Consider the following 72,089-nt stretch of genomic DNA (forward strand, 5'->3'; position numbering starts at 1 on the left):
CCCCATTTTTGGAGCATTTAAATATAATTAGAATTAGAAATGACATATCTTCAATACCTTTTGTTCATCCCCACAATCTCCTTGCCAAGCGATCCTTAGGAACCTAACATCACTCACTCTATATAGACTACTCACCATTCCTCAACCTGTAAGACCACCATTTTTGTTCAATGAAGAATTAACTGTCAGCAAGCATGCTAGAAACGAGAAACGAAAAGCACAGAACACACCCAATTCGAAGAGTGAAATCTCTACTCTTCACACAGAAATGTCACCTTTACAACCAAAACCACTTACAACAACTCAACATTTATGTAGCTTCTTCAAAGCCCTCACAGCCATTATCAGTGCTATAAAGCACTCCCTCTGGCTCAAGATGCTCCTGATACTACACTAAATTGAAAATAGTAATCTTTTTTAAATATGGGTCAACCATGGCCTATTGATAGTATTAATGTCAACATTTTGAGAAAAACATATTGCATGTAATGGAGTTATGGGCTCCCAGAGAACATTTTGTGAAAACATTGGATCAACATATGAGGCCCGTCAGGTTTCATTGGCTCGGCACAACATGAAAGGACTTGTATACTCAATGATAGCCCTCTAGAGAACGTGGTTTTAACCACCTTTATGTGAAAATTGTGTTCTAAACCTATTTTATGACCCTATTTTTTAAATATTCCTGGGGGAAAACCCATTGAGCCCTTCTAAAAGATGCCTCGCTTCTCAAATAGGCATTTGTGTTGTGTTATTATATTAATCATGCAGTTAATATGGAACTTCAGCAGTGCCAATTACCGTTTTTTGTAATCAGGGTCAATGTAATGTGATATCACACTCAGGGAAGAGGTGGGGTCATAGTTCGGCACCCTTGCTGTAGTCCTATGTTTATTTATGAGTCACCTTAGATACCACTGACCATCAATATCAGATAAATATCGTTTTATAACCATGAACCTGAACTGAAAAAAGTGGATACTGCACTGTTTCTCCTGCAAACACCACAATCAACAATAGTTCATTAGGATAGCCACCTCTATATTCCTTCGTCCACCGGTATCTTAATCCAAATAGGCCTAGCAGTGCTAGTTTCAATTAGTCACAGAAGAGGCATGGCAGAGGGCCAAGGGCATCATGAAGCTTCCAGTCCTCAAACACAATGGCGTAACCACTAGTTCTGCTGGCAGTGGCGTAATAATAGCCCACACAGCCCCCGTGGTGTGGAGGGGCCCCTGAGCTCCAGGGAGCCCCAGGCACCGTGCATGGGCCCCTGGCCTGAGAGCTCCTGGCAGGGCTCGAGCGCGGGTGCAGGGCCGGCTTTAGGACAGTGAGACCGGTGCACTGACTTTGCTGTGGGTCTGGGTTTAAAAATAACTTCTGGGTTTAGAAGCACTGAACTTGCATGTGCTTCAGCAGTTTTCAGGCAGCAAAAAAAATGTCAAGATAAGTCTGGTGATTAATGTTACTGATGGTGATCCAAATGTTTCCAAGCTGCAGATTTTATTCACCATTAATTAACAAAGAGGGATAATGTGCCTGTTGTAAGGAATCTGTACCATGCAGATCACAAAACTGTGAGTAATCTATGAGTAGCACTTCAAAAAAAGAAAAATAATTATATGTCAGATAAGGGCACTGGAGAGGTGAGGGGCACTGTTGGAGAGTGGTAGTGAGGGAATTCGTGGTGAAGGAGTTCATAGGGGTGGCAAAAAAGACTGTCACACCAGGCGTCCCTAGTGATAAATCTGGCCCTGCATGGAGGGCCCCCTTCATGTATTTAGCAGGATCGCCTCTTAAGTTCTGTGTCACTTTATACCTTTCATTAGAGAAGCAGTTTTTAAGTAACTCTGCAACAGAAAAGAACTAAGCAGTTTACTGTTAGTCAAAGGAGACCAAAGGTGCCAAATGAAACAACTGAGAGAGAAAAATGTGATACAAATGAGAAAGAAAAGGAATGAAAGCGACCAACTGAGTGAGTGTGAGACAAAGAAATGATATAGAATGAAAGAAAGAATAAGTGAAACAATGAATTAAAGAATGGAATAAAGGATAAAAGACAGAAATAAAAGAAAGTTGTTGAAAGAAAGCGTAAAAAATGAAGAAAAACATATAGAATTTGCTAAGAGTAAAGAAGAAAAAGATGCAATTGGAAGTGAAGATGAAAAGACGTACAAATTAAAAAAAGAAAATGAAGAGCTAAAGAAGGAAGTGATAAACAAAAAGAAGGATGAAATGGTGAATGAAAGGAACAAAGGAGTGACGATGAGGTAAAAGCCTGGTAAGAATGAGGACGGTCTGAAACAAAGCAGGAAAACAGGGCTGGAGGAAACCACAGATTTTTTGTTTCTGTGAAATGTAGGGAAAAATCCAGTGATATTTTGTGCAATTACAGCTTTGTAGTGAAATGCTGGTATCTGATGTCACTTTTTTCCTCCCGAGTACATACCTTGTGTAAAAAATATGAAAGTGTACAAATTCAAGTATAAAATATTGATCAATAATATTTCTTCTGAGTAAATCAGTTTCCTGCTGGTACCTCATAAGACATTTTAATGCAAGATGCACTTTCAGGTAAAAAAAAAAAAAAAAAAAAATCATGTAATCTGTAGTTTGGTCAATTTTATGAATTTCGTATAATTCAAAATTAGGACATTTCATGAATTCCACAAGTGTAATTAAAATTTCACCCAGACATTGGGCAAATGGTGAGAGGTAATAAGGTCTAAGGGATCCCTCTACGCCAGGGTCCCCAAAGAGTCTACCCTCTACTGCCCCTCAGACAAAGTGAGGACGACAGTGCCTCTCACCATGAAGGCTAGAGACCAACAGAGCCCAAGAAAGCGCAAGTCTAAAATATTCATTCACTTTAGAATAGAATTTGTCCACCACACATAGGGGGTCATTCCGACCTCGGCGGTCTTTTCAATAGACCGCCGAGGGACCGCCGTACGGAAGACCGCCAGTGCTGGCGGTCTTCCGCATGGGCCATTCTGACTGTTGGCAGCGCTCTGCCCGTTTCCGGACGAAGAGCCGGGGAAGTGGAGGTAGCTCCACCTCCACCGCCACGCCAACAGAACACCGCCCAGCGAATCACGACCTGTGATTCGCTGTGGCGGTGTTCTGTTGGCGTGGCGGTGTCGGCGGAGCTGCCCGTTCCCTCCCGGAGGGTCACCAGGAACAGGTAAGGTGATCGTCCGCTAGGGAAGGGGGGTGGGGGGGTGTTGTGAGTTGTGTGCGTGGATGGGGGTGTGCGTGTGTGTATATTGAGGGGGCGTGTGAATGCGTGCATGAATGTGGGGGGTGTGTGTATGTGCATGAATGCATGCATGAATGCGGGGGGGGTGTGCATGTGCATGAATGCGTGCATGAATGCGGGGGTGTGTGTGTATGTGCATGAATGCGTGCATGAATGCGGGGGTGTGTGTGTATGTGCATGAATGCGTGCCTGTATGTGTGTATGTGTGTGTATATGTTGGGGATCGGGGTGGGGGACGGGGGTCCTGCAACCTTTTGGGGGTGACAGGGGTGGTGGGGGGGGTTGGGGGAAGGAGTCGGGGTGGGGGTTGGGGGTTGGGGGTGAGGGAGACCCCTATCAGTGCCAGGGAAGGGATTCCCTGGCATTGATAGTGCTTACCGCCATGGATTGCATGGCGGTCCCCAACCGCATGAAATCCATGGCGGTAAGCCGGGGTCAGGCGGGTTGGAATACCGCCGGCGGTATGTGACGACCGCCGGGCTGGAGACCCAGGTCTCCAGCCCGGCGGTCGTTACCGCCGTGGCGGTCGGAACGGTGAAGCGGCGGCTGACCATGGCGGTAACCGCCATGGTCAGAATACATGAAAAAAGACCGCCAGCCTGTTGGCGGTCTTACCGCCGCTTCACCGCCGACCGCCAGGGTCAGAATGACCCCCATAGTCTTTCCTTCGATTTCTTCTGCAGTTCTCTTTTCTTGTCAGAGTTCCTCCTTCATGTGGATGTTTGAATGTGAAGAATTCTAGACATTGGGTGTCTCTGTCAATCTAGAGATGACACATAATTTCTCTACCCCTGACACATTTTCTAGGAGTAGCCCAGTGACCGCTCCACCCTTGCTTCACTACATAGGATTTTTCACGAAGGAAGAATGAACTCTTGGATTTCAATATCTCTGTCTTACTTCATCATGTAACCGTTACTACAAACAGTTTCATTCCCCCAAAGATTTCAAAAGAGGCCCCCTAGTGTAAGTAGTGTCAGGCATCTGCCTGCCTCCCTTTGGGGCATATTTATACTCTGTTTGCGCCGGAATTGCGTCTTTTCTTTTACGCAAATCCGACGCAAAGCTAACTCCATATTTATACTTTGGCGTTAGACCCGTCTAGCGCCAAAGATCTTGGAGTTTGCGTCATTTTTTTGCGTGGACACCTACCTTGCGTTAACGATATTCAAAGGTAGGCGTACCCTTCTAAAAAATGACTCCAAGGCCTGTGCGCCTTATTTAAACTCCCGTGCAAAAATGACGCACAGGAGTGGGCGGGTCAAAAAAAATGACGTCCAGCCGCTTTTGCGTCATTTTTTAACGCCTGGTCAGGGCAGGCGTTAAGGGACCTGTGGGCTCAGAAGGAGCCCAGAGGTGCCCTCAAATGCCCCCAGGGACACCCCCTGCCACCCTTGCCCACCCCAGGAGGACGCCCAAGGATGGAGGGACCCATCCCAGGGAACTTAAGGTAAGTTCAGGTAAGTAATTTTTATTTTTTATTTTGTGGCATGGGGGGCCTGATTTGTGCCCCCCTACATGCCACTATGCCCAATGACCATGCCCAGGGGACATAAGTCCCCTGGGCATGGCCATTGGGCAAGGGGGCATGACTCCTGTCTTTGCTAAGACAGGAGTCATTTCAATGGGGGTTGGGAGTAAAAAAAAATGGCGCAAATCGGGTTGAGGCCAATATTTTGCCTCAGACCTAACTTGCCCCATTTTTTTACGCCCAAGCTCCATTTTCCCCTACGCCGGCGCTGCCTGGTGTGGGTCCTTTTTTTTGATGCACACCAGTCCGCAGCGCCGGCTAACGTCATTCCATAAATAAGGCGCCCGCATGGCGCTTTGGAATGGCGTTAGCCGGCGTTAACTTTTTTGACGCACAACTGTGTTGGCGCAGTTGTGCATCAAAAAGTATAAATATGGCCCTTTGTCTCTGTGGGAAAGGCATGCCCATCTTCTAGGGTGGGGTGACAATTCAACAGGCTGTGTTGAGTTCACCTCCACATTGTCCCTCAGTCAGAAGTAGCTTAATCCCCTCCAAATGGGCATTTTTGTTGGGGAGGCTTTGATCTACCTGCTGACTAGTAAATAACTTGGGCAAGCAGGGGGGTTCTCATTAAGGGCTCATTCAAGAAAGTATCCAAAACCTCAGGAAAGTATATGACGGAGGTAAAATACGGCCAAAATAATATTATATGTGTGCTTGGGATATTTTAAAACATAGGAAAGGTGACTGTAATAATTAATTTTTGTTAAGTCAATGCAAAGTTAATATTTTGGAGCAGCTATTATCTAAAGTGTGATTTCTGTAAGAAATACAAACTCACACTATAGTCAAATTGGAATGGAAATAATTATTTTTGGATGCTCAATTAAATCATGAGACCTGCAAAGGCCATATTCAGGTTATTGACATCCTACTGTGCACAGGTACCAGGCAAAGTTGGACACTAGTGTCACTTGTTCATCCTGCACACATGTCCACATGTGTGTTCAAAATTGAAACACCTGAGAAAAGAGAGAGAGGAAATGAACAATGAAGTGTAGAATACTGTAAACCCAACATAGAATGTGAACTTTAAGGTCACACAAATCAGCCCATGCACACCTGTATGACTAATCAGGAAAAAGTTAATCATCTAAGTGTTATCCTTAAAAGTATAAAGGCCCTCATCCACCATGGCATGCATCTCATTGGCCACACCACACTAGGAAGGAGGTTACCATGGTGGGCTACCCCTGGAACTCTTTTTAGAGGATTGCGGTTCGAACCTCCCAACTGGGAAAGTAACAGGGACCTTAAAGAGAACAGAAGCATAAGAGATGGTTTGGAGATTTTCATTTTTTGATACCTATTGTATCAGTAAAATAAATGTACTATACGAATAAGCACAATGTGTATACGTGGTGATATGTTAGTATGCTCTTGCCCCTTGTTTTATGGCCATAATTGGTCCGGGGTACTTATTAGGACTAGGCCCCACCCCTATTGATTTTGAATCCTGCCTTTAGACTCAGTCACTAATATGAAAGTCTGGGATTGATAGAGAAAAAGTAATGCAATCAAATTATGACTACACATTTGCCTTTGTGTTACAATCGCTGGACACTTTGGAAAAGTATAAAATCATTCCTTCATTAACCTAAATAGTTATGCCCATCACATATAGATGTATATATATATATATATATATATATATATATATATATATATATAAAAAAAAAAATGGTAATAGTACACATGTGGTCACTGCACAATCAGGCACACATATGTCCCACCTACACAAAACATTCACACACCACCATGCAAGGAGAAATATCCTTTAAATATATTGGACTCATTTACAAGAAACTGATGCATCAGCTCCGATGTGACCGATTTCTTGTGCTGCCCTGTGACCCCCTGTAGAAAAGTGGATTGTTGGTAAGAGCAACAGGCCACTGACCCCCACTAGGTTCAGATAAGTCTCAAGAAATCGACCCCAGCTCAGCCCTTGGTAGCTTGGCAATGACCAACAAGGTTTGACTTAGGAGACAAAGGCCCATATTTATACTTTTTAGCGCCGTTTTTGCACTGCTTTTTGACACAAAAACGGTGCAAACTTACAAAATACAATTGTATTTTGTAAGTTTGTGCCGCTTTTGCGTCAAAAAGTGGCGCAAATGCGGCGCTAAAAAAGTATAAATGTGGGCCAAAGTGTGTAAAGCATTCAAGTATCACAAAACAGTAATTAAATAAAACACAAGAAACAGTTTCAAAATCCAAAACCTATTTATGAAAATAGGAAATAGTTTCATCTTTAATTTGACACCAAAACAAATAAAATCAGAAAAGGGGAATCAGAGATATGAATTTTTAATGAATTAATGTTTCTAGTGCATAGAAACAAAAAGAGCCAATCTGGTCATCTGGTCACACCTCGACCGGGACAAAGTCAAAGTTTCAGGCCGACCGAGATGGATCCCTGCATGGTTACAGGAAGCGGGATGCCTCAGTCAAAAGTTTACCTTTGGATCTCCCTGGAGCCCTCTTCAGATATACGTCGCAGGAGACTTTGGTGAATATTTCTACGTTCAGACTTAGACAATTTTTCTAGATGAAAATAATTGTCTGGGCCAAAGCTGAATCTTGATCCGATGTCCCTGGAAGTCTCCTCGGATATGCTGCACGGGACGTCTCTGTCAACTTTTTACCTTCTGACTTAGTCACTTTTTTTTAGCTATTTCTCTCTGACATCGGATGACCCTCCACAGCAAGCCGATTTCAAGTCAACGTCGTCAGATTGCCTTTCCAGGAGCCCCCGGTGAAATCCTGAAAGTCTGGGGCTTTGGAGGTTTTCAGCGGGACAAACCTGCAAGTCAGCCTGGGTCTCGGTTGAAGTAAGCCGGCTTGACTTTCTACGACCAGTCGATCCCTATATGGAGCTTTTTACAAAAAGTTCTCCAATCTTCTCCAAACTTCTGGTTCTTCTTTCAGAAGGTCTTTGAAGGTCCCTTAGGGGTCCACAGCTCACCCCAAGGTTCCAGAAGCTCTGAATTGCTCTTTAAAGGTTAGGACTCCAACTCCCAGAATGCACCTGGCTCAAACTCCAAAATGACTACTGGACATTGGTCAGCTGGTCAGTTTCTTCAGGATTTGATGCAGGGGACTCTGGTCAGATATTTCTCACCTGTAGCAAGCAGAGAGTAAATTCTGGAAACAGTTGAAGCCAGGCAAAGTCTTTCTTGTGGTGAAGCTCAAATGTGCAGCTAGTGCAGTCCTGCAGAGTGCAGTGTCCAGGTGCCGGTCAGGGGTCTTCTTCTGATGTTCTTCCTTGTAGGGATCTGAGGTGTGGGTGCAGCTCTGCCATATTTGTCCTTGCTCACGGGATGGAAAGCAGGGGGCTGGATATCCAATAACAGGCAGGCTCCTTCCCCTTTTGATGACCACTTCCTGGGAAGTGTGGCAAAAACTCAAGCCCAGGGAGCAACATTCTTCCAACACCCAACATGGTTGAAAGTGATTTTTGGGGGTTGAATCTGGCTGAGCCCACCCACTAGTGTGACTAGAAATCCTAAACACACCCCTCTCCTGCCCTCTCCTAATCTAATCAAGAGGGCACCTAATTGTCTGGGGTTGTAGGAAATGGGGGAGGTCCTGAGCTACTCCAAATGTCCTTCCCTGCCTTTGAAGACCAGTTTGGCTGCTCTCGCCCCATCCTGTTTCATCATCTGGTGAGGCAGATCTCCTTCCCCAGGCACATCCTTTGTGTTCAGCCAAGGCTACTTCACCCCTCATCAAGGCAGCCTGGCCAATCAGAGAAGGGCACTACAGAGCTGAAGTTGGCAACTTTCAGATAGAGTTTTAAAACTCTTTACCTGAACTAGTTATATTAAATCCAATAACGGCAGGTTGTGGGATTCGTTATAACAATTCATTTAGTACCAAACTCAAGGTATCTGGCACTTATGGGAACTTTGTTAATTAGAATAAAGTCTCCTCAATTAAGCCTATGGAGGCCATTCACTACAGTGAGGGCAAAACTAATTTAGCTAATTTACCTCACCAGGGTTATAAAACAATTTTTATGAGGACCCTGCTTATAGTTACGTGGCACCCAACCCTAAAGGCATGCAGGGTACACATTAGGGGTGACATATGTAAAAATGAGGTTGTTTATGACTTTGGAAGTACTTTTTATTCCAAAGTCAAATTTGCATGTAACTTTAATCCAAAAGCAGCCAGCAAGGCAGGCCTGCCTTTAAAATGACACTGGGCACCTCAGCATTGCACCTATGGGTGCACTACCTATGCTGGGGTCCCTAAACCTACAAGCCCTGCCATATTCTAGGGACCTATATGAAGGCTGATACTGCCAATTATAATTAGCCTAATTTGCATATCCACTTTACACAGTACACTGGTCCTGGGACTGGAAAGCAGTACCCAAGAGTCAGTAAGCAAGAGTATCTGTCCAAAAAGTGTGGGGGTGACCAGGACAAAAAGGAGGACTTTCCTGCACACCCTATTGACACCATGGATGCACTGTATAAACAACACAAAGCTCCACGGCGTAGGTTTTCACTAATGCATCAGATATTCTAATGCATTAGGGGGGTGCTAAAGTCATGATTTTTGGACTAGTCCCAAAAAAATAGCCCTACTCCAGCAAAGCAAGGAGGCCCCCATAGGCAAAAGCCTGCATCACATTTACCGCCTGCTCTGAGCAGGTGGGAAAATTCGGACGCAGCGAAGGTGCAGAATGATATAGTGAAATTTCACTGTGTCAGTTCTGCATGGCTTTTTCCTGGGAACGCCTACCTTACATAACATTGCCGGCATCTGGTACCCAGGGGTGAACAGTGACGCTAGGAACCTCTAGCATCACTTTGTAGATTTGGAGTTTAGTGCCGCTCAGCGTAAAAAAATGATGCTGTGGAGGCGCAAGGGCCTTGTAAATGAGGCCCCTATTTTTTTATTTCATTGCTCACCAAGAGTAACTAAGGAGAGAGCCATCTGGTTGCAAAAGTAGTCCAATCTGGTACTGCTTTTTAGATAAATATAGTTGGTATCAGGTCACGCCTTCACATTTTGTAGCAGAGAATTCCAATGGGAATAGGAAATTGATTATTTCTTGTGGTGGCAAGCTATATGGGGAGAGACCCTGGTCAGCCGAACAGTGTCTGATTACCAAAAAGTCAAGTGATTTTAAATTGGTCGGGCAACCATTGGCTCCCTGTCAAACCAATCATCATGTCAGTATGCAAAAACAGCATCACTACTCCCCTGATGTAGGTGTTAGCCTACAGGTATGTGATGCCAGCCGACATGTGTGCTGTACCTGAGTTGCAATGTTTACCATCCTCCGTTTGTATAAATGAATTACAGTTATTTAAATCACATATATATATGTATATAGGTTAATTTCAGTTTTGGTATTAAGAAAGCAATAAAAATCCCTTAAATCTTTGTCCCATCCCTCCTCTCTCTGACTCATCCCAAACTATTCTGACTATTATGAACTCCCAAACATCCTTTTCAATCTTCACCCTCCATTTTTAGCAAAGCCAGCCAACTAACGGACACACATGACCTGTACTTACAAAAACAACTTACCATTTCCTCTTTCAAATCAATTTCCATTATTCTGTCCATACTCTAAACTCTACTAAACTCACAAAACTTCACGAGCGCAAACTTAGCAAAATTAATGCATAAAAAATAAATAATTAAATAAACGAATAAATAAACAACTGTTGCGGGGGGTCTATAGAGCACACTTAAAGATGGGCAAAAGTGTAACTTTACAGTCAGAGGGTTGCAATCTGCAATATCTGCGGCCATCTGACCTAAATAGCCCATAGAAAAAAGGCGTAAATGTCTGTAAAACACCCTGTGTGACTGAGGACCTCAAATTTAGATGCAACATAACACATGCAATTTTGGCCATAAGTGAAGAGCCGAGTGCGGGGCACTGCAGCCAGGATGGCTGCCCCGTGACCAGATGACCAACTAACACAACTGATGACAGTGACCGACCCCACAGGTGATTTGAGGAGGAAGCCTTTAACATACAGCTTGTCAAAGAGTCCCTGTGGAGCTGTTGTGTCTGCAGATAGTTGCAAGCTATGCCCCAACAGCACAGCACTGTGCAAGGTAGGAAGCATGCTGCTGTAACAGCCAGAGAGCAGCGTGGCCACGTGAGAAGTGGCGAGTAGGCCCGGCTCCACCGTATCTGCCTAGCTGCACCAGAGATGATAAGCACCCTAGCGAGAGGGGTAGACCGACCACCTGTGCCCTACAACAGGCCAATTGACACCGAAGGGCTGAGAAAAGGGGGCCTCCCAACAGGCACACAGGACATGAATGCGGTGTGGCGCTTGAATAGCAAAAATATCCCTCTCAGTCAAACAAGCACAACCCTGAATAGGCTGGGATATAGGGGCGCACTGGTATGTCGCGACTCTTGTCAGACATCACAGACATTAGGAGGCACCACAGTCCAGAAGAGGAGCAGAAACCCCAGGAGAGCACACATGCTGACATTTCTCCCTGAATATAAGAGCACTGGAAACCCAGACTCTGCTACAGAACACATCGCATACACACATCAATGTACAAGGGCTAGGGTGATGGCCTGCCCCCTAGACAGCCACATTTTGATGGACACTGGGTGCTTGTAGAAGCTACCATTGTGGCTTTAGCAAGGGGCTGTTAGCAAAAGAGCAAGCTAAATACCCTCTCAAAGTGTGGCCACTGGCAATGCACAGGCCTCTACAGCACTCAGAGACCATCAAGAAGCAAGGTAGACAAATGAGCCACTGTGCCGCCACCAGGCCCAGGAACCCCTGGATGAAGTGAGACAAACCACCAAGATTTCACAACATGCGGACACAAATCAAGATGTGGATACATAGTATCAGATCATCACAATGCTTGAGAACACACTGCTCACAATGCAGCAAACCTTGCTCTCCATAGAATGTAAAATTGACACATTGAGCTTATGCCTCGACCATCTAGCCACTTAGCTGGATAAGCAAACAGCATGCATAACAGCAGCAGAACAATGCATCTCAGCAACAGAGGATGATATGCAATCTGCACCCACAAAATGCTTGAGTATCAAAAAGGTGCTGACAGTCATACAGGCTAAAAACGAGGACCTGGAGGCGCACTCCCACTGGAACTCTACATAGAAAAGATGCTAACTGATATTTTCGGCACCAACAACCTTTCACACATGCTGGTAGTAAAGAGAGCGCACAGGTCCCTCGTGCTGAGGGCTCCCCCTCAGGGGCCACTCCATAACCATTAATCGCCAAACTGCTGAATCAACACGATCGGGATGCATTACTCCGACTGGTACAAGAAAAGAAGGACAGCAGCTATAAGGAAACTGTGTGGTGTTTTTCCCCGACTTTACAGTAGCAGTCCAAGTGGCCAGTGAAGAATACTTTCCTGTCAAAAAAGAACTACAGAAAGGGAGATACTGTATGTAAAGTTCTACCCCGCACAATTGCGAATTGAGCATCGTGGAACAAAAAAAAATCTTCATAACACCGAAAGCTGCCATGGAGCTCTTCTAAAAATTCACCCGATGGGCAGTGCGAACAGTTGGATGCTGAACTGGATAATGAATGTTCGCGAGCCACTATGGATATAGACATGGCCAGTGTGCAATACCTGAGAACTCTTTGTATCATTACATCCTAAATACCCATGAGGGAGCTGGGCATGGCCCAGGTACATATTCTAGAATGCCGGGAGAGGTTGCCATGAGGGTACCCTGTATAACATTCCAAGTTGACTTGCTAGCAGATGCTGGAGATTGTTTTGCTTTCTTTACAGTTTGGCACTTTTTTTTTTTCGGGGGATGGGGATACCTTTGGCATCATTGGGATGCTGAAGTGGGAGGGGACAATGTTAACATTAATTGTTACCACATCTACATGTCTGTAGAATATCATGGTTTACAATGCCTCATGCCACTTCAAATGCTGTACAAAACATTCCACATACATTGAATGATATAATGACCCAACCTCATATCTCCGTTCTAAACTGGAATGTAGGGGGTCTCAACTACCCCCATTAAACTAATCTGGCACTTGCTTATTTAGACTGACGGCGCATCGAATCTGCTCTTCTTCAGAAAACTCACCTACCATAACACACAGAGAATACTAAGAGAGCCCGCTAGAATCAGTTCACCCTGGCCTCCTCATACTCATCATACTCCAGGAATGTGCTAATACTAAATAAAAAAGGCCTCCCCTTCACTGTAACCCACAGCAAGATAGATGACCAAGACAGATATGCTGTACTCCAGGGTTGCCGGTTTGTCACCTTAGTAACCCTAGTCAAACACATACGGACCCAATACTGATGATCCAGATTTCTATATCCAAAAATGGAACAGACTGTACTCCTTACAACCAAGAGCCGTACTGTGGGACATATTTCAATCTGCACCAATCTTACGAGAGGGCATGGAAGAATATGGTCTGGTAGATATGTGGAGGCACCCCCGATAGCCATGAGGGAAACTTTGTCTCCTCGGTACACAACTCATGGTCCTGGTTGGACTACTGGCTGACGACCCAGGAGGTGAACACATGGACAACAGAGATACAACACCTAATACTCACACTATCACCCATGCCCCTGTTAACCTAGAAGTATTGATTCCCATGCATATCCCTACACAATTAACTTGGGAATTTCAGGCAACGGCACCACTGGACCAGGTATTCTGGGAAAGAGGGAGATTTGTGATCACAAAATATTTCTAAAAAATGAAGATCTGTGGAGGGGAAAACATCCTCTGGAAGGCCTTCAAGGTCACAATCAGGCGGATCTGCATAGGCACACAAGCTGATATTTTATGGGATATCCATATGCAACTACACAGGATAGAAAGCCCATTGTTGAAAATGAATTCAAGACAATACCTCGATCCAGCACTTAGAGAGCATTTTACACTCTCCAACACCACAGCAGAGCAGGAGCTGTGTCAACTATCCAGGCACCATGGCTCAAGGACATACAGGGAGGTCCACCTGGGAACACAGCCACATTGTTAAGATCACTGACTCAGAAGGGGCAGAAAGATATGACACACCAGCAATTCTATCAGTTTCTCAGACTTTTGCACACACATATATGCCACTAGAAGCTCAGCTTCTGAAACAGAGATCGTTAATTATCTAGATGTAGCCCTGGCTTTTGCCAGGGCAATGAGAATACATGGTGCAGCCTATTACGCAGAATGAGGTAAAAGAAGCTACATGTGCACTCCCCAGTGGCAAAGTGCAAGGCCTGGATGACCTAAAGGGGTATTCTATAAAGAATATATGGAGTTCCTGGCACCCATCACCCTGTATGGAGAAACATATGCTAAACAAGAACTTCCCCTCCCTGTGCGTAAAGCCCTAATTATCACATTCCTAAAACCCAACAAACAGTCTGAACAGTGTGAATCATATAGGCCACTCTCGCTGATTAACAGAGACACCAGAATATGTGACAAAATACTGGCCTGACACATGCAACCACTAGTGGGCAACCTGGTCCTACAACAACAAATCATGCCAACCCTTTCCACCAAACAAAACTTACACACAATTTTCACATTACTGCACCAGCTCAACCCCACAATAGAGGTAGCAGTGGTAATATTAGACACCACTAATGCCTTCACCTCTGTAGCATGGAAATGCATGTTCACAATGCCATGCTGCATAGCTATGACTGAAGCATTTTTAAGATGATACGTCTGTTGCACATGTTCCCAGTGGCACAAGTACACTTCAATGGGCACACACTGGGACTGCTACCCACAAACAGAGGCATGAAACAGGTCTGCCCTCTATCCCCAATACTCCTTACACTAGCACTCGGGCCCCTAGCGTACATCCTACCGTACAGATATTCAAATTCCGCACTGCACTTCCGACAGAGACCCATCTGTGTCTCCCTTGACGTGAATTACATGATACTATACATTTGTACCTCCACATTCCACCCGGTACCAATACTCTGGGAATACACTCAATTTGAATGGTACTCTGGACTATAAAGTGGACAAAGTCAATCATGCTCCCACTGACCCAGAGCACCCAACTATTCTTACTGGACTTTCCACTAGAGTGAAGTACAGAACCAATTAAATATTTAGGGATCTAAATCTCTAGAGACCCAAACCTGGTGATTTATGGGAATCACAAAAGAGCTGTAACTAAACTAGAGGAACAAGTGAAGAGATGGTCTGAAATGCCACTAGTAAACCATAGGTGGATGTCTGGCGCAAACCAACTCAATGCAGCAACTTGCGCTCTGTTGCATTACTCCAGATTTATCAAGCCATGTAGAACCAGATAAGCTTGATACATCTAACTTATTAGTTGTGTAGCCCTTGCAATGCAACTACTTGATAATATGCCTCTTAGTGACTATGAAAAATGTATGTTGGGCATCACCAGCATGCAATTGCTATACAGAAATATGTGATGCCTATTCTGTCCATGTGGGCCAATAGAATATATGGGTACTTGATAAGCATGTCAAGGTGGTATCTGGGGACCAAAATTTGACATGGATACCTTCCACTTTTTGCTTGGTATCTGATGTGATTTTTACTGAAAGTGGACTAGGTTCCTGCTAACGAGTTCTCCAGTGCTACATCTCTATACCAAAACTGACCAGTTGTTTCCTCAGTTGAGTAAAACTTTTGCACCCTCTGCTAAGTCCCTAGTAACTTGTACCCCTGGTACCTAAGGCCTTGGGTAGGAAAGAGGGGCCAAACGGTGCCACCCTTATGGACCCCTTGTCAATCCTAAGGCAGGGTGCATTATCTTACATGTAAGGGCATATCTGCATAAGCAAATATGCCCCTACTATGTCATTGTCAATTCTCAGACACAGTAAGCGACCAGGGAATCAACTTTAAATGCATGAGCTGGACACTGGTCAACAGGAGTTCCCCAGCTACATGATGGCTTCAATGAAGATGTGGATGTTTGGTATCAAACATCTCATATTGGTAAACCCATACTGATGTTAGTGTTGGATTTCCTAAAACATGCACTCAGAGGGCACTTTAGAGGTGACCTCTGAATCCCTACCCGCCTCTGGTGCACTCACTGACCAGTTTCTTGCCAGCATACCACCCGAGACATTGTTCTGGACCCCTAGGGTGAGAGACTTCTGCTCTCAGGAGTCCCAGAACAAAAGCCTGTCCATTAAGAGGGTGGAATACCCCCTCCCACGGGATGACCTGCTGATTAGCCTTCCTAAGGCAATAAGCCTCAATAGGCTGCCCCCTTTGAAATGTGGATCCGTCTCCCCTCAAGGGAGAGGAAACCATCCCTCTGTCCAGAGTCCATTGGGCACCTGGACAGGCAGGAAAATTAGCTAGTCAGGTAGGCGTGCCACTTCCAGGCTGGCAGCAGCCCTAAGGTGGGTTATTGCAAGGTGGATATGATTTTTCAGAAGTACCCATCTTTGTGATGGCATACTTAGGAATTCTGGGACAGGGTTATGCCCGCTTCCACAGTAGGAAACATCACTTGCATTGCGGTGAATGCAACAAAATGTATTTACCACGATGCATGTACAACGCATATGCATTTACTACACATGGCTTTACCACGCATGCCTTTACCACAAATATACCTTTACCACGCATGCCTTTACAACGAATTTCGTTGTAAAAGCATGAATGGTAAAGGTGTATGCGTGGTAAAGGTTTTAAAGGTAAGTACAGGTAAGTAGTAAGTGGGTTGAGTGACATATATATATATATATATATATATATATATATATATATATAGTGTTTAGGGTGTGTAACAGTTATTGTTGGTAATTGCAATTTTCGGTTTTAGGGTTGGCATGGGGTTGGGGTGGTAAGGGCATTTTTAGGGTTTAGGGTGGGCATTGGTTTTCGGGTAGTAAGGGCATTTTTAGGTTTTAGGGTGGGCATGGGTTTTAGGGTGTTAAGGGCATTTTTAGGTTTTAGGGTGGTTATGGGTTTTGGGGTGATAAGGGCATTTTTAAGTTTTAGGATGGCCATGTGTTTTCGGGTAGTAAGGACATTTTTGGGTTTAAGGGTAGGCATCGGTTTTGGTGTAGTAAGGGCATTTTTAGGTTTTAGGGTGGGTATGGGTTTTGGGGTGGTAAGGGTATTTTTACATTTTAGGGTGGGTATGGGGTGGTAAGGGGTGTTTAGGTTTTAGGATGGGTATGGGTTTTTGGGTGGTTAGGGAATTTATAGGTTTTAGGGGGTATGGGTTTTGGGGGGGTAGGGGCATTTTTAGGTTTTAGGGTGGGCATGGGGTTTTGGGTAGGAAGGGCATTTTTAGGTTTTAGGGTGGGTATGGGTGTGGGGGTGGTAAAAGCATTTTTAGGTTTTATGGTGGTTATGGGATTTGGAGTGGTAAGGGCATTTTTAGGTTTTAGGGTGTGTATGTGTTTTGGGGTGGTAAGGTAATTTTTAGGGTTTAGGGTAGGTAGGGTTTTTGGGTGGAAAGGTATGTTTGTGTATATATATATATATATATGCATCCAATGATTCCTTATTAATTTAAAGGAAAGAAACCAAGACACCTATGGTAGTTGCAAAAAAATCTATTCACAGAAGCACAGAAAGACTTCCTCCCAACGCGTTTCAGCCGTAGCCTTGTTCGCGGATGGGGGAGTACTCAATACAGCATGTTTAAATACAAAACCCCTAAACACTAAACATAAAAAAGGACTCAATCTCCAATGCATCCATACACTTTTTGAGAAAATGGGCACCATCTTGTAAGGACTCGTAAACATGTTAAATCCATATAAATACTTAAATCAACTGGTTCAAATAAGATTTATAATTCATTCCAAATATATTTAATTTCATAATCCATAGTTATTTGCATCACTATACTTAAGTATTTCATATTTCTAGTGATTGACTCAATCCATACAAGGTCCTCATAATCTTATCAATATCACTGTCATTAATTAATATTTCCCATAGAAATGTATAATTTGAGTCGAACAAACCCCCAAAATAACCGTTAAAATACCAAGTATTTCCATATATATACACACACATATTGACATTTATATATGTTACATATATATGTATATATATATATATATATATATACACATACACACACATATTTTTATATATATATATATATATATATGCATATATATATATATATATAGTATGTTATACTTACCTCTAGTTTTTACTATGCATATGCCTTTACCAACTATGCCTTTACTATGAAATGTTTGTGGTAAAGACATTCGTGTTAAGTGCATGCATGGTAATGACCATGCATTGTACTTACCGCCCTGCAAAGGCATGCGTTGTAAGTGCATACGTTGTTCCATCATACTTCCCCCACAGGAAGGGGTCATATAGGAGACATAGTGACCCCAAGGTCAGTAGCCCATTATCTACTACTCTACACACCTCTAGTGTCCCTAGATGCAGTATTTAGCAGTGCCCCTTGCAGCAGAGAAGCAGATCCCTGCTGACCTGAAGAAAAAGGGAACTCCAGAGTTGTGAAAGGCAAAAACTGAAGATCTGATATGGACTTGGCCTAACCCTGCAAGCCTGCCTGTGGACTTCGACTATTTCGAGAAAGATGCCTCGACTTCCAGGTGCTGAAACTTTCAAAAAGACTGCCAGTCTTGACCTCAACACATGCAATTCCTTTGGAGCAGCGGAGCTGTTGCCCTGCATCCTTGCAAGCAGCCAAGACCCACTAAAAAGGACTCTGGACCACCCAAACCACTGCCGGACTGCACCACTGCACCCGATCCTCCTAGCCCATGTTGAAGGGGACTAACGGTGCCCGTCTGGTCCCCAGCCTCTCCAGAAACAAAGTCTGACCGAGGAGAAGAGAACTACTGGTGTCTCTGCATTCCTCAGGTTTGTTTGACTTGAGCCCACTTGTTGGTACTCCCGGACTGGTTCCTCAGTCCACGCCTACAGCCTGTTCTGTGGGCCCACCTCCACCACGTCCACCACAAGTGATGGACAAAACCCTCTGCACCTGGACAAACTTGACCAAGGAGAAGAGGACCACTGTTGTCCTTACATCCCTGATCATCGCAGGATCTGAGCTCATTTGGTGGCTCACTTAAAGAGGATGCCCAGTCCTTGTCTGCAGGCACATTTCACAGTGACTATCTCCATTAGAATGCATTGCGCAATCAACGCTGTTTTGCACTCTCCACCTGGCCGCCCTGTGCTGCTGAGTGTGTACTGTAGGTGCTGCCTTAAACCTTGTCCACTACTCATCTTAACCGTGGGAGATTGGCCTTGTAAGTCGCTGTACTCTACCTGTTTGCAAAACTTGTTTTTTCCTCCCATCGGATAACATTGCATAACCCGGATATGCACTGTGTCCACTTTTTAAAGTGATAAGACTTCCTATTTAAGAAACGTACAGATCTGAATGATTTTTCTCTGATGCCTAAACATATATAAAAATACCTGCTATTTTTATAAATTGGTGTGGATCTCCTTCTTGAGTTGTGTGTCTCATTTATTATTAACTATTGTATGTATTTGTAGATGTCTTGCACTCCTTTGTTTTAAGCCTAAGCTACTCGACCACACTTCCCCTACATGGAGCACTTTATTATTGCATAGCAAGCCTGGTCCACTCACTGGGGACCTCTGGACTCTTTACAAGGCCAAATGTGGCCATACCACATAAAGGGCCAAAAACCCATTCAGAGTCCCACTTTGCTTCAACTGCTGGGAATGTTTGCTGGTGCTCCCAGAAGCCCTACGGTCCTTGGGATAAGCTTCTAGGCACAGTCCTCTTTCTTCAGATGTTGTCTTCTGACATTGTCTTCACACGTCAAGGAATGTTCTGAGGAGGTGATGATAAGGTGTGAGTCTTACACTGCCACTAACCAAAAGTTCCTTTACCCAACTCAAACTACTTTCATACCCTAGCCTGACCTTTTTTTTCTTTTTCTTTTAAATAGGGTAAGATCCTGCTAAGGCCCACAAAGAGGACACATTTCATGAATATGTCATACAGGTAAAAAGTCCCCAACTTGTAATTTATGCAATCAAATTATTCACATATTTAAACACAGCTTTCAGTCAATATGTAAAGGTAGGTTTGTGTTTGCCCCCCACTCCTAGGCTGTCTGTACCATGCACTATTTTGCGCTGGGTGGAAAGTCAGCTTCTTTCTGTCAGTTTTGCTTTTCAGTGTGAGTGGTCGCTAAAGCCTAAGCTGATGATGCCATCATAGTGCGTATCTATGAATACATTCATTTGAAATGTAGTTTTACTAAGTGAACTGCTTAAAACAGCTTGTATTTTTTTGAGCTAGAATATTCTTTCTGCATCATGACAGTAGTGTAAACTAGAAGTTGTGGATCTGGTGGTTGACCAACTCATGATTTCAATCTCTGAGTTCAAAGGTGTTTTGAAGGAACACCATGTGTCAAAACATTGCAGAGATGCATTCTGCAAGTTGTTGTGTCGGTGTCCTGAAATTTTCACATCAAGCTTTCAAACTAAATTAGCTGTGTTTTAAGACCCTAGGGCCCATATTTATACTTTTTTAGCGCCTCATTTGCGCCGCTTTTTGACCCAAAAACTGCACATACTTACAAAATACAATTGTATTTTGTAAGTTTGCGCCGTTTTTGTGTCAAAAAGCTGTGCAAATGCAGCGCTAAAAAAGTATAAATATGGGCCTAAGTGTCTCCATGTATTGCTCTAAAATGATTTTCTTGTTGTAGTTGTTTTTTTTATCGAATCCTCATAGTTGACTCTGTTCATGATCACAATTATTCCCCCTTTATCCCTTAAACTATTCAGGACATCAGGAAGAGGATAGGTTAAATCATGAATGTAATTTAAAACGATAAGTGCCCTTTGGTCTATCACTTCTTGAAAAATAACCGTACATTGTTTGATCTAAAACGGACAACCCTAAAACAGGTTATATTCACTACAGGCACAGTATCTACATTTTTAAAATAGCACCCACACATGATAATCACACCAGACTTTGGCCTGAATGAAATGGCTGAAATTGGAACCTTGATGACTTCGAACCTCAAATTTCACTGTATGCCAAGTCACTTTGATTCACCCCAGACACTGACCTCACATTCAAGGAACACATTGGCACTAGCTCGCTCTTCCATAGAAAGCAAAATTATTTCTTCAAGCAATCCACTTTAGAATTGCTCTTGAAATCCTCATACTCTTGCATTTTTATGGTGGTAATGCCCTGTTCTACAGCCTCCTGGGCTCCACATTGTCCTCTCTTTAACAACATCCTAGAACCCTGCAACACATCTAATTCTGGGCCTAAATAGGTATGACCACAAAGCTGCCACCTTGATTGAACTCCATTGGCTCTACTTTCAAGCCAGCATCATCTTCAAAACCATCTGTATCATTTGCAAAGCCATCACGACCTTCTTACCTGGAAAACAAGCTCACATTTTCTGGTGGCTCTGCACACCTACAGTAAAGCCTCATATAGGGCCTGAAGTAATATGATCATATAAACCCCTCCTGATAGAACTCCATTGATATCCCTTGCAGGCCTTCCCCATATGCAAAATCAGTTGTGTGATTTACAAATCCATCATGAGAAATACCCCTGCTTATTTTGCAGACAAGATGACCGCTTCTGATGGCTCTCGCTACACCTGCAGACAGAAAACCATCAGACAGTGAGACAAAGGCTTGTAAAAAATAAAATGCAAGGCAGCAGGCCTTTGCCAGCTATGCCTCCAGGATCTGGACAAACATACCTATATTCATCAAGACAGCATCAATGCAGCTCCAGTTTAGGAAAATGTTGATGACACACCACTTTAAAGAAAACTACATTATGCTGTGGTAACTGGACACTTCTGCTCCCAAAACTCAGCTCCTTTCACTTGTTGATGGTATACTTGCCTTTGAACACGTACAGAGCGCCTCTGCCTCTTGGCTAGGTTAGCCCTAAACAAATACCACATGCATGCAGGTATACATAATTAGCCTTGTCATGTGTCACTGTGGTGCTTTTAATCTGCAATCTAGTCAGAGCACAACGGTTTCCCTGGCAGCCACAGATTGTGTTAACTTTCATGCCACTGGTGCCTTTTGGTGTGATCTTCTTGGAGTAACTGTAATGTTAAAAAACTAAATTAGGTAAATCCAATGTGTAACGCATAAATTAGGGATAAAAAAACAGATTCTATACAACTATTAACATTGGCACACAATGCAGAGTCCTAAAACCCGCAAAACCAGAGAGGAAATAATGCAGTGACCTCAACAAAAATGATATCCTTTCCTAAATGCACCCACCATGCACTTCTAATGACCTCATATTGATAACCTCACTCGTAACATCTCAGACTACATCATCAATAACATCACTGGTGACATCTCACATTGTTTCGTCGATGACACCACTGATGAATTCTCATTTAACATCAATAGTGGCACCATCAATAAACTCTGTGTTCTTCCCACCTGTGACTTCACAGAATGGTACCACAATGCCACCAGTACATGCCATGGAATCATTTGTAAGGCATAATTTGAGTATTTTTATTCTTCCACATCACCCATCAGTACTAACATGTGTTATTTATGGTGTATGTTGTTGCACATTTTGCTCTTATCCAAAAATCCAATTCCGCCATTAACTTAGGGCCTGATTCACAAAGATAAACTTACACTTTTGGGTAATTTTACTGTTTTTTTAAATTGACAAACTACTACTTAATTGTAACTTTACAGCTGTGACCACTCTGTAGACAGGGCTGAAAGACTGCACATAAAAAGATAAGAAAGTCCTATGTAGGGCAGGTCTATCTTTTTATGTGTGGAGTTCTCCAACCCTACTGCAGAGTCTCTGCACTAGTAACATTACTATTGATTCAATGATTGTGAATAACAAAATAGAGTAAACTTACACAAAAGTGAAACTTTACCTTTATGAATCAGGCCACAGGTCAACAGCATTTAACACTAGCTTGCAGTGATTTGAAGACTTGACATAAAGTAGGAATATCCTTAAACCTGATTTCGTACTCTATTCTCTGTTTGCAGGATCTAGGTCACATCTCAAACAGCAGCTTAAAGCATAGGAAAGCATATGACCTTCCATATTTTGAGAATCGGGATATGTAACGGTTGCTAGACATCTGAGCCCTGATCTACACTGGCACCTGCAAAAAATTGAATTTGAGCTGGCCAACCTGTAGGTTTACACTGTGGCCTAGCTCAAGGATTTCTGCCAAGGAATTGGTCTTCCTGCCAAGAGCACTACCAGGAAGGTGGAATCGCAAAAGGCACTGAGGGCCTGGGTAGAAGCTTGCTCTGCATTGGATGTATTATCAGAAGAGCATGACGAGATGGATGACCCTGAGAAGGTCACTTCAGAGGATACACCTCTGGCAGATGGGTAAAAAATGACCCTTGAACTAGAGCTTCCAGCCAGGCCAGGGATCAGCGTCTCTTCTAACGGCCTCTTTCCAGAGGAACTGGCTGAGAGGAGTCAGGTAAGGGAATTTAAACTACATATGGAAGGATTGAAAATGGAGGAAGAGGAGAAGAAAATAACTTTTAAGGATCAGAAAATCCTCCTGGCTCATGAACTGAGCCAAACAAAGTTGAACATCAAGGTCAGGCAAGCAGTCTAGCAGTGATGGTGGAAGCATACCTGCAGTACCTGAAGTAAAGAGAAGGGTTCACATACCCAAGGATCTGGTGGCCAGATATGTGGTGAGAGATGACATAGACCAATAGACAAACATTTGGCCAACCCTTAAAAGGTTTTGACAAAGATTCAGGAACAGCCAGAAGCTCCCCAACCAGTCCTAGGTAGATTCTGTAGACTACTCCAGCATGGCAGTGAATGGGTGGGTGATGGGCAGAAAAGTTATTGATTATGTTGAGTTTTATAATTTAATCATGAGAGAGTATTCTGAGTATCTGTTTTACAGAGTTGTCATAGCACCTAGTTGACAGTAACTCATTGACCCCGGGAACCTTGCTGATGAGGCAGATCTCTTGGCCAATAACAGAGTGTCCAAAACGGTACTGACGGGTGGCTCTCACATAGGTGGTCAGGGTTCCAACAAGAAGAAAGAAGAGAAAGAAAAACTTAAAAATAAGGAGTTCTCAAAAGGCCCCAAAAATAATAGTCAAGTTAATAGTGGGAACCAGTCACAGTCTGACTAAAAAGAAGATTTCTTTGACAATCAAGCATGGAGGTTTGTTCCTCAATGAATTGAGTGCCTCAAGTATGGCCACTCCAAGGGCGACTCCTAATTGTCCAAGAGGACACAGCCTCTCAAAGATGTAGGGACACCTTGTTTGGTGAGTGTGGTGCTTGAGGAGGAGATAGTCCCAGTTAGCTTTGGGAAACAGACAGAAGTAAGCCTGGTGCCCCTGGGAGATAGGAAAATGGTGCCAAAAGCCCATATACTTTCTAATACATAGGCAGTGGGTTATCATTAATGGGCAACAAGTAGAGGCTGAGCAAGACACATGAGCCAGCATGACCAAGGCAAAGTGCCAGCTGGTGTCTTCAGAGCAAATCATACCCAATACATTCCACCAAGTCATAGTAGCTGACAATTGCAAGAGCCATCTACCAGTGGCTCTGGTTCCAGCTGTGTGGGGGAGAGGGTCTTAGATTCTTTGAAAGCAGCTGTGTGCCCTGCCATGCCTGTTGATTAGTCCCTTGGCAACGACTTGTAGTACACTCAGAGGTAGAGCTCAGGTCACACTTAAAAATGATGGGGTTGCCTGAGTGGGCCTGTATGACTACATGGTCCATGGCTGCCAGAAAGGAAGTCATGGGTAACTGGAGCCTGGAACACCTGCCAAGGCAAGGGGCAAATTGCGTGGGAAATCAGCCCCTGAAATGTCCACTGTGGAGGTTGAAGTAGTCACCGAGAAGGAGGTTACATTGCCCTCCTATATGACCTACCTGAACTTGCTGGCTGGAAAGTTGAGGTTCGTCCCACTAGGGAGGAATTCAGCAAATTACAGAAAGAGCACTCCACTCTTGAGGGTTTGAGGTGACAGGCCTCAGCCTGTGCAGCAGGTGACGCCTCTGGGGATCTCTTAATCTACTGGGAGACTGATATCCTACATAGCAAGCCTAAAGCTCCTGTTACTGGGCCAGCTCGTGTGCTGGTGGCCCCCCAGTATTACATGGCCTTCCTACTGACTTTAGCTCACAATGTACCACCAGCAAGACATTTGGAGCAAGGCAAGACATCCACCAGGCTTGCTGCCCATGTCTATTGGCCCTGAATGAAGACATTCTCAGATACATTTTACAGGTACTGTCCCACCTGCCAGGCCAGTGGGAACTCAGGGAAAAGGCATAAAGCTCCCCTGGTCTCACTATCAATCATTGGCACCCTCTTTGAAAGGTTGGGCATCAACATAATTGGACCCCCCTCAGCCCCAATACAGCCTTAAGCAACAAGTTTGTCCTGGTCTTGGTGGACCATGGCACCCACTACCCAGAGCAAACACTCTGAGGTCAGTGACTGAAGCTGTGGTGGCCAGAGTTCTGATGGGGCTCATTACCTGTGTGGGGTTCCCAAAGGAGGTAGTATCTGATAGGGGCACTATCTTCATTTCTCTGTATATGCAGTCCATATGGAATGATTGTGGTGTCATCTACAAATTCACCACACCCTATGACCCCCAAACCTATGGTTTTGTAGAGAGATTCAACTAGACCTTCAAATGTATGATTTTTGATCTACCTGAACCCCTGAGGCATAAGTGGGATGTCCTCTTGCCATGCCTTCACTTCCCCTACAGGGAGGTGCCACAGAAAGGAGTAGGGTTCAGTCCCTTTAAATGTCACTATGGCTATTTAGTTAGGGAACAACCCCCAGGAAGTGGTCAGGTGAATTCTGACCCTCCGCAGTCAGATGCACCACTTCTGGAAGAAAGCTAAAAGCAAACTTGAAGCCAGCCAAGAGGTCATGAAACTCTGGTATGGAGTTTCACCCTGGCCAGAAGGTATGGGTTATGGCTCCAGAGGATCACAGAGCCCTCTGGGGCTGCTGGACCAGTCCATATGAAGTAAAGGAACAAAAGGAGGAGTCCACCTACTTGTGAACCTCCAGACCCCTAGGGACCACCTCAGGGTGCTCCATGTTAAAAGACTGAAGCCTCACTTTGAGATGTCCGAAGTGAGCATGATCCTCGAGACAGATGAGGGAGTGGAAGAGGAGACTGAACCTCTCCCTGAACACCTTTCTGCACAGGAGCACAGCAGGTCTATGGGGGGTATTAACCTGACTGTTACCAGTCATTGGAACAGTTCACCTCTCTGTTCCCTCTCACCCCTGGACTCTTACACCTGTGTATCCACAACATTGACTTGGGAGAGAGTCCCCTTGTAAAGAACTACATTTACAGGTTTTCAGACAAGGTGAGGGTCAGTATCAAGGACAAGATGCTGGTGTTAGGGTTAATTGAGCCCCTCAGTTTCCCTTGGTCCAGCCCTATAATGTTGGTACTAAAGGCTGCCCCACCAGGCACCACACCAGAACTCAGGTTATGTGGGGTCTACCTGGGACTCAATTCCATCACCAAGATGGCTGCACATCTGAACCACCACCCACTTAGCGGATGAGCTCTTTGACAGGCTAGGCACTTCTAAATTCCTTAGTACTTTTGATTTGACATCAGGCTACTGGCAGATTGCTCTAACTGAGGGGCCTAAATGGAGGTCAGTATTCTCAATCCCAGAGGGCCACTTCCAGTTTCTGGTGATGCCCTTTGGTTTGGAGAATGTCCCTGCCACCTTCCAGAGGTTGGTGAACAGGTGCCTGGCTGGAAAGGCAGCCTTTTGTATCACCTACCTAGATGATATTGCTGTCCACAGTTCCAGCTGGGAGAAACATCTGCAACACCTCAGTGATGCGCTTCAGGCCCTGCAACTGGCAGGTCAGACCATTGAGGCCAGTAAGAGCCAGATTGGGCAGGGATCTCTGAGGAACCTAGGTCACCTGGTGGGTAGGGGCAAGGTGAAGCCCCTCCAGGCCAAGATTGTGACTATCATGACCTGGAAACCCCCTAAAACTCAGACAGATGTGAGGGCTAAAGGAGATTTGTCAAGGGATATGGGGCCAGATGTAGCAAAGGTTTTTACACATTCTGTGTCTATGGAAAAAAGTGTTTGTACATATGGCCCATGGCACCATTGTTGCCCCCATTACAGAGCTGACTTTGAAGAAGCTGACTTCAAAGAAGCCAGATTGGTAACCAGTACTAAATTCTTTGTGCTCTCTTGCCTAAAACTGGTTATATTGGCTTATCCCGGAAATGGCATATTTATTTTACTTAGAAGTCCCTACTGAAGTGCACTATCTGTGCCCATGGCCTGTAAATTAAATGCTAATTGTAGACTTGCAGCACTGATTTTGCCACTTTCTTAAGTAGCTCTTTATCCATGACTCAGACCTGCCACTGCAGAGCCTGTGTGTACAGTTTTACACTACCATGTCGACCTGGCAAAGTAACCCTTTTGCCAGGCCAAAAACCTTCCTATTTATACATATGTCACCCCTAATGTAGGCCCTGGATAACCGAGAGGCAGGGTGCAGTTTATTTAAAAGAGAGGACATGTACTTTTCAGTTTTTCATGTTCATGTAGTAAAAAACTCCCAAAGTCATTTTTCACTACAGAAAGACCGTACACCCACATAGGGTAACATTGGAATCACCTTATTACAAGTTTGTTGTTTCTCGAATCACAATTTAATGTCACAACTAATGGTGAAGATGGATTTTAATTTATAAGCAATTTGGTGCCTGCTACCTGTCTCTGATCACATGTCTATGGTGGGGTGACAGCAGGGCTTTGTGTATTCCTCCTTGCCAGCCGCACACCCAAGGCCCTTAGATGTGACCTGGTAGGCCTTGATTGGTCATCTTGGGCAGGACTGGAGGGAGGAGCTGGACACAGCTTCACTTACACCAAAGTAGGCTGTGTCCTGTCCCCACACAAAGGGCAGCACAACCCCCTATTGTGAGTCTGGCACCAGGGCAGGAAGGGCAGGGATTATGTGCACTTCGAAGGCCTGTCTTAGAAGCCTCCTCCACTTCAAAGGATTGGGTATAAGTACTGGACCTCTGACACCACTAAGACAGTACACTTCTGGACCTGTGGATGAAGGACTTCTGTGCTGCACAAGGATAGCCACTCTGCTGGACTCTTCCTTTGCTTTACTGACCTGCTACATGCTGCCCTCTTGCCTGGGAGTAAGAAGGACTGGACGTGCATCTCTCCAACAGAGAACCTAGTGTGACGCCAAAGGCCAGCTTACTGGTCTCCTGATTGACATCTGAGGAACACAAAAGACTTCCAACACACCGAAATATATACCAAGACTCTGCCACCTGTGAGGTTGTCCTACCAAGTGGTGCCACCCCAGGCTTAGACTCTTGGAAGTGGGCCCAAGGCGTTTACTGCAGCTGAAATAATGCATGACCATCGCTGCACAGATTGGAACCAGCGTATCACCCCTTTTGAATGGTGCATCAGCTGCTTTGCGTGGATCAGAGTCAACACATCACCTCTTCAGTGTGGCTCGACCTTGGGGCATTACCTTCAGAATGCCGCATCCCAGACCCAACAAATCATCACTGTTGCATGTAGAAAATGGATGCTTCTTCTCTAACTGTGTGGGAAGGATTGAAGCACCGCCGCAACTGTGGGAATCAACACCAACACAAATCTTCAGACTGCTTCCCGCATCTTCGACTGTGATGCAACCAGGATTAGGGGACTTTGGTTCAGCAGGCCCTACAGGGTCCTTGTAGCTGGACTGAGCTCCATAGCAATAGGCCTAAACTTCTGACTTTGTCTTGGCCCGACGTGACCAGATAGCCCTAATTGGCAGTCCTTGTTTCTAACCGTTATGTTATAGTCTATTGTTTAAAAACGTATATCTCAAGTTGTACTTATTGGATTTTTGTCTTTTTGGTTGTGTTTTATTTATTAAATTACGTTCTATTTTTCTAACCAGGGTGGTATCTTTTTGTGTCGTATTTTCCTGTTTGAAGTGTTTCAAAATACTCTACACATTGCCTATTAAATTAAGTGTCACTTCTCTGTTCCAAGCTACTAAAAGATGAGCACAGGTTAATTTAATGTGTTTGTGACTTACCCTGACTAGGATTGTTCCTGCTTGATCAGCGTGCATACTTCTGTCAATCAGAAACCCAAGGACTTTACAAGATATGATGAATAGTTGCTTTGCGGCTATGATGTGTCAAAAATACTTGTGCTACGGTAAGCCAGATCCTTCAACATGGAAGCACCATATTTGTAATACGGATCATCATGACGCAATGAACTGACTGCATCTGAAAAAACAATGCATTCTTGTGCATCAAATCCCAGGCAAATCTGACCCTACTGCTGCAACAGTGACGCAGGGCAGACCTGCAGCACATAAAGTGGCCCTGCATCAATTTTGTACATGGAATGCCTTAAAAAGCAACAAAAAAAGACGCATCATTGGGAAAACAATTGAATACTCACTGAATGCAGCTATGGACCCTGCAGCAGCAGGGATCAGGACCCCAGCACCAGCCAGCATGTTCACATAGAGTCACAGAGGAAGAGGAAATCAAACTTCTGTGAGGAGTAGAATGAGATCCTGATCACAGAGGTGACGGAGCACGAGCTTTTTGTCACCTCAAAGTTGCCTCTAGGGAGGAAAAAGGGCATTTGGGTATCCATCATGAAGAAGGTCAACAGCGTGGGAAAAGTAAAAGGACTGTCACTAGTGGTGGCACGATTATAAACACCACACAAAGGAGAAACTGGCAAAAAACCTGAAGACAGCACTGCAGACTGGAGAAGGGAGCCCTGTACCCCAGGAGGAACTGAATGCCTTGGAGGAGCAGGTGGCAGCTGCCATTCCAGATATGTTGGTGGCTGGAATCCCCAGACACAACAGTGCAGCAGGTGAGGGACAGCCACAGAGACAGGGTAAGTATGATCAAGCAGCAATGGGGGCAACAATGTCATGTTGTGCAGTGAGGTTACCTATGTTTCAGTACTCCAATGTGCTGTCTGCACGGCAATGAGCCGGAATCTGTACCACATGACATTAAATTACACTGAAATGGCACTCTCACTGCCTAGCAATATTTCACACACCTCAGTCAGTTTCTGATATGTTCAATCATTACATGTGTAAAGTGCATCACCAGTCTAAGTCAACCAGTGTATACTGGCATGTATAGTATAGTATACAACATGAGTCACCAGAACCATGGGCCCCATTGGTTACTGTGTGGTGCAGGCCAGTGCTGCACTGCAACAGAAGCCAAGGGCATGGGCTTGTCAAAGGATAAACAGCTTACCTCAGTGGGAGGTCAGGTGTGTGGTCTGTGAAGGATCAACACATAGAAACATGCCAAGAGCCGCATGTAGATCATTAGTCATAACAATACATATAATTCAGCAGCCCTGGTGTGTGTTGAGACAACACAGATGTAATATGACATCATAGGGACCAACAGAACCCATGTCTTCTACCAAACCTGATTAGGTCAGGGGCAATTCTAGTGATGCACATCAGAGGACCTTGTGTGTTCAAACCAAAGATGGTGTCATGCCCTGGTGGACCCATGGGTGTGCAGTGCAATGGAAGTGTTGGATGGGTAGTTAGAACTACCAAGGGTCTGAAAGGTGAGACATGGCATAGCAAGAAAGTCAGAATGAAAACATATACTGTAGGGTAGCCAACCCTGTGCAAATGTGCTTCTGTGTCTGACAGTGTCATACATGTGTTGCAGCTAGGAAGGGATGGCTTGTAAGACTCCATTGAGGTATCACATCCTACATGTGATGCGGTCATGGGTGAATATGTAGCATCTTGCAGAAGGGAGTCTGAAGGCAAATTGCTTAATAATGCCACATATGTCTAATTTGGAGGATGTGAAATAGGGATCTGCCAAGGGAAATTCTAAACTAGTACACCACCACAAAGGGCAGCAGTCATCAATGGTTTGACACTCGGATGGATGTGTCTAGTCATCTATGAAATCTCAACATATACATATCTGGAAAGAAAATTCTACTACCATGAGAGGTAAAGCCTGATCCATAGGCCTCAAATCCAGTAAGACACGTCAATACTCTGGACATAGTCACACATACTGTTGATATTGATGACAGTCAATGTATTATCTAGGTTACCTCACTGTGTGGCAGTAAGTTGACTACCTGGCCCTGAATGAGGGGTCACAGAGAAGGCATGTACAAGTACATGTGAGTTGCCCTGTGCCAAAGGATATGTCATACGATACAGACACCCAATAATTGGTAATCATCAACTGGGGTGGCGGTATGTGCTAGTAACTTACATATGTCTGATATTGACCATAGCCTCACTTCTCATACATAGTGTCCACTGTCTTCATTGATGGTACAAAAATGGAATGTAACCATTCAATCTGAGGAGACAGATATAGGAGAGACATGGGAAGTACATGGCCTCATACATTCCTTCAGTCTCTTAAGGTGTATTTGATGTGTAGATTTTGGCCTGGATAAGTGTAAACCATTCAACCATTGCCCCACAAAAATGAGCAAAGTGCATGCAAAGCAACACAGCAGGGCACTGCACCATAGTGTACGGTGCGAAACCCAGATGGCAGATGCTTTACAAATTGTGTCCAAAGCCACATTACCTGCACAGTAGCAGTGATTATGATGAGGGCTACAGGGAATGCATCCATGCTAGGGATTGGTTTTAATCTAAACAGTGGTAGTATCCACATGCTAAGACACAATCAGCACAGGCTTTGCAATAAAGAATGCAAATCACCTTAACAAATGTGGACAGGATCTCATCTCATGACCAAAGGAAAGGTAGTCTCAGTGAGCTGTGTAACCATGTTGAAAATGTGTCATGTAAAAGATAAATGTGCCTTGTCTGTCACACAGTTGTTGCGTTAAGGTTGTAGAGATACTGCCATCTAAAAGGCAGCGTATGTGCAAATCGGACTCCATATCTCTCAGTAACAGACTTCCAATGCGACAATGTTGTATACAGGTTAAAGCATTAACAAGTCTGAATGACATATACAGTATTCAAGTCAACACCTAACACAAGACATCATTTACATTGTTATCTCTCTTTGCAGAGTATGTACCTACAACTCCTGAACAGCGGCATTTCTGGAATGATGATCTAGATGATGATGGCAGGCTGCCAACCTTAGAGCAAGACATCCGCTGGGAAATACTCAACTCTTTCAACACACTGTCTCCGGCTGCAGGATGAGCCAACAGCATAGTGGGGTTTCTAGCGGATCAACTCAGCACACACCAAACACCACCTGCCACAGCACCCCCATCCATGGCTCTGAGGACCCCCAAGTCATTTTTCAGCACTGTACGGTAGGAGTCCAGGAGGAAATGCTAGATGTGGTGCGGATGGAGATGGAGACCACGGCGGGCATCCTAGATGCAGTCTATAGGTGCTTCAGTCCAAATAAGGACACCTCATCTGCTATACAAGGCACCTACAATCCACTCTGTGAACTCCAACAGTCTCTGGCTGATATCGCTGGTTTCATGAAGCAGGTTCCTGAGCAACTGCCCAGCCAAAGTGGCACCAGTGAGCTTGTTAAAGAGCTGGGGGAAATACACTATATCCTGGAGTCCCTAGAACGGAAGCTGGACATATACATTGCCACTGTGGGTGCCTACCTCCATGACATTGTTGTTTTGCTGGCCAATAACCATGCCCTTTTCAATGCAATGCTGCCTGACCACTTGGCACTGAGAAATGCTGCTGCTGATGTAAAACTGCCCAGTAGCATCTTTCTGTGCCAAATTGCCTGTTTCTCCTTTGCCTCGGGTTCCCCCATCCCAGTGTACGTGACAACTCCAACCTTCCTCATTTTACTGTCCCATCTGTTGACCTGAGACAATTTAGATTGGCCAATGTGGCTTTACTCCTTATTGGCAATATGATCAATCTCTTCCTCACTGAAACACTCCCCTTCCACATATGTACAGTGAAATGGATCCCCCATTGGACTCTGTCTCGACATTCTGTGACTCTGGGGAAATGTTGGGGTTGTTGTACCAAGGACTGCCACTTGCAACTTGCTCCTATGTCCACTAGTAAATAAAATCACTTCACCCACAGAGCCTGTTGCATGTCTAGTCATTATGAGATGGAGTACTGCATTTTCTTTGTGCTGGCCCATAATACTCTGCAGATATGAAAACTGAAATTGCATGTAATAGACAATTACAAAATGCAGCCCAGGGCAAGGACTTAAATGTATGTGAAACATATGTGCATGAGAAAAAAGCAAGTAGTCACCCAAGGTCACGTATCCATGCAAAGATATCTCAATGTCCATGCACAAATAAGGTGACTATCCAGGTAGCAGGTATGCGAGTGGATGCTAGCCACCTCTCGACTATGATGTGACAAAAAAGTGTTGCCAGAGTATGTGAGTAAGTGTATGGGAACTGTATGTGAGCCAACACATGCCTGATAACTGCAAACTACGTCATATATTTTTCCTTACATTACACGTAGCATCACTTAAGGCTCCCAGTACAACATTTGGATGAAAAGCTGTATGTGGCCTGTTGGCTATCCACAACAAGAGTGGCACTTTGTCTGTACACAATGGTGAACAATCTATTTAGCAATTCCTGATCAAACTCACCATTCCATACTCCTTTGGTCCTTCAACCTGTCAACCATGTTTGCCAGTAATGTCATGAAGCAAACATCATGGGCCTAATCCAGAAAAGCTATATAAGTCAACTACAACATTGTGAGTAAGGAAGCAGTACTGCAATTCAAGAAAACATATTTACTATATGCAAGCATTTAAGTACTATATCTTAAAACAAACTAAGCTAACCTACCATACACACCTAAACTAACTATGTCTATCCAAACATTTGCTAACTATTCTATCCTACCTTAACCTAAAAACAATCTAAACTACCTGTCCTTAACTGATGAATACCTACACATCAACAAATTAGACCTCTTAAACATAAACCCCCCTCCCAACTTAATACACAATAGGACAAGAGGCACACATACACTAAACCTATACATAAAGTAACTAATAATAGAAACCCGAACAAATATACATTTTTAATATTTTTTTTACAAACACCCGAGACATCAATCCCCCACCCACTAAATAAACTAACTGCCCTAATTCCCAACTAACAACTATGAAATATTAAAAACTTAGTCTCAAAACAACCTCATCTAAAACAACAAAACAGAGAAGGGCCAACATATTCAGGGCCACATCACTTTGGCCAAAACAGTGTCCACTGATTTCTATAGTCCAGTTTAGCCAACACAGTAGCAAATTGTAAATTTGGGCTTGCCAGCCTCCTGAAAATGTCAATACTGTCCTGCACTGCACTTGAGCTAGGCCTGGGTGTAGCCTGGACAATCTGTGGTGGCAAGGGCGGTGGGGCAGTTGAGGGCCAAGGGACAGCTTCAGTATCTTGTGGAGTGTTACTATTCTTATCCCTAGCATTTGGGATTTCCCTCTCTTCCATTGTAGTTACCCATGGTGGTAAGCTCCAAGATCCTTCAGCCTTGCAAACCTCCGTCCCATTCTCCTGAATGCCTTGCAGATATGGCTGATGTGGCAATACCTCTCCAGACTGTTGACATATGTGCGTTCCTGCTCTGTGTTCTTTTTGTCTGTTGGAGAGGAAGGGCGGATGTATCAGACCAAGATGAACTTGTCCCTGTTGTCATCATTTACATGCATGAACCTGTGTTAGCATAAACACATAGCTGCACAAGTGGCATTTTCAGCTCTATAAATGACTCCTATATTAGTTATCATGCACAATGGTCACAAGATGCATGATAATCACCTGACATAAACCAGCTAATCTGCTAATACTTTGACCATGTAAGGACCTATCCCAAGAAGATATGATGGGATCAAAAGTAAGAGGCCAGAATGTTTGCTACTGAGTATTCACCTCTGCAAAGAACCTGTTCTAACCTAGTATGTGCAATGACAGCAGTAGGTGGACTGTGAAATGGCCTTCAGGCCGACAACAATTTTCATACATATCTGTCTGGTTGAACGCATTTTCCTTATACCTGTCCTAACACTACAACGGTATGGACACGTCCTCTACATGGTATTGTGTATATGTGGCCATGAGTTAGGCATTAACTGATTTGTTATCTGTAGAATGCTGACATGTTGAACAGTTACTAAATCTGAATCTGTCTACAGTGGTTGATTATTAAACAGAGTAAGTGTAGACCTGCCACACTAAGGGCTTCAATGACAAGGCCCTACCGGCATACCCCACCACTGGAAAGTCATTTTTTTCAACACTCTGGTGGTGCAGTGTGCCAGCCCAAATTTACAAGGCCATGGAAAGCCACCTTGTGTGGCTTTTCATCCCTTGTAAATATGGAACACTTTCATGCATAAAACTGCATGAAAGGGACATTCCATGGGTGTTGCTTTTGGTGTTCCCATGCAACACCCATGGAACCCAAAGGAATCTGACCCATTCCCAGAAATGCAAGTCTGGAAATGACTCAGATTCCTATGACACCTCAGAGGTGGTGCAGAATGATGCAACGGGGAAAATATCTTCATTTCTCCCCATTTTTTCCACTTTCTAAAGAGGAACATAGCTCTTGGGATGTTTTATGTGCAGGAAGGCTTCCCTTCCTGCACATAAACAATCATCCCAGCAACACAGGCACCCCTGAACCAGGCTGCCCTGTGCTGGAGACTCACAAATGACTCCATGAATGTGTCTAACATTGCCATGTGGGCTACAACACTAGCAATGTGCATCATGCAGGCTGACAGATATTCATCCCACAAATGTGTTGGTATCCGCACATTCCATACTGACATCAGTTGTCCCAAAAAAGCAAATTGGACATTGACCCTAAGTCTCCCTATCTCACATGTCACTGATGTGCATTGGTCATAAAGATGCACAGGTACTGATGATGTGTGCCAAGGGGTGAAGGAAAGTTTGTCATTGCCATGGTCAAAGGACATAGGGGGTCATTCTGACCCTGGCGGTCCATGTCCGCCATGGCGGAGGGTGGCGGAAGCACCGCCAACAGGCTGGCGGTGCTTCCTGGGCGATTCTGACCGTGGCGGTAAAGCTGCGGTCAGAAAAGGGGAGCCGGCGGTTTCCCGCCGGTTTCCCGCCGGTTTCCCGCTGGCCCAGGGAATCCGCCATGGCGGCGCTGCTTGCAGCACCGGCATGGGGATTCCGACCGCCTTCCCGACAGCCTGTTTGTGGCGGTGTCCACCGCCAGAACCAGGATGGCGGGAACGGGTGCCATGGGGCCCCTGGGGCCCCCTGCCCTACCCATGCCACTGGCATGGGCAGTGCAGGGGCCCCCTAACAGGGCCCCACAAAGATTTTCACTGTCTGCTGTGCAGACAGTGAAAATCGCAACGGGTGCCACTGCACCCGTCGCACCCCTCCAACTCCGCCGGCTCCATTCCGAGCCGGCTTCATTGTTGAAGGGGTTTTCCCGCTGGGCCAGCCGGCGGTCTTCTGGCGGTCACCCGCCGGCCCAGCGGGAAAGCCGGAATGGCCGCCGCGGTCTTTCGTCGGGAACCGAATGACCGCCATAGTCACTCACTGCAACAATTTGATTATATGCAGAATCATATTTGGGGATGCTGAGCCTGCTGTCATGGGCTGCCAGGTCCCTTGTAGTACTAACGTTGTGTGGACACAAAACCACTTTACACGTAGGGATCTTAGAACAAGTAGCAGATTGAGTAGCATGAATGTCTGACAAAGCTTTAATCAATCTGACTGTACCATACAACAATTATGTCCCAGGTTTCGGGTCACGGTTTGTCATCTTCTATCCATGGTACTTGTAATATATTTTGTAAATGAAACTCATCTGATGGCTTATAAGGCAGGTGATGGTAAATGTGTCATAAGCATCAACAACATAGCATGCACAACATCAGCACATGAGGTTCTGATACACCTATCATGTATGTCTGACTTTATAGGATGTTGTTAAGTGAGCTTTACAATTGTACATGCCACTTTCGGGTACTACTTTTGTGTACCAACATGTCATCAAAATCTTGTTTCAGCTGATCTATGATACCCCTTGCAACAACATACATGAATTTAGAAATTCTTGACAGTGTACATTAACAATCAGGAGACACTCACTGGCAGCATTCGGATCCCGGAAGATGTCCACCTCACCACAGGTGTAGTTAGCAGGTCCTCCTGAAAGACAGGAAAAGGTTTAATGTTTAATGAATATAGAACATCTAGAATATGTACATATGTAGCACAGTACATTTCCGTCAATAATGTGTGGTACTGCCAATACATTGAACATGTAGCATAGGGCTAAGTTTGAAGGTTCACATAATGGATGTATTTTCCCAATGTTTAAGGGTACTTTGACAGTATTTAGCACCTTACGAATCAGGTGCTGGAGATTGTATGAGACTACTCACTAAACAGTTCTCATTGTCTCAGACATCACCTATAGGCCTAACCCTCACAAGATGAAGTATATTAGGAAATGTGATGCAACGGTGAAAGGACCCTTGTCTCATGATATTTTTAGTAAACAGTAATACAATGTATCATGGCATCTGGACCAAACTATGGGCCTGATTCTAAGCTTGGCGGGCGGCGGGAGCCGCCCGCCAAGCGGGAACCGCCAGAAGACCGTCCCGCGGTCAAAAGACTGCGGCGGTCATTCTGGGTTTCCCACTGGGCTGGCGGGCAACTGCCAAAAGTCCGCCCGCCAGCCCAGTGGGAAACACCCTTCCCCCGAGGAAGCCGGCTCCGAATGGAGCCGGTGGAGTGGGAAGGTGCGACGGGTGCAGTTGCACCCGTCGCGAATTTCAGTGTCTGCAAAGCAGACACTGAAATTCTTTGTGGGGCCCTCTTACGGGGGCCCCTGCAGTGCCCATGCCATTGGCATGGGCACTGCAGGGGCCCCCAGGGGCCCCACGACACCCCATACCGCCATCCTGTTCCTGGCGGGCGAACCGCCAGGAACAGGATGGCGGTATGGGGTGTCAGAATCCCCATGGCGGTGCAGCAAGCTGCGCCGCTATGGCGGATTCCCATGGGCAGCGGAAAGTCGGCGGTACACCGCCGGCTTTCCGCTTCTGGCCGCGGCTGTACCGCCGCGGTCAGAATGCCCGGCGGAGCACCGCCAGCCTGTTGGCGGTGCTACCGCCGACCCCGGCCCTGGCGGTATTTACCGCCAGGGTCAGAATGACCCCCTATATGTCTCAAACATCAGGATACATTAGTTGTGGGTTTTGTCGAAAGCCCCTGTGTGTTGCAGGAATTACACTCTAAATAACAGTGTGATGGAGCCCACTACAGAACCATATCTACAAGGCCACTTCAAAGAAACCTTTGTTGCTTTTCGTGGCCTTGTAGATATGGAACAAGGCAACACAGCGCAAGATGCTGCATTGTCTCACTTTGCGTCAGGGAGGCGTTCAATGGATCTTGCAGTGGATATTCTGATACACCACTCATGGATTTTGTAGCATTCCCAGATTTACACGGTGTTGTAAAACTGGGAATGCGTCAAAATCCTACGCCACACCAGGGGTGTCGCAAGGGTGGTGCAATGGCGAGTAATATCTTAATTTCTGCATGTTTTCCTCTTTCTATGTGTGCTGCATTTTGCGGAACACATACAAATAGGAAAAGGTCTCTTGTGATTAATTATGTGCAGAAAGGTGTCCCTTCATGCACAAAAAAGATTATCCCCGCAACGCGGCACCCTTGCACCACGATGCAAGGGTGTCTGCATTGGTGCATGGCAGCAATTTATGCACCAGTTCAGGGGGAGAGCACAGAAATGTGTTGTATCTTGTAGATGTGCCACATTCCTGCACTTTTGTTTTTGACGCAGGGCAGTAAAACAAAAAGGCTTGCTGCGCTGCCTTCGTCAAAACATTGTAAATGAGACGTCCCCAATCTTGAAATTTTTAATACAAACATGCAATTACAGGATCATGCAATTGATTAACTTACTAGTAGGTCCAACAATTTCGAACCCCAGCTGAACACGTAGATCCCCCTCTCGGCTCACAGTGTCTGCCCACTGGTGATTGATTTGGTGTGGGCTCCAAGTGACAATGAAAATCTGGGCCACCTGAAACTGGACCTTGCACCAAAGCTGTTGCCTCTCCTGAGTTGGGTACACCTTGCAGACCCTGCCTCCCGTGCCTAACATGTTTGGCAGGTAGTGCTTGAGTCATGTTTTCACTTTTACACTTTTTTAAACACAAGCATCAGTAATACTATGTTTTCTGCACAAATGTCACTTTCCGCATAAAGCATAAAGGGCATCATGTAGCATGATTATGCCTCACTTTTCCCACTCTGGCAGCAAATGCATCACTTATTATCCGAATGTATCACTTTTCACATATTCACATATGTAGTCCACCTATGGAGTATCATGTCTGTGACCATGTTAGATGATATTGATTTCCATCCGCATTACAGACAATGGGCCACATTTACAATGTTCTTTCACAGGGCAACACCAAAATGATAGTGAATGCACTGCATATATGGTAACATGGCCATATTTAGATGTAAATGTATATATATATATATATATATATATATATATATATATATATATATATATATATATATTTATTTTTTTCAACAAGGATTAGACACTGCACTCCATGAAGTCCATTCATTAGCTTTTTTATTGAGATAAGTATGTGCCCCCACCACTTAATGCGTTTCAACCAACAAAGGTCTTGATCACAGGTAGGCAATGTCTATTTTTTACACAGTTTATATAGTCCTCTGTTTATGTCTTTACCATAGCATTCTGGGACATGTAGTTTTTCAAGGTTATTATTATAATTTAAAATGTTGACTTGTTAAACATCATAAACATTTACGCATTTTCAAAATTTAACCTGTCCCTTTCCTCCTATGCTATCATATTGCATCATATTTCCATATCTTCCATTGTATTTATGCTACTATAGCTGATAACATTACTCGTTTTCTAGCTACAAAATGGGAAGATATCATAATTCCCTCATGTCTAAAATATCATTTTATCATCCTTAATTTTCTATTCTATGAATTTACACCTTTTATTCTAATATTAAATTATACCATGTCACCATGTCACTTTTTCTAAAGAGAAATCTATTTCTATTTAATATTTTTTATACAGACCTTGAAGATAATTGTGGGAATGAGAGACAAAATCACTCACAAATGTATTAGCGTATACTAAAATCACTGATATTGCATGACTTTTCAAATATGCAAATAGTACATAAATTTCATATTTTCTTGACATGTCACAATTTACAAATATTCATAGATGGCTGTAAACTTTATTGGATTAGTTTACATATTGCTCAGTTCTTTTATTTCTATATATTTTCTTCATAAATGTACAAAGAGTTCTTCATTCGGCATTCAGGCCAAATGGGATCATGCTCCTTAGTTTTATTATGTATCTAGATTCCAGATAACGCAATTTCAGTGTTCTATTACCTCCTCTTTCATTACAGGGGACATGAGCTACTCCAAAGTACTGCATTATCTGCCAATTATTTTGATGACATTGATTATGATGTTTTACTATTGCATAGCTCACATCTTTATTGTTCACTGCTCTGATGTGTTCCAATACTCTTTTCTTTAACTTACAAGTTGTACTCCATACATATTTCATGCCACATTCACATTTTAGTACATATACTACATAAGTTGTTTCACATGTGATTCTTTGGTTGATCTTAAACATGTGCCTCATGGTATCTTTTACATCCTTCCTGTTTTCACCAAGTTGACATAACTTACATTTCAGACACTTGAAAAACCGCTCACTTTCTTTATTCAACCATGTTTGAGGTGTTTCTTCAACAAAGTGGTTTCTCACAAGCTGATCCTTAATCGGTGGTGCTTTTTAAAAACTCATTTTAGGTCCAGTTCCTATTAAGGAACCAATCTCCGAATCATTTTGTGACAGGTTCCAATGTTCTTTCAAGATCCTTGAAATCTCATCATGTTCTTTATTATATGTCATTATCATTCTTATTTCTTGATCTTCCTGACACTTAATGCTCTTTTGTTCTTTATTGTTTGTGCTCTTACATCCCCATTTTAATATGGTGTTGGGGACACCCTCTTGCTTCAAATCTATTTCTTACATCCTCAAACTCTTTTAACACTACTGAGTCTTCTGTGCAGTTTTGTCTAACTCTCAGGAATTCTCCATAAGGTATATTTTTAAGTAAACCCTGTGGATGGAAACTCCTGCCATGTTTGTTGAAGTAGGTTTTCGATACATGGTTGCATGTAAGGTCTCATTGTGAACATAAACCTTGATGTCCAAAAATTCTATCTCATTTTTGTTTGTTTGACAAGTACATTTTATCATTAGTGTTTAAAATCTTAAAGAATTCTTGAAACTCTCAATCCGTGCCTTTCCAAATGATAAACAAATTGTCAATAAATCTCAACCAAAGTATTAATTTTTCCATATACATGTTGTTTTCCTCTCTCCAAACCACCTTCCTCTCCCACCAACCCATGGTGAGATTGGCGTAGCTTTGAGAAAAGGAAGGGAGGAAACTACCATAGCTGAACCTTGTATTTGTAGAAATAACTCATGATTAAACATAAAAATATTATCAGTGAGACACATCTCAATCATTGATAATAACATCTTTGAATGTTTCAATTCTTGGATATTGTGCTGTTTGAGAAAGTACTCCATGGCTTTTAGACCCACTTCATGTTTCATGGATGTGTATAAAGATACAACATCTATTGTTACCAAAAAATATTCTTCTTGCCATGCAATGGCGTCAATATTCTTAAAAAATCACATGTATCCTTAATATAGGAAATTAGGCCCTCATTATGACATTGGTGGTAAGTCCCGCTTACCGCAATGATGACTGCCGACAGCATACAGCGACTGCTGCGATATACCGCTATGCGTAGTATGACCCACACATAGAAATCCACCACTATACAGATACACACACAAGTCCACCAGCCCAAAGGTCAGTGATAAAATTGCGGTACTAAAACCCTACCATTACGCCAACAGAAATACACCCACAGCATTATGACCTACGAATCACCACAGTGGACATTCAACCGCGGTAAACCATTTGCAGTACACACCGACGTGCTAAAAACACACACACACCAACAAAACTACACTACATTGGACAATTCAAACTACACACACCTGACACACATACACACAAAACACCCACACCACTATAAAACATATACCCACATTACCCACAACCCTTTGCCACAACTAAAAATTTACAACAGAGAGAGAGACACTCCAGGAGCACCCACTAAAGCAGAGCTACAGAACACCATCACCCATACAACATCCACACACCTCACAGCACACACGCCAACACATCACCCCACACACACCACACACATGACACCCATGGCACCACAAAGATTCCCCAGGTTCTCAGAGGAGGAACTAATGATCATGGTGGAGGAAATCATCTGGGTAGAGCCACAGCTATTCGGATCACAGGTGCAGCAGACATCCATTGCAAGGAAGATGGAGCTATTGCAGAGAGTCGTATACATGGTCAACGCTGTGGGACAGCACCCAAGAACAAGGGATGGCATCAGGAAGAGGTGGAACAACCTACAGGGAAAGGTACGTTCCGTGGTTGCAAGACACCAGATAGCTGTACAGAGGACTGGCGGTGGACTCCACCTCCTCCCCCACAACTAACAACATGGAAGGAGCAGGTCTTTGCAATAATGCATCCTGAAGGCCTGGCAGGAGTAGCAAGAGGAATGGACTCTGGTAAGTCAACTCTTTATTACTTTCACTTCCCTACCTGCATGTCCTCACCCTCACTCTCATCACTCCACCACCTCCCACACACCCCACCATCACAACCCACCCCTCCCACAACCAAGCCCTGCATGCAACACCAATGCATGGACATCCATCACAGACCTGCATGGACACCCATCACCACAGCATGCACAGTAGGGACAATCACTTAGTCAACCAAATCACAACTCACATAAGCCAAAGCTGCCTTGGTAATAACAACCATAGTGGGAAACACAACAATGCACCATATGTCACACGCAGAAACAATAACACTGCATTTACATACCAACAGGACCCCCACACAACGTCACTGGAGAGGAGGTGCCAGCAACATCCAGTCCACCCCCAGAAGAGGTCCACAGTGATGACAGCAGCTCTGCACGACTGGATATGGATGACCAACCTGGCCTATCAGGCATCTCTAGACAGTCGGTTACCCAGCCAGAATCCCATACCACCACAGAGCCTCCCCCCTCAGGAAACATCAGCATAGCACACACCCAACAGGACCATCCCACTGTCCCCAGGACAAATCAATCAGCAGTGTGTCCACCACTACAGGGACCCCAGGCAACCCCAAAAACACAGGACGATCAAGGACATGGGGTCAGTGGCAGTGGGCATACGGTTCAGGGGACAGAGGCACAGGACAACAGGGAAGCTGGGAGGACAGCTGTGCGACAGGGGGAGGACAGGCCAAGGGAATCGACCCTCAACAAGGCACTCCCAGGAGATGATGGGCCACATACTGGCCAAGTTGCAGGAGACCCAGCTGCTGCAGGAGGGACAGTACTGGGATCAGAGAGGACCTGAAGGACATCCACACCACCCTGATCAACTTTGCAGGGGTACTGGCAGACATGGCTAACACCATGAGGGAGGAAGTGGCACACCAGCAGGTCCCTGACACTAGCTACACCGATGAACAGCCCTCCACCTCTGCCAACACTAGTGGACAGGAGGCCCCGCCACAGGAACAACAGGCCACCAGCACCATACCCCCTGTAGAAGGAGAACCACCACGCGAACTGTCCCTGCTATCCGGGCAGAAGCCAGAGAACATTGGCAAGACCACCCAGGAAATAAGACTCTCCTGATTTTCACCCTTCTGTCCCACACTGTCACCCTGTCCACCTTGAACTGACATTGCTCCACTTCCTATGCCCCTTTGGACAATGCACCTGTGATACAAATAGACTGTACCCTATCATGGACTCTCCTCCACCATCACCCAAGCCCATTGCACATCCCCATTTACTTCTCAGCACTGAAATAAACACTCTTGGAATAAACACAGATGTAGTATGTCAAATGATTTAAGGATGTAGTTGTTTAACAATCTGTAGACATTGCAAATAGACAGTACAGTGATGTAAACATAGTTATGACCTGTAATGTGCTGCAGTCAATACACAATACACATGTGTAGTGGGAACAGCAGCCAGCCAGAAAAATTACAGTGTCTTACCTGTGTGTTACTGGAAGTACTGTTGTATTATAGTTGTTCTGTTGTCCACATCCTCTTCCTCTGCCTCCTCTTCGTCACTGTCCACAGGCTCCACCTCTGTCACACGGCCATCTCCAGCCTCATCCTCCTTCAGAAAAGGCACCTGGCGTCTCAAGGCCAGGTTGTGCAACTTGCAACATGCAATGATGATCTAGCAGACCTTCTTGTGTGAATAGCACAGGGATCCACCTGTCAGATGGAGGCACCTGAACCTGGCCTTCAGGAGGCCAAAGGTTTGCTCAATGATCCTCCTTGTTCGCCCATGTGCCTCATTGTAATGTTCCTCTGCCCTTGTCCTGGCATTCATCACTGGGGCCAGTAGCCATGAGAGGTTGGGGTAACCAGAGTCACCTGCAAATACCGAAGGATACCATTTACTCACCCTTAGGGCCAACCCCACACCCATATACCAACATCCACTGGGTGGGGACCATAGGTTCTCCTATTAGCCACATCCAGTGCCTCTGGAGTTGAGCCATCACATATGGGATGATGCTTTTCTTCAGGATATAGGCATTATCACAGACCCAGGACAGTTAGCATTGACATGGGATATGTACTGGTCCTCCAGGTACACTATTGGCACATTCATAGAGTGAAAGCTTTTTCGATTTCTGAACACCTGTTCATTTCTCTGGGGGGGACAAAGGCAATATGTGTACCATCAAGAGCACCAATGATGTAGGGGATATGTCACAGTGCATATAAGTCAGCCTTTAATGTGGCCAAATTCTCCACATGGGGGAAAATTATGTAGTTGTGCAAGTGTTTCATGAGGGCAGACAAAACTCTGGTCAGCACGTTTGAGAACATAGGCTGTGACATCCCTGCTGCCATGGCCACTGTTGCTTGGAAGGAGCCACTTGCCAAGAAATGGAGCACTGATACGACTTGCACAAGAGGAGGTATCCCAGTGGGGTGACGGATAGCTGAGATCAGGTCTGGCTCCAATTGGGAATACAGCTCTTGGATTGTGGCCCTATCAAGTCTGTAGGTGAGGATCCACCAGGGGTCTGTAAAAGGGGGATGTCTCCATCTCCTATTCATCTGCAGCGGTTGAACTCTAGGATGAAAAACGGTGAGAAGATGGTCATATTCATACATATCTCTGAGTAAAATGCCATGCATGTTGTGACAGAAACAGTATGTGAACGTGTAGTTCCGTTAATGTGCCTATGTCTGCTGTGACGCAGTTACATGCCATGGCCTGTTCACCCCTGAAATGGCGGCCGTCTCACCTGTGTGGAGGGACAAGTGGAAATGAGGTAATTCCGCTGGCGTTGTGTGCCGTTGTGGGAGGCTGTTGATGACCGCTGTGCAACACCTCATTGGTTATCATGGGGCCCTATGGGTTCCAGTAGCCAATGGTGATGTATGCTGGCAGAACACACCGCCGCAAACTTGACCGCCATTTTCGATCTGTTCACTCACTTGCTACCTGACCTACAACAGGAGAGGACCTACACTGCAAGTGCTGATGTGACCTGTGTCTGGAAGTGACCATGGCTCAAGTGTCTGGGGAAAGGGACCCTGCCTTCACTTTGGAGGAGTTGGAGAGACTGGTGGATGGGGTCCTACCCCAGTACCGTTTACTTTATGATCCTCCAGACCAACAGGTGACTACACTGTGAGCACGGTGCATGGGGCATGAATGCATGGAGTGCTGTGTGTGTAAACCTCATGTAAGGGGGGGCGGAGGGGTCCTGGGCAGAGTGCTGCATGTCTGGTGGTCAATGTCTGTGCATAAGGAATGGGAGGGATATGGTGGGCCATGAGTGTAACAGGCCAGACGGTATGACTCATACCTTTTTCTATGCATCTTTTTCTGCAGGTCAGCGCCCATCAGAAAAAGGGTATTTGGCGTGCCATCGCCAAGGAAGTGCGGACCCTGGGGTTCTTTGACAGGTGCAGCACCAACTTACGCAAATGGTGGGAAGACCTGCATCGTTGGGCAAAGAAGATGGCGGAGGCCCAGCTGGGGATGGCCTCCCAACGAGGAAAGGGTGCCCGTCGTACCCTGACCCCTTGATGTTCCGCATCCTGACAGTGGCCTATCTGGAGTTGGATGGGCGCTTGAAGACATCACAGCAGCCACAAGGGGGTGAGTATAGTTTTAGATTCAGAAAATTGTGCTTGTTGAGGTGTTATCTGGGTAGGGGATGTGGGTCTGTGGGTGCCCCTAGGCCAGGATGAATATGGGTAGGTTCTAGGATGGGCAGGGTCTGATGCACTCCAACCCCAATATTCTAGTGGGCATCTCCTACTGGACAGGGTCCTGTGGGTTTCAGGTGTGTTGCTATTGGCATTAGGCATTGTACTCCATGTCCTGGGGACTAGCATTGTAACTGATAGTGCATGGCCTAGTGCATCGGGCTGTTCTCTGTGTGTTTTGTACGCCAACGGTGGTGTTGTTGCTGGCATTGACCAAGTGTATCCCCTGTCTCTTCCCCCCTTTTTTGTTTTGTCACCCTGTCCTTGTGTGCATTATCATCATCTGGCGGAGGAGCAGAGGCACAGGCGATGGAGGGAGCTGCATCCCACATGGCCCATGAGTCTGAATCCACCGATGGTGAGAGCACCAGTGGGAAGGAGGGCGAGGGGAGCACCATGGCGGAGACTGAAGGGGACAGTTCGGACAGTGACACCTCCTCTGATGGAAGCTCCCTGTCGCTGAAGAACACCTCTGTGGCCACCCCAACTACAGGTACAGCCACCACCCCCCTACCAGCACTGCCTGCCCAGCAGCCCCTCAGCGCATTTCCCGTGCCCGCTCACCCAGGTGGGTGGGCATCTCCTTCGTCGCAGGCACCTCAGGCCCTGCCCCAGTCAGTCCTGCTGCCCTCAGTGAGGGGGCTATTGACCTCCTGTGATCCATATCTGTTGGGCAGTCAACAATACAGAATGCCATCCAGGGTCTGGCAGGGCATTTGCAACAAACAAATGCATTCCTGGAGGGAATTCACTCTGTCGTGGCAGCCCAACAAAGATCATTCCAGGCTCTGGCCAACTCCCTGATGGCAGCCATTGTCCCTGTCTCTAGCCTCCCCCCTCCAACTTCCTCTACCCAGTCCCAGTCCCCTCAACCCCAGCCTATCCCAAGCACACCTTCAGACCAGCATGCACACAAATCAACACACAGAAGTGGCTCAGGCAAACACAAGCACCACACTTCATCCCACAGGCACTCACACAAGTACCATCCGGATGCAGACACACCAACATCCACTGCCCCCACTGTATCCCCCTTCTCTTCGTTGTCCACCTCCCTCCCCGTAGCGTCTCCACTCACACCTGCATGCACTACATCCACACCCACTGCTTACATCACCATCATGCCTATCACTACATGCTCCTCAGTGGCAGTCACCACCCCTACATCCATGCACACGTCCCTTGTGTCCTCTCCCACTGTGTCTGTGCCCCCTCTCACCCAAAGTACACAAACCCAAGCACTCAGACACCCAACAGCCATCCACCTCACAACAGCATCCAGCCCATGCACCTGCACCCAAACACAGCAGACAAACACTTCGTACCACCACTCCCTCTTCATCCACTACCAAACCTTCACCCTCTTCCAGCCCCAGTGTCCTTAAAAAGCTTTTCATCTCCACCCTTAACCTACTCCCTGCCCCTCCCTCCTGTCCTTCACTTCAGGCCAGGGTGGTCAGAACCCAGGCTAGCACCTCTGCCACCCAGTCAGAGCCACTGTTGTTTATGCAGCCACTACAGTTGTGAGAGGCTCCGAGAAGACACCTGTCCACACAACCAGTGTGCCAGCGCCCTCCAAGATCTGCATCACAGGGCACAACCACCCCCCACCCCCTCCAGAAACAGTGGAAGAAGGCATCATCTCACCCTATCCTTGCCAGGATGAAACACACTGGGCACAAATCCCCCTCCAGAACCAGTGGAAGAAGGCATCCACTGACCCTATCCTTGACAGGATGAAACACACTGGGCACAAAGCCCCCTCCAGAACCAGTGGAAGAAGGCATCCACACACGCCCTCCTTGCCAGGATGAATCACACTGGGCACTATGCCCCCCTCCAGAACCAGTGGAAGAAGGCATCCACTTGAGAGAATATGGCTTTGCATTCCCCAGGACCAAGCAGTGGGCAAACCACCCAGTTGAGAGACTGTGGCTCGCACTCCCCAGGACCAAGCAGTGTTCAAACCACCCACTAGAGAGACTGTGGCTTTGCACTCCCCAGGACCAAGCAGTGGGCAAACCACCCACTAGAGAGACTGTGGCTTTTCACTCCCCCGGACCACGAAGTGGGCAAACCACCAACTTGAGAGACTGTGGCTTTGCACTCCCCAGTACCAAGCAGTGGGAAAACCACCCACTAGAGAGACTGTGGCTTTGCACTCCCCAGGACCAAGCAGTGGGCAAACCACTCACTAGAGTGACTGTGGCTTTGCACTCCCCGTGAAAGAGTGCTGGGCATGTGGCCCCTCCAGGAGCAGTGGCATTGTACCATCTTTCGGCTGAGGTGCCCCTCCTTCCCCTTCCTCCTGAGGTTCCTGTGTATTTTTGACCTGATGCCCTGGCAGTGTTCTCTCCGTATTGAGGCAGGAGTCAAGTGGGGCCTTGGTCTTTGTGATATGGCCCTGTGGGCCACAGACAATTTGGACTGCGCAGTGTCCCTCCATTTGTATATATTGTAGATACTGTTTTGTGCTTTGAGGACGTAGCTCTCGAAACTTATATTATTACACTGACTTTATTCACTTCCTTTTGTCCTTACGTTATTCCTGTGGGCTACAGGGTGGATATGTAATGTTGTTAAATCTGTTTTTGTGTATGGTGTTGGGGGTGTTGCGTGTTGTGTCTGCGTGTGTGTGTCACTCTCTTTTTCCTCCCACCCTTGTGTGCTAGGTGCGGTACTCACCGTGGTTGTCTTTGCCGCCATTCTTTTTCCTCGTGTAGGAGGTGGTATACCAGCATGGGAAACAGATGTAGGTCGGGCTCCATGGCATCATGGTTCTTCCTTGAGTGTACAGAGGTGAGTAGTTTTCCTTCTGTGTACTGTTTCCGCTGTGCTTTTGATGCCGTTGGTACCACCCCGGAAAAGCTGGCGGATTGGCTTCTTGTAATAGGGTGGGTGATACATTGTCTTCTGCCTGGCTGCTGGTGGTTACCGCAGTGGTGCTTGTTGCTACCACCGTGGCGGTCGGAGTGTTAAAGTGGATGTCTGTGTTGGCGGTTTCCGCCGTGGTCATAATTCCATTTTTTTTACGGCCGGCTTGTTGGCGGTATTACCACCGCTTTATCACCGACCGCCAGAGTTTTAATGAGGGCCTTAATGTTGAAACCATGGGTTCCAGATAGTAATCAATGTAAGATGACATATTTTTATGTAACCCACCACAACTCAATATATTAGGTCTTCCTGGTGGATTTTTTAATGTTTTGTGTATTTTAGGTAAAAAATCAATTGTCGGTATAGCTGGGAATTCATTAACTAGATATTGATATTTATTGTCATTAATCAAGGTTTCATCCCACCATTTCTTCAACATGTCCCGTAAATTCTTTGTTAAATCCATAAAAGGATTCTTTTTCAATCTTTGATAATTCTTTGTATCATTCAGTTGTCTATATGCCTCACGTTTATAATCTTGTGTTTTCATAAGGACCATATTTCCTCCCTTGTCAGCTGTTTTTATTTCTATTGTATTCATCTTTTTTTAGATATTCCAGGGCTTTCCTTTCATTCTATGTCAGGTTCTCCTCTCTCCCCTCCTAATATTTATTTTTCAATTTCTCCAAATCTTTTACAACTAACTCATTGAAAGAATCAATTTTATTGCCAGGAGTTAACATTGGACACAAGCTAAGGGAGGCCCTTTTAAAACAGCCAAGAGTCACTTCAACGCCTGTCCTTGAGCAGGTATTAAAAAATGACAGTAGAATGTGGCGCAGTGCAATTTTGTAGTTTCCACTGCACCATTCCTGTGTGCCAACTAGCAGGAAAATGCCTTCCTTGCATACATTATACCTAGCACAGGTATAATGTGAAGCAAGGGTCTGCAAACTGGCGCAGTGGACCTATTGTGCCAGTTTGTAAATGTAGGGCTGTGTGGGGGACTGTTTGTGCCGCTGTAGCACAAAAAGAAAAATGAGGCTACAGTCTTGCAAGGGTTCTTAGAAATGAGTCACTTAGAGTTTATGGGCCTCACTTATAAGAAACTGGTGCATCGTGATCGATGCACCAGTTTTCTTGTGCTACCCTGCACCCCCCTAAAAACTCCATGGTAGCGTTGTATTTACAATACAATGCTCCATGACATGCAGTGCCCACAGCTGCATCAGAAATTCTGACACAGTTGTGGCGCTAACTCTTAGCAGTGCTGGACTACAGCCAAAAATTGTGATGCGAGCCCAGTAACACTAGGGGGTCCCAGTGTAAACAGCACAATGTCACTAAAGCCTGCCCTGAGCAGGCATTAGAAAAATGACGCTTTGAAGTCACAGAAGGGTGCTTTGAAATCTTATAGATTTCAGTGCTCCATTTCTGCAGGCCATTTTGCGGGGGAATGCCTACCTTGCATTTATTATACCTGGCAGAGGTATAATGTGGTGCAAGGCTTTACAAACTGGTGTAATGGGCCCATTGTGTGGGGGACTGTGTGCACTGCCGTAACATAAAAAAAATGATGCAACAGTGTAAAGAAATGGCTCCCTGTTGCAGTTACCCCCCCACTTTTTGCCTGATACTGATGCTGACTTGACTGAGAAGTGTGCTGGGGCCCTGCTAACCAGGCCCCAGCACCAGTGTTCTATCACCTAAAATGTCCTTTTGATTCCACAATTGGCACACCCTGGCATCCAGGTAAGTCCCTTGTAACTGGTACCCCTGGTACCAAGGGCCCTGATGCCAGGGAAGGTCTCTAAGGGCTGCAGCATATCTTATGCCACCCTGGGGACCCCTCACTCAGCACAGACACACTGCTTGCCAGCTTGTGTGTGCTGATGAGAACAAAACGAGTAAGTCGACATGGCACTCCCCTCAGGGTGCCATGCCAACCTCACACTGCCTATGCAGTATAGATAAGTCACCCCTCTAGTAGGCCTTACAGCCCTAAGGCAGGGTGCACTATACCATAGGTGAGGGCACCAGTGCATGAGCACTATGCCCCTACAGTGTCTAAGCAAAACCTTAGACATTGTAAGTGCAGGGTAGCCATAAGAGTATATGGTCTGGGAGTCTGTCAAAAACGAACTCCACAGCTCCATAATGGCTACACTGAATACTGGGAAGTTTGGTATCAAACTTCTCAGAATAATAAACCCACACTGATGCCAGTGTTGGATTTATAAAAAAATGCACACAGAGGGCATCTTAGAGATACCCCCTGTATTTTACCCAATTGTTCAGTGCAGGACTGACTGGTCTGTGCCAGCCTGCTGCTGAGAGACGAGTGTCTGACCTCATGCGGTGAGAGCCTTTGTGCTCTCTGAGGACAGAAACAAAGCCTGCTCTGGGTGGAGGTGCTTCACACCTCCCCCCTGCAGGAACTGTAACACCTAGCAGTGAGCTTCAAAGGCTCAAGCTTCGTGTTACAATGCCCCAGGGCACTCCAGCTAGTGGGAATGCCCGCCCCCTGGACCCAGCCCCCACTTTTGGCGGCAAGTCCAGGAGAGATAATGAGAAAAAACAAGGAGGAGTCACTGGCCAGTCAGGACAGCCCCTAAGGTGTCCTGACCTGAGGTGACTCTGACTTTTAGAAATCCTCCATCTTGTAGAAGGAGGATTCCCCCAATAGGGATAGGAATGTGACCCCCTCCCCTTGGGAGGGGGCACAAAGAGGGTGTACCCACCCTCAGGGCTAGTAGCCATTGGCTAATAACCCCCCAGACCTAAACACGCCCTTAAATTTTGTATTTAAGGGCTTCCCTGAACCTAAAGATTTAGATTCCTGAAACTACAAGAAGAAGAGGACTGCTGAGCTGAAAAACCCCTGCAGAGGAAGAACAGAAGACACCAACTGCCTTGGCCCCAGACTTACCGGCCTGTCTCCTGCCTTCCAAAAGAAACCTGCTCCAGCGACGCTTTCCAAGGGACCAGCGACCTCTGAATCCTCTGAGGACTGCCCTGCTTCACGAAAGACAAGAAACTCCCGAGGACAGCGGCACTGCTCCAAAAGAACTGCAACTTTGTTTCAAGTAGCAGATTTAAAGACCCCTGCAACTCCCCGCAAGATGCGTGAGACTTGCAACACTGCACCCGGCGACCCCGACTCGACTAGTGGAGAAACAACGCTTCAGGGAGGACCCTCCGGCGACTCTACCACTGTGAGTAACCAAAGTTGTCCCCCCTGAGCCACCACAGCGACGCCTGCAGAGGGAATCCCCAGGCTCCCCCTGACCGCGACTGTCTGAACTCCATTTCCCGACGGCTGGAAAAGACCCTGCACCCGCAGCCCCCAGCACCTAAAGGAACGGAACTCCAGTGCAGGAGTGACCCCCAGGAAGCCCTCTCCCTTGCCCAGGTGGTGGCTACCCCGAGGAGCCCCCCCCTTGCCTGCCTGCGACGCTGAAGAGATCCCTTGATCTCTCATTGAAAACCATTACAAACCTGACGTGTGTTTGCACACTGCACCCGGCCGCCCCCGCGCTGCTGAGGGTGTACTTTTTGTGCTGACTTGTGTCCCCCCCGGTGCCCTACAAAACCCCCCTGGTCTGCCCTCCGAAGACGCGGGTACTTACCTGCTGGCAGACTGGAACCGTGGCACCCCCTTCTCTCCATTGAAGCCTATGTGTTTTGGGAACCTCTTTGACCTTTGCACCTGACCGGCCCTGAGCTGCTGGTGTGATAACTTTGGGGTTGCTCTGAACCCCCAATGGTGGGCTACCTTGGACCCAAAACTGAAACCTGTAAGTGACTTACTTACCTGTTAAAACTAACATTACTTTACCTCCCCCAGGAACTGTGAAAATTGCACTGTGTCCACTTATAAAACAGCTTATTGTGTTTGATGTGAAAAGTATACATGCTAATGTAATGATTCAAAGTTCCTAAAGTACTTACCTGCAATACCTTTCAAATGAGATATTACATGTAGAATTTGAACCTGTGGTTCTTAAAATAAACTAAGAAAAGATATTTTTCTACAACAAAACCTATTGGCTGGATTTGTCTCTGAGTGTGTGTTCCTCATTTATTGCCTGTGTGTATGTACAACAAATGCTTAACACTACTCCTTGGATAAGCCTACTGCTCGACCACACTACCACAAAATAGAGCATTAGTATTATCTCTATTGCCACTATCTTACCTCTAAGGGGAACCCTTGGACTCTGTGCATACTATTCCTTACTTTGAAATAGTGCATACAGAGCCAACTTCCTACAAACAGTGGTGCAAGAGGCTTGGAAATGAGCCCCCAAATTCTTATATCATGAATTTCTCATATTACCATGTAACGTACACACTAACTAACGTGCATAAAAGTAGAATACTGGGACACCTTTCCTCATCAAACTGGAAAGTGACAGTTGTCCCACCCCCCTGGAAATGACATCACTTCTGTTAGCAGGACTTCCAGTGCACCTGAGAGCCCGCCCCGGAACTGACGTAGGTGTAGGTGGGTCACGTGGGTTATGACATCATGTGATCACGTGTTAGTCATGTGCCAGGGTCCTAGCTCCAGTGTCAAGGACTATGAGCTGCAAAGAACAGAACTATATTTCATATATGGGCAGATGTGTGGATTAGTAAAATCAGCCTTTACCAGCTCTTTAAAACAAAACAAAATGTATCTGACTGGGGCGCTATGTAGAGATGAGGGCCACATTTGCAGAATGGCTGTGAGGGCCCCCCCAATGATGTGGGCATGGGGTCGGGGAGGGTACATAAAAAAAGACTGGGGCCCAGTGTGCCCCTGATTGTTAGGGCTATGCCCTGCCTCAAGGGCCCAGCCCTCCGATACATATTTACTATGGGTGCCGGGTCTGAGCCTAAGTACTGACCCTAACATTATGTCTGTATTGGGGACCAGGGACGCGCACTGCCCTGGTCCCCGGCCCCCATTACAGAAGTGGTGTTAGGGCCAGGGACTCAGGCCGTGCACGGTAAGGGTCCACTGGCATCCATTACATACTTATTGTTGGGGGCAGTCCGAGACCCTGGCCAGGCCCCAACATTATGTATGTAATGATGCCCGGGGACCCGTGCCTTGCGCGGCCTGGGTCCCCAGGTCATAATTAGACATATCGTTGTTAGAGCCATGCAGGCCTTAACAACAATGTCTGTAATGGCGATCAGAGACCCTGCCATCCCCGACCGCCATTACACATATAGTTGTTCGGGCCATGCAGGACTTAATAACAATGCCTGTAATGGAAGTTGGGGACCCGGGCCGCTCGTTGTCCGGGTCCCTGACCACCATTACACATATTGCTGTTAGGACCATGAGTGCCTTAACAACACTATGTAATGGCGGTCTAAGAACTGAGCCAAGTGAGGCCTGGGTCCCCGACCGCCGTTACACAAAGTGTTGTTAGGGCTACGTGGGTCCCCTACGGATCCTGACAGGACTTTGTGTAATGGCAGCCGAGGACCCAGCCCACCATTAGACTAATGGGGTAATAGAACTAGGGCGATGTCTGGGCCCTAAAAGTAATTACATAAGCCTTGTTAGGACCGATCAGAGACACAGATTGGCCCTAGCAGGGCGCATGTAATGTGTGTTTTTTTTTTTTAATAGCACTATGTAGGCCCATGCATATGGTGCCTCTTTACATAGTAGTGGCATACAGTTCAAAGCATGCCCCAACCCATATGTACTCACCTTGGGGTAGGGGCCTATATCCATGGAGGATCTATGCACAACGCTTGGGCTCCCCACGCACCCCTACGCGACATGCTTTGATCAATGGCTGTGGCAGGGTTGCTGTATGGACGTGACTGTGGTGGAACAGGCTCTGCATGTCTGCTGCCAACCTCTAGACTGGGGCATAGGGAGAGCTCCACCCACACACACATGGTTGAGAGAATGTGAGTGAGAGCAAAAACCTGGAGCGGATCCTAGGATCAATCAATCAATCAATCAATCAGGGATTTGTAAAGTGCACTACTCACCCGTGAGGGTCTCAAGGTGCTGAGGAGGGGAGGGGAGAAGGTGGTGGGGGGAGGTGCTGCTACTGCTCGAACAGCCAGGTCTTGAGAAGTTTCCTGAAGGTAAGGAGGTCCTTGGTCTGGCGCAGGTGGGTGGGAGGAGTGTTCCACGTTTTGGCGGTGAGGTGTGGAAATGATCTACCGCTGGTTGCAGTTCTGCAGACACGTGGGACGGTTGCGAGGGCGAGGTCAGTGGGGTGGAGATGCCAGGTCGGGGTGTAGTAGGAGAGTCGTTTGTTGAGGTATTCTGGTCCAGTATTGGGCAGTGCTTTGTGAGTGTGGGTGAGGAGTTTGAAGGTGATTCTCTTGTTGACTGAGAGCCAGTGCAGGTGTTTCAGGTGGTCTGTGTTGTGGCAGTGGTGGGGGATGTCCAGGATGAGGTGTGCAGATGCGTTCTGGGTGCGTCGCAGCCTCTTCTGTAGTTTGTCTGTGGTTCCTGCGTGGAGGGCATTGCCGTAGTCCAGGTTGCGGCTTATGAGGGCTTGGGTGACTGTTCTTCTGGTTTTGGTGGGTATCCATTTGTAGATCTTTCGGAGCATGCCGAGGGTGTTGAAGCAGGAGGAGGAGATGGCATTGACTTGCTGGGTCATGGATAGTGAGGGGTCCAAGATGAATCCTAGGTTGTGTGTGTGGTCGGTAGGAGTCAGAGCGGTTCCGAGAGTGGCATCAGCGATGTAGCGAGCAGGGCCATGTAGGATCTGGTAGCAATTCCATTGTATATATAGATATATATATTTATCTATATATATATATATATATGTATATATATTATATATATATATATATATATATATATATATATATATATATATATATATATATATATATATATAGATGAATATATATATTCAATTAGCTGTATTTTTTCAAAATGCTATATGCTTTGTATTATACTTTTATAATTATGGTGGCATTACATGGACTGTAAATGACACCGTAATATGTGTAAATAATGTTGTGGAGGTTCTGGAGCCTTATAAATAATACCATATTGATATATTCCTAGATCTTAAGTTGTGCATTAACGCCACCCCGTGTGCTTTTTGGTAAACAGCTCTTGGTGATTGAGAAATGTGAACAAGAGGTTTTGTGTATTGTACCTTTAGAACATTTGTAGTGGCGAGGATTTGTGTGGAGTAAATAAAATGAGTCCTTGTGTAAACGCTGTGAAAACCTCAAAAAGCTCCACAAAATCCCTGTAGAAGGCACCCTCAGAGAGCATGTATAGGCAGTGTATTATATTGTAAATGTGACTTTTTTTTTTTTACTTCTGACCCCCCGGTGGTACAAGCGGTTCACATGCCTGTGATGCAGAATGTGTAGGAATTGTTAAAAAGACGGTCCACAAAAGGAAGTCCCCATCGCCTACGGACAGACCGCCGATAAAGAAAGGCCACTGACAGTGGAACCCAACAGGTGCGCTTCAGAAACTTCAGATCCAGATGAATTAAATCCTTATTGTCTCTCAAACCGCTTTCGCCTCAAGAATATCACACTATAGCAATACCTAATACATATTTTGTTATCTTTACATCATAGAGTCATCTCAAAAGAGCTCTGGAGAAGTCAGCCACAAGGCTAGGCAGACAACAGTGCCTTTAAAGGACAACACAGTGACCCTTCAAAACACAAAGACTCCAGCAGCATCTGTGATCAACGCAGGGCACAAGGACAAACCGTGCAGTGGTGCTGCAGACAGCTGTCATAAACCAGGTACAGCCCTTAACTACACCACACGAGCAGTAATAACACGATGCCCACAACCATGAACACTTCTATCGGAACTCCCTATGTGAAAGGGTTTGGACACTCTGGCAGTTGAGAGCTTACAGCCTCAGACACACAACATCATGTACTGTGTAGAACATATGGTTGGGACCCTAACCAGTGCAACAAGCCTAAAATAAGTTGGCTGTCCTTATAGAATAGAAAGAAGAAGCTATGTCCCCTGAGCTACAATCATTACCTTAGACCTGTCTTTTAAGAATACAGCTATGGCTCAGACTGTTCCACATAACCTGCAGAGTTCTAAATGCTTAATGTTTGAGGAGCTTAACACAGAGGCGCCTGTCGACAACCTAGCACCAACACCCTGTATAACTAGCTCTCCTAGTCTTCAGAACACACAATTGGAAAATGATCACCCCGTAGAGGATTCTTATTCTGGATGTATTGGACTTCTCAAGGCACTAGCGGGTTTGGTAGAGAGTTCTGGTGCAACAGCAGCAGCAACGCCCAGTGGCCCTTCTAAAGCAACCCCCGAAGGGATGCAAGCATCCGGACTTCAGTCACCCGCTCCCAGCCACAATGCATCCTACGCTACAGAGGCCTTGAGTTATTATGAGCACCATTTCACTTCCCCATATCTGATGTCACCAATTACACCCCCGTGGGCATATGACCCCATGAGCCCTACATCAAGTGCATGCGTGCATTGGTCTTCCCCCTCCTCCTCAACATATCCTGACAGCAGTACAGGATGTAGCGGTTCAGAAAATCAGAGTTTTGGAACTCCGTCTAGCGAGGATCAGGTCTCTGAAGCACCAGGGTGTTCACATTGGAGCCCTGCTTTTTTTACCCATTCTTACCGCCCTATTGAGAAAGGGCTTATTGAGGTTAACAGTGATCCTGCCATAGTGGTGGCCCGGGGTAATATGCACCACACATCTATTTACTCAGGTAAAAGATCAAAATATGGTGCAAAGGCCCACAACAGGGTTTTGGAAACATATCTGTAAGAAATACAGCAGGCGGTTAGGAAACTAAAATCCCGTCTGAACCTCAAGACCTCAAAACTGGGGAAGGTGGATTGCAATACCAGGTCCTCCAGACCTTCCCAGAGAGCGTTAATCCTGAGGCTGCCAAGGTGTAGATGGGAGTTGGTCCAAGTTTCTGAATCAGTCACAGTAGACATAGATAATATACCTGCATGACTAGGCCGCCATGTCCCTCTAAGGAGTGTAAGATCCCCTTTTTGTAATAACGGTGTCCACAGGTCTAAATATAAAAACGAAACCCTAGACGTACTCACTAAGGCTCTACGGCTCTTACGCGCACTCAAAAGCAAAAGGCCGGTGGAACCCTCAAACAAATCAATAAATGCCCCAAAATCCAATACCTTGACATATTAAACGACCCCTCCTAGACCTGAAAACATAAAGTCAAGAGGGAATATCACAAACATAGGGTGTTTTAGGACCTTAAGGGGAGGTGTTCAGAGCCCCCCAATACCCTGAAGGGTCCTTAGCTGTTTTTGCAGTAGGTAAAGTTGCAGGTACACAGCCTGTAAATACAACACCTGCTGTTCAAATAGGCTATGGGTGTTTACCTAAAAAACAGTGGTCTTGTAACAAACAGAAGTGGGCTAGTAGCGCTAGACGGCGTAGGTGCCTAATAAGGACATTAAAGAAAGTCAAACTATGTGCTTCAAGGAGGCTTAAAAACACAGCAACACAGGGCCATAGTCCGCTACCCCAGAATGACACTCAAGGGAGCACACCAGACAGCAGCGATCCTCAAGGGGAGGATTCAGAACCTGTGTTTTTAGAAAGTGTTAGGAGGTACAGTGGTACTATAGAACGATTTAGTACTACAGAACACTACGAGAAATTTAGGCTCATATTTATACTTTTTAGAGCTGCAATTGTGCCGCTTTTTAATGCAAAAACGGCGCAAACTTACAAAATACAATTGTATTTTGTACGTTTGCACCACTTTTGCGTAAAATAATTATACAAATGCGGCGTGAAAAAATATAACTATGGGCCTTAGTTTTGTTAACCTAGACTGTAAATATTCATATGATCTCAGTATTTTAGCAATCCACCAATCTGTACAAACACTAATAGAAAGGTTGTTACACGATGTGGGTCCTAATGATTACTTCCAACTGCGTTTCCAGGGACAGGGTATTGGCAGTCCGTTGTTCACATGTAGAACACCCACGGATGTGTTTGGTGCTGTAGAATTTCTAAAAAATCTCTGTAACCTGTTGCAGAGTAAGGCAGAAATAGTAGCATACGGGACCTTTAGAGTTATAGCCCTCATTGTCCGGGGCCGCAAATGTGGTGTTACAGACCATTAAAGAGTATATTGTATAGTAAGATCATTGGTTACAAACAACAATGGCTGCTCAATTTTAACACAGGATCAACCAACACCTGTCTGGCTGCCAGCATAGTGTGGTTACTGGTGGATTCACCACACCCAATGCTCATATTATGTCAAGAGCGGCTGAAGTGGAAAGGGCTCTTGAAATGCCACATGACAGAATGGTCGGTTTCAGGGACCTAGGGCTTTTTAAGAACTATTTTGCTGCTACGGTGAAAGTTCCTGGAAGTACTTCACAACCAGGTAGCATGCGAAAAACAAGACCATTTATGTTCTCTATCATGAAAAACGCTTTTATGGTATTTTGAACCTGGAGGGTTTTCTAAGAACCAAGTATGTATGCCCCACTGCGGCCATATCTACAACACACAGACAACTCATCAGTGTGAAATGCACTGTAAAATGTGTCAGAGGGATGGTTGTATTGAGGTCTCAGAGCAGAAGGTCCAGTGTCACATGTGTAATCTGTTTTGTCGCGCGCAAAATTCCTTGAGCATACACAACAGACTTGTTCGCTGCTTCCCTAAAATAGACGGTAGGGCTTGCGGACGTTATATCCTCTATCAGCATAAATGTCAAGGCATGAAATGTCCCACGTGTAAGGTGTATTTTCAGGCTGGGACAGAGCGCAAGTCTTACATGGTTATATTTATGCTCATCATCTAACTTCCGATGACAACTGGGAGTTTGAAGGTCGCACATGCATGAACGACTTCCTCACCACTTTCATGCAGCCTAAATTCAAAGAGTATACTATGATGGCTCATAACTCTAAAGCCTGCAACTTCTTCTTTATATTGCAGACCATGACTGGTGAAAAGATGGCTGTAGAACTTATAACCCAGGGGTCAAATATGATGCTGTTAACAGCTGTGCCTTTTCAAATAAGGTTCATCAATACCCTAAATTTTCTACCTGAAATTGAGTGAATTACCCAAAAGCTTTGGTTTCCCAGGCTGCAAAGGTTATTTCCCCCACTTTTTCAACACATGGGCCCACCAGAATTATGAGGGTCCCATGCATCCGTCCTCCAGCTACGGTGTTGAGTATATGATGCCTGCTGAGAAAGAGAGCTTTCTACAATGGTACGGTGAAAACCGTGAAAATAACTTTCATTTTCAAATTGAGTTGAAAGCGTATGGTCAGGCCGATGTAATGCTCTTGCAAAAAGCCTGCAACTTTTTCAGATATGTAGTGTGGAGATGACCAAACAGGTGAAGGTTTTGAAGCCCAACACTCCCCAGATGACAAAGACTGTACATTACACAGATCCTTTCCAGAATATCACGCTGGCTTCTATGTGTATGTCTATCTACAAACACATGTTTTTGAAAACATACAGCATTGCCCTAGTACCACCAGACCTGTATAATGGTAAACAGAAGCGTTATTCAACCCCCTCGATCCAGTGGCTCATGTATATCTCGGACAAGGAAAAGATAGCCATTCAACACGCAGTATAGGGTGGTGAATACCGCTCGGGGCTTCATTATCTTGACGGTTATGACATAAATAATGGTGTGCCAACTGCCTTTGAATACAATGGGTGTTTTTCCCATGGTTGTCCTTGTTACTAACCCCATGAGTTGAACAGGCTGTTGGGCACCAAGTGTGAGCACTTACACAGTCATGCTCTGATTAAGGCGCAATATGTTAAAAACAGCGGCTTTGTCATGAGAACCCTTTGGAGCATAAATGTTTAGATATATTAACAACAAATCCTGAGCTGGTGTCTTTCATTAAGAGTCGCCAGTTACCAGAGCCTATGGAGCCCCCAGACGTCTTATTTGGTGGGCGTACAAACGTTATAGAGCTGTATAGGGCTGTGGGGGATGGTGAGAAAATACATTATTATGACTCCACAAGTCTGTATCCCTTTGTGAACAAGCAAAAGTTATACCCTGTAGGTCACCCAACCATTACATACAGGGACTTTAAGCAAATTGGCTAATACTTTGGGCTCATTAAGTGCCAAATGTACCCACCCAGCCATCTTTTCTTCCCTGCACTACCGTGCAGAGTTGACGGTAAGCTAATGTTCCCACTGTGTCGTACATGCACTGAAAGTAAAGAGACTAGCGTGTGTAGACCCAGTGAAGACCAAAGGATGCAGACCGGTACGTGGTATAGCAATGAGGTAGAAAAGGCCCTAGAGAAAGGATACCGGCTTGGTAAGATAGTGGAAATATGGCACTTTAAAACGATGACAACACTACTCTATTCTAACTATATCAACCTGGGACAAACAGGAGGCTTTGCGGTTTCCAGAGTGGTGTGTTGACAAGGTCTCTAAGCAAAAGTACATAGATGACTACTATACTCATGAGGGTATACGCTTGAGACCCGAATTCATCGAGGTCAACCCTGCCCGTCGGCAGTTAGCCAAACTCTGCCTAAACTCCTTATGGGGGAAATTCGCACAGCATACAAACTTGTCAATCACGACCATAATAACAGATCCTGGCGAGTTGGTTTAACTACCTTTTTGCCCCTTGTTATGAGGTGTCCAGTTGTGAGTTTATCGATGATGAGACCACAGCTCTGTGTTGGAAGTACACTAAAGAGTACCCCATAACGTGTAACAGTATCAAAATCTTCATAGCATGTTTCACAACCACTCACACCCATTTAGAGCTTTACAGAATGCTAGATAAATTGCAGGACAGGTGTCTGTATCACAGTACAGACTCTGTTATATTTGTGAGCAAAGTAGGTGATGAAGACCCTCTTGAACAACAAAAGGGCGAAGACATAGTGGAGTTCACGTCATCAGGTCCTAAAACCTGTATGTATAAAACCTCAAACAATACAGTGAGCATGAAAGTCAAAGGTGTCACCTTAAATGTCAACAATACAGTCAAAATCAATTTTGACAGTCTTAAGGATCTGCTCAACGAATACGCTATGTCCGACACCCACAAAAATGATAAAACAATTCTTGTACATCAGCCTAGCATAGTGCATTCCAAAGAGCAGTGGACAATCATAACCCAACCTTTACATAAAAACGTATGTGTAATGTTTGATAAAAGGGTCCTGACTGAGGACTACAAAACCCTACCTTATGGTTATTAAAGGGCTTTAGACTTGAATCCCCACGACTATAGACACCCGCTTGCAACATCTGTTCTCCTGCATTCTAGCAGGTCCCTCAAATTGCAGTAAAACTTGTTTTATAAAGAAGCTGTTAGAAAATGCTCCCAATGTTCTATCCTAAAACCCGAACAACATTGTATGGCTTTATTCATGCTGGCACGATCTTTATATGGAACTATCCCTAAGGTTCCCTCTCATCAAATTTATAGACGGTATACCTAGTAATCTCAACGACGATGCACTGTTACCCACACACCTCATAAACATGGTGATTGTAGACGATCTTATGCGTGAGGGTGGGGATCATCCATAGATAGAAAAAGCATTTACCCACTATTCACACCATTGTAACCTAAGCATATGCTACATTGTGCAGAACTTGTTTTACAAGAGTAAGAGCAGTTGGAGTATAACTCTGAATGCCTCATACATTGTTTAATTTAAAAACCCCAGGTAGAAACAAGAAATATTTATCACCGCTAAGCAGATGTACCCTGGAAAGACTCAAGTTTTTTTAGAAGCCTTTAATGACGCCACCTCTAAACCTCACAGGTACCTATTGGGAGACTTAAAACCCAAGACTCTAGAAGACTGCAGACTATGTACTGATATTTTCCCACTAGATCTCCCTGTAGCTTCAACACCTAAAACCAGACCCCAGCCTATAAAAAGAATTGCTAAAAAGACTTTTGTAACATTTACTTTCTAAACCTTATAATATAAGGTCTTAAGCATTTCTGCATGTGTAAGCTTTAATTTATCTCTTCCTAAAATGCTAGTAACCCCTAGCCTCCAATGAAGAAAGGCCATCCCGTGCGCAGCTTCGGACGACTTAGTGGCACCCCTTTCAGAAATGACCCTAAACACCATGAAAGGCAATGTCCCTATATCAAAGAGCCAGTTCTGCATGCTGAAGAAGAGGCGTGTCCTTGTCAAAAAGCTTAGTAATAAAAGGGCGTGCCTCATTTCCAGGAAGAAACTTGTAAAACAGTTGGGCTGATTTATAGAAGTGCTCCTGGGCATAGCTCTACCTTTAATTACAAACCTTCTAACCGGGAACTTATAGATTATGCCCAAAAGATGTACTTGGTACAGCACCAACAGCTGGAACAGTTGGGACCGTCTACGGACGACACCTGAGATATACAAAAAAATGAAACAGTGCCCCAGATGTCAAGATTAAAAAACATTTTGAACTGATTTAAAACCTTAGGACAAAGCAGATCTTTACTCCAGAGCTCTTCAAAACTTCCTATAACACTATGAGCACTGGACTTCTGAAAAAAAAAAAAAAATTACTCTATATTCCCCAGAGTCTGATCCACCACCACCAGCCCAGGCAGTGCCTCAGGATCAGCAGCCCCCACATCCGTCAGTCCCAACAACATTGCTACCCATTCCTCATCTATCCCCCTCTTGGAACACACCACCTCTACCTCTATGTGTAACAAACACTTTTAAATCATTTCATCACTCCTATGTCATATTTTATCATCTTTTTTTCTTTATTTTTAATGTGTGTCTTGGCAGCAGAATGAAAATGTAAGTCTGATTTTGAGCTTAAATTCTTTTATTGTAGAAATTTAACGTTATGCATGCATATTCATTACAAGGCCTTACACTTTTGAAAAAAAGGCGTATTCTGTTTGAAAAGAGCTTGAGGTAGACCTTGCGTTTTCTTTTACATATTTCACAACAATACTATTACTGTTTACCAGATCATTAAAATACAGATTTAGAACATTTCTAAGCGTCATACCCTCGACCCTAACAGCCGCTTTCTTTAGAGACCTGAATACAGGTTTTGTATAGATAATATGCTCTGGAAAAGCTGCTGAAATACCAAACACTGTAACTTTGTCATAATCCAAAAACATTCCCACCCCTTGAAATGCAGATCTGTGTTAAAGACTAGCGATCATGGTCAATCTATGCCCACTTCAGTGGGTAGCCGGTCGCTTGGGAAAACATCTAAAAAGTATTTCTTTGCATATTTGTGTCCGCTTAAGAACTCCAGTATCTGTACAGTATCCATTGTGCAATGTTTTAAAGATAGTCAAACATAATCTGTCAGGCATGGTTGACCTGAATGATGCTGTTGAACATTGCAAATACAACTTTGTTCACATTGGTAGCCAAGGGTTGACTAAAACGTATTTCAGCTTTTAGATTTCTGTTTTTTATCAGATTATAGTGAATCCTGTTTTCTATGTCGGGAGTTCAGATCGAAAGCAAAAAGGGTGTAGCCAATCCCATATACTTCTCTTGATAGGGCGAATCCTGAGTCCCTCAGATGTTTTCCTGTTATCGCACCAGTCAGGGATATTCCCTGATAAAATTAGATCTTCCAGTACTCGGCGTGTACGGGTTTGCAGGAATCACAGCACCCTCGTGTACCAGTGAGGTGCAGTTGATGTTGTAGTGTTTGAAATTGAAAGAGTTTGAGGGACTTAGCCTCCTAAAAGCGGTATTGTCCTATGATAATAATTTCAGTAGTTGGCCCAGAAATACATTTTGCTGTTGGTTAATCTCATACCAGTGGGTATGTTGAGTATTTTCAGAGCCACTCTTTCCACGGCATATTGGTATTTGATAGTTGTGCACCTCTGGGGAGTCAGTCTGACACTTGGTGACGCTTACACTCTCTTCACAAACAAACTGGCGGACAGTATAACAAGTTTATAAAGTTCCTCATCCCCACTGATGAGACCGAACGAGTCCTTGTTGCAGGTTAGTCTGATCTTAAAATTTATACCATTGATGAGTAGTTTATCTTGGTAGAAAAGGTCTGAATGAGGTCAAACTGTCTACTACCGGAGATGAAGTTTGCTCTTTTTAAAAAAACCTTGATTGGGACCATCCAGCGCCGTAGCTTCAAAATGGCCATAAGCATCTTTGTAGAAGAGTTCTGCTGAAAACTTCTTGCCCAGGGCATCACGGATGTAATTCAGAATACTCTCAATGTATGCCCTATACGCGTACATGTTATCACTCTGCGTGATAAGCCGATCCTCAAGGATGATGTCCACCTGATTAAACATGGTTGCTACAGGATACGCGATTCTCGCCACTTTAGTGTTGTTTTCTATGTTGGAACCATCCACTTTTACAATTTTACAGATGAGGTGCAGCAGCATATTGTTGAGATCCAGATACATATCCATAGACCCTGGCACATAAAACTCTATCAGCGCCAAAGGCGTTAAAGCGGCTAGCGGCAATACCTCCATGAAAAAACTGTTTTCAGTGTTAGTCTGCGTGGGTTTTAGAGAAAACAGGTGTAACTCTGATTTAGTGCATTCACCTGATGCGTAATGTACGAAGGCCATGGTTGCAGAGTGTTCATCTTTTTGATAAATATTTACTTTAGGGCCCCTTCTCTTCCTTCTTAGCTCTCTTCCAACTCACGGATCTTTGTTTGTAAGCGCTTTTTGAAGAACAGTGTCCTTTTTATAGGGGGTTGGCAGACCCCTCCACTTTGAAGCACTGCACTTCCTTGTAACGCATTTGAAAGAATTGTACTGCAGCCCTACTCCTTGTTGACACTGTTCATTCATACGTTCAACAACTGCAGACATAGGGGGTGATTCTAACCCTGGCGGTCGGTGTTAAAGCGGCGGCCAACCCGCCAACAGGCTGGCGGTAAAAAATATGGAATTCTGACCCTGGCGGGAACCGCCAACACAGACAGCCACTTTAACACTCCGCCCGCCACGGCGGTACAAACAAACAGCGCGGCGGTCACCGCCAACAGCCAGGCGGCAGACAATGTACCGCCCACACTATCACAACTCACCAATCCGCCACCTTTTCCGGGGCGGGAGCACCGCCGATAAAAACACGGCGGAAACAGACTACGAACGGGAAAACGCACACCACTACGCACTCCAGGAGGAAGGAGGACAGCATGGAACCCGAATTAAACATCCTACCTGCTCTCGTCTACCTTCTCATCTACCACGAGTACGAAGTCCGGCGCAGACGACAACGGTGAGTACTGCACCTACGACACACGGGAGGGGGGAGGACGAAAGGTTACGGGCACACACATATGTGACCCCCCCCCCCCAACTATGTACACACCAATGCAGAGCAACAAGTCACAGTGACACCACCCAAACACCCCTGAAAAATGCTAGGACATAATCAAAATTGGAATAAATATTTATGTACCAAAAAGCTCCTGAAAATTATCGTACAACCATGAAAGATATTCACAAGAAAACAAATGACATACACATCAGTGTATAACTGAAGTAACAAGTCCTGCACATCCTAAGAATTCATCATGTCCGTGGGGCAAAGTTTTGAGAGACCTGAGTCCTTTGGAGAGAACACTGCAGGGGCATCAGATGTAAAAACTACAGGCACCTCAGGGGGAAGGAAAGGGGGGGGCACCACAGCCACATGAGTCCACGACGCCAGATCCACGAGGAGCCACCATGCCCACTGTACCATCCTGGGGAGTGCAAAGCCACAGTCTCTCAATGTCTCTACAGTGGGTGGGCTGCCCACTGTACCATCCTGGGGAGTGCAAAGCCACAGTCTCTCAATGTCTCTACAGTGGGTGGGCTGCCCACTGTACCATCCTGGAGAGTGCAAAGCCACAGTCCATCAGGTGGATGACAGTCTCCACTGGTCAAGGAGGAGGCATGGTGGGCACAGTGAACCATAAACAGTGATTGAGATGGCGGTGCCCAGCGGAGCGGTGCTTGAGATGAAGGGCCCAGCGGAGCGGTGCTTGAGAAGAAGGGCCCAGCGGAGCGGTGCTTGAGACGGCGGGGCCCAGCGGAGCGGTGCTTGAGAAGAAGGGCCCAGCGGAGCGGTGCTTGAGATGAAGGGCCCAGCGGAGCGGTGCTTGAGAAGAAGGGCCCAGCGGAGCGGTGCTTGAGATGAAGGGCCCAGCGGAGCGGTGCTTGAGATGAAGGGCCCAGCGGAGCAGTGCTTGAGATGAAGGGCCCAGCGGAGCGGTGCTTGAGACGGCGGGGCCCAACGGAGCGGTGCTTGAGAAGAAGGGCCCAGCGGAGCGGTGCTTGAGACGGCGGGGCCCAGCGGAGCGGTGCTTGAGACGGCGGGGCCCAGCGGAGCGGTGCTTGAGAAGAAGGGCCCAGCGGAGCGGTGCTTGAGACGGCGGGGCCCAGCGGAGCGGTGCTTGAGAAGAAGGGCCCAGCGGAGCGGTGCTTGAGATGAAGGGCCCAGCGGAGCGGTGCTTGAGATGAAGGGCCCAGCGGAGCGGTGCTTGAGATGAAGGGCCCAGCGGAGCAGTGCTTGAGACTGCGGGGCCCAGCGGAGCGGTGCTTGAGAAGAAGGGCCCAGCGGAGCGGTGCTTGAGACGGCGGGGCCCAGCGGAGCGGTGCGTGAGACGGCGGGGCCCAGTGGAGCGGTGCTTGAGACGGCCGGGCCCAGCGGAGCGGTGCTTGAGAAGAAGGGCCCAGCGGAGCGGTGCTTGAGACGGCGGGGCCCAGCGGAGCGGTGCTTGAGAAGAAGGGCCCAGCGGAGCGGTGCTTGAGACGGCGGGGCCCAGCGGAGCGGTGCTTGAGACGGCGGGGCCCAGCGGAGCGGTGCTTGAGAAGAAGGGCCCAGCGGAGCGGTGCTTGAGACGGCGGGGCCCAGCGGAGCGGTGCTTGAGACGGCGGGGCCCAGCGGAGCGGTGCTTGAGAAGAAGGGCCCAGCGGAGCGGTGCTTGAGACGGCGGGGCCCAGCGGAGCGGTGCTTGAGAAGAAGGGCCCAGCGGAGCGGTGCTTGAGACGGCGGGGCCCAGCGGAGCGGTGCTTGAGAAGAAGGGCCCAGCGGAGCGGTGCTTGAGATGGCGGGGCCCTCTTCAGCGGTGCCTATCTTCACGGCGGGCCCTCTTCAGCGGTGCCTATCCTCACGGCGGGGCCTTCTTCAGCGGTGCTCTTCTGCACCGCGGGGCCCTGTTCAGCGGTGCTCTTCTCCACGGCGGGCCCTGTTCAGCGGTGCTCTTCTGCACGGCGGGGCCCTCTTCAGCGGTGCTCCTCTCCACGGCGGGCCCTGTTCAGCAGTGCTCTTCTGCACCGCGGGCCCTGTTCAGCGGTGCTCTTCTGCACCACGGGCCCTGTTCAGCGGTGCTCCTCTCCAAGGCGGGCCCTGTTCAGCGGTGCTCTTCTCCACGGCGGGCCCTGTTCAGCGGTGCTCTTCTGCACAGCGGGCCCTGTTCAGCGGTGCTCTTCTCCACGGCGGGCCCTGTTCAGGGGTGCTCTTCTGCACAGCGGGGCCCTCTTCAGCGGTGCTCCTCTCCACGGCGGGCCCTGTTCAGCGGTGCTCTTCTGCACCGCGGGCCCTGTTCAGCGGTGCTCCTCTCCACGGCGGGCCCTGTTCAGCGGTGCTCTTCTCCACGGCGGGCCCTGTTCAGCGGTGCTCTTCTGCACCGCGGGCCCTGTTCAGCGGTGCTCTTCTCCACGGCGGGCCCTGTTCAGCGGTGCTCTTCTGCACCACGGGCCCTGTTCAGCGGTGCTCCTCTCCACGGCGGGCCCTGTTCAGCGGTGCTCTTCTCCACGGCGGGCCCTGTTCAGCGGTGCCTATCTTCACGGCGGGCCCTCTTCAGCGGTGCTCTTCTGCACCGCGGGGCCCTGTTCAGCGGTGCTCTTCTGCACCGCGGGCCCTGTTCAACGGTGCTCTTCTCCACGGCGGGCCCTGTTCAGCGGTGCTCATCCAGCAGGTCAAGGGAGCCAGACCTGGCCTGGACTCCCTGCTCAGTCGCCCTCGGACCGTGACGTTTCTGGACCCTTCGGGGACGGACTCCTGACCTCCTTAGTGTCCTCCTTCCCAGCTGGGATGTGACATGTGGGGTCCACCTTCTCCGCGCTCCTGCTGCCCTTCCGCTCCTTTCATGGGGCTCTCGGGCCCTTGCCTCCCCTAGATGGTGTGGCTGGTAAAGTGGCCGAACATTGCTCCTTGGGGGCAGCCCTGTCGGTCCTCGCACGGCGGCCCTTGCGGGTCCTCTTGCCGGGGGGGGGGCTGGACGTGTCCTTGCTGCTGATCGATGTGTCACTGCTGGCAAAGGGTGGACTCCAGATCCCATGCACAACAGTGACACGCGAAGCTGGGCTGGTGGTGGCTGCGGTGCTCTTGGGACTCTTTGCAGATGGAGGGGGGAGCTCATCGGAGGGAAAGAGGTCAAGATTAGCCATGAAAAGCTTTTTAGGTCCAAGGTAAAGGGTAGGAGAAGTGGTGATGGGAGTGGAGGAAGAGGATGTGGTTGTAGGAGAGTCAGGTGTGCTGTCATTGGGTGAAGGTGCTGGTGCTGTAGGCTGTCGTGAGGTGGATGTCTGTTGGGTGGGTGGCTGCCTGCGTTTGTGTGTCTTGGAAGAGGGGGTGACAGACACAGTGGGAGAGGACACAGGGGACGTGTACATGGCAGTGGGGGTGGTGACTGCACGAGTGTGGACTGTACTGGAGGGTGAGGTGGTGATGGAAGCACTGGCTGATGTTGGGGTGCATGCAGGTGTGAGTGTAGACGTCACAGGGAGGGAGGAGGGAGACGAGGAGGAGGGGGACACAGAGGTGGTTGTGACTGTTGGAATGTCTGCATCTGGGTGTTGCTTGGGTGAGTGTTTGTGGGATCTGTGGTGCTTGTGTCTGGATGAGCTGCTCTTGGGTGTTGAGGTGTGTGCAGGCTGGTCTGATGGTGTGGATGGGATAGGCTGAGGAACAGGAGACAGAGAAAGGCTGGAGGCAGTAAGAAGAGGGAGGCTGGAAACAGGGACAATGGCTGCCGTCAGTGCTGAGGCCAGAGCAGTGAACGCTCGTTGATGGGCAGCCTGACCCGAATGAATGCCCTCCAGGTACGCATTGCTCTGTTGCACCTCCCTTTGCACACCCTGGATGGCATTCAAAAGGGTCGTCTGCCCAACAATGAGCGTCCTTACCAGGTCAATGAGCTCCGCACTGAGGGCAGCAGGGGCAACAGGGGCAGGGGCTGAGGTGCCTGGGGCGAAGGAGATGCGCGCCTTCCTGGGCGAGCGGGCACGGAGTGTAGGCTGAGGGGCTGCTGGGAGGGCGGGGCTGGTGCGCTGGGTGGCGGCTGTACCTGTAGAGGCGGGGGGCATGGATGTTGCCGCCACCGCTAGGGAGCTCCCATCCGAGGACGTGTCGCTGTCCCTGCTCTCACCAGCGGTCCCCGTCGTGGTGCTCCCCTCGCCCTCCGGATCACTGGTGCCCTCTGTGTCTGTTCCTGGGCCCACCGGGGCCTTGTGTCCTGCAGCTCCCTCGTGCTCCGATGCCAAATCTCCTCCGCCTGATGATGCTAATGCACACATGCACAAGAAGATGAAGAGAAAGGGTGGGGGGAGAAAAAAGAAGACCAGGTTGAGTGCATGCAATGTCAACACCGTTGGCGGAGAGGACAGACACAGGAGCCTAATGCACTAAGCCGTGCATTCGGGGTACACTACTCAGTACTACTGACTAGGACAACAGGCCAAGAGACGTCAAACGCGCACATGGGAGATGCTGGACCTTCAATGGCTGTACTTGTCACCCTACAGAGGTGGGGGCCGGGGGCACAGGGCCATGCCTAAGGGAGAGGACTACACTACAGAAAGCGCCCTGGCCTAATGTCACCCACAGCCCTCCTCCCCCACCCAGACGCCTCCACTGCGCAGAAAGATAGGAGAATGTGCTAATACTCACCCCCTTGTGTCTGCTGTGATGTCTTAAAGTGCCCATCCAATTCAGGGTAGGCCACCGCCAGGATCCGGGACATCAGGGGGGTCATGGTGCGACTGGCACCCCTCCTAGGTTGGGAGGCCATCCCCAGCAGTGTTTCTGCGGTCTTCCTTGTTCCGCGGCGGATGTCCTCCCACCTCTTGCGGCAGTGGGTGCCCCGTCTGTTGTGGACCCCCAAGTTCCGGACTTCCTTGGCGATGGCACACCAAATCTCGATCTTCTGATGGGCGCTGAGCTATTTGACATGTACAGGGTGGAAAGGAGGAAATCATCAATGACCTGCATGTTAGATGTGATTGGCCCCCCCCACCAACTTTGCCATATGGCACATGCTCTCATCTGTCGTGCGTTGCACTCCTCATTCGCCACCCACCCCACCAACTTACATCCACCCCAATCCACACAGGCATAGCCCATTCCATGTGCACCCGGTGTACTCACTTGTTGGTCTGGAGGACCGTAGAGTAGCGCATACTGGGGGAGGACCCCATCCACGAGCTTCTCCAACTCTTCAGACGTGAAGGCAGGGGCCCTTTCCCCAGTCGCAGCAGCCATTGTCACTTCCAGACCGAGGTCACAGCAGCACTTGCAGTATAGGTCCTCTCCTGTGGATGATCAGGTCTCGAGTGATCAATCAGCTAGGAAATGGCGGTCACGCCCGCGGCGGTGCATACCGCGGCGGTGCGTACCGCGACCGCCGGTGCACATCGTCATTGGCTCCTGAAACCCATAGGGTTCAATGTTAACCAATGCGGCTTTGCGCCGCGGTCTTCGACCGCCTACCGCCACGGTGTGCCCCGCCAGCGCATTGACCTCACATCCCATTGTCCCACTTCACAGGTCAGGCAGCCGCCATTTCAAGGGCCTACATGGCTTAATTTTGACTG

This window comes from Pleurodeles waltl, chromosome 4_2, assembly GCF_031143425.1.
Source record: "Pleurodeles waltl isolate 20211129_DDA chromosome 4_2, aPleWal1.hap1.20221129, whole genome shotgun sequence".
Classification (NCBI taxonomy): Eukaryota; Metazoa; Chordata; class Amphibia; order Caudata; family Salamandridae; genus Pleurodeles; species Pleurodeles waltl.